Here is a 72,089-nt window from a genome sequence, read left to right as displayed (position 1 = left end):
CGAGATCATAATGGCTAAACCCTAGAAGTATAGCTTGTATGATTGTCATAATGATCTATCGACTAGCCTGGCCTTGGCTTATATAATGCACTAGAGGCCTAGGATAACAAGAGTCCTAGCCGAATACGTTGGTGGAGAGGAGTCCTTGTCTCGATCACCAAGTCTTGTGGAATACTCCTTGTATGCGGCATGGGCTGCCCGAAGTGGCCCATGAATGAACCGCCGTGGGGGTCCTCGGCCCCATCCAGCTGGTCGGGTGACGACATGGTGAGTACTACCTAGTCCATGACACCGTCAGCTAGCGACGGGGATCTGCAGGCGGAGTAGCAGGCCATTCTCGGTCCCCTCTAGTCGGAGTCGGTTGCAGAGGCCAGACGCCGTCGCCGGCAGGAGATGGAGGCGCACCAGGCCGCGAAGGAGGCGGAGATTCTCGCCTACATGGATGAGGTCGAGCAGAAGGAGGATGAGTCAGAGCCCTCCTACCCACTCGTCCAGCCGGCGCCCGGCACCGTCGTCGTGGACATCTCCAATGACGAAGCATAGCTAGGATAGTACGTAGATGAAGTACGTAGGATTTATTTTCCGTGCTTTGTATGGATCTAGGGGATGAAATATGAGAGAGGCGGATGCAAAGTGGCTAATATGATGAGTGACGGTCACTGTCCACGGACGCGCCCGGTCACGACCGCGGGCGTTTGAGGGGCCGAATTTGCAAAGTTTTGTTGTAGATGCTCTAAGGAGACCTTCGGTCAAATTCCTTACACTAGCTAACGAAACTACTAGGTTACTTTCAGTTCCATGCAATTACTTAGAGACAGGGGGTGAAGCCCGCAATCTCCCCCCTCAACCCTGTCGAATGGGTTGGATGTTGACGATCCAGACCTTGTCGCGCAACTCCTAAAACCATACGTGGCCAAGAGTCTTTGTCAGGATGTCCGCCTTCTACTCATCAGTCCTGATGAACTGCACGACCACCGTGCCCTTGTCGACACGGTCACATATGAAGTGATAGTGGAGGTCGATGTGCTTGCCGCGATCGTGAAGCACTGGGTTTTGCAGAGGGAAAATGCTGATTTGTTGTCGATGAAGATGAGCACGGGGGCGGTATCTTGTTCAGCATCTCGCCGACAAGGCGAGCCAGCTAGATTCTCTGAAATGCCGGTGTACCTGCCGCGATGTATTCCGCCTCACACGAAGAAGCAGCAAACCTTCTGCCTCACTATCGGTGGTAGATCTGGCATATCTCGAGGTAGGGGTCCTATACTAGGCATCTTGGAGCGATGGTAACATGCACACGGGATTTTACCCAGGTTCGGGCTCTCTCGAAGAGATAATGCCCTACGTCCTGCTTTTGATTGAATTCATATGGGGGATAGTACATAGTACAGGTATCTACCACGAGATTGTCGTGTATGATTCTAAGATGATCTATTGACTAGTTTGGCCTCTGTTTATATAATGCACCGGAGGCCTAGGATTTAGAAGAGTCCTCGTATTGTGCACCAAGTCTTGGAGACTCTTCCTTGTATGCGTCATGAGCTGCCCCAAGTGGCCCATGAATGAACTGCGATGGAGGTCCTCGGCTCGATCCACCTGGTCGAAAACGACATGATGAGTGCCCCATAGTCTAGAACACTGTCTTCAAATTGGGGACCTCTCGGTTCTTCCGAACTGTTCTTCACCTTCGGCCATCATTCTTGAAAGCTGGTTCAATAAATATTCCCATCTTCGATCTTGAGGATCGCGGAGGTGAATCCAAAGAGTTCACATGTCGAGTATCCGAGGAGTTCACACGTCGGGTATCCGAGGGCCCCCTTTTAAGGTTTCGACCTTTATTAATGTCTTGTTATTTTTATGCCACACCTCCGGTTCTAAGTTTTTCCCCTGCGACAGTGTCCTGTTGCATCCGAGCTCCAATGCTGGCCAGCATCCGAGGTGTATTTTTGTAGCTGAGCCCCAACGCTGGTCGGCATCCGAGGTGTTACCTTAGTCTTGCAAAAGTTGAAAGGGTTCAACCGAGCTTAATGCCGGAAAGTCCTCTAGGGAGCCGGCCACTCGCATCCGAGCGCTATGCCAGAGTGCTTCTGAGGTGGTGCAATTTATTCTCTGCCGAGATGTATAGCCAGTAGCCCTCCAGGTGTGTGCTGACTCAAAGCTCCGGTATGCACTTGAAGGACAGCATAAACCGCTGATCCCAGTAGCCCCTGAGACTCAGGGCGATTCACAAAATCAGCCCGAGGATCAAATCCTTGCTCCACAATATACTTTTAGGAACAGAAACACGGTGCGCAATAGCTTCTAATACCCAGGTTGGGTGCGGCTTACCAACCTGAAGATCGTAATCACCTCGGAAACTATTTTGCACTTTTAATTTGTACATTGAATTGTCAATGCAGTAGCCCCTGAGCCACTGGTCGGGTGGTAACACCAGATTAGGGGATCGATGTGCCCCTTTGATGGCTTTTAGTTGAGAATTGCAAAGCCCAGTAGCCCCAGAGCCTTAATTTGGGCACCGGTGGCCGAATTAAGGATCGATATCCGTTTGACACAAAATTCTGTTACGTTTGAGACAGTCTTCTCGGCAAAATAATAAAGATCTCTTAAAGTAGATGGAGCTAGCGAAAGACGAGCTTGCCAAGGTCGGCCCCAAGGGGCTTAATAGAAAGGAAATGAAAGCCAATGGGAATTATGAGAGTGTTATGTCGGCTGCTCGGTTGTCTCAGCGATACTGTGCTCTTAACTCCTCAATAGATCGGTTGTAGTAAATTGACTTTAATCATAATTTATGTGTAATGATTTTATGTATCCAAGTACTTTACATCATTAACGCTCGGATCTGCATTTTAAAAACTTTGTTGACGGACAATTGGCTTCAACCTCCTCGGCTAGTAACCAGCGAGTGTTTTCCTACTTTATAAAGCCTTTATGAGGGCAAAGATTTATGGAAAACAAGGCAATCCAGACATTCGGTTTTATAAACAAAGGTACGTGGAGAGATCTATTATATTACTATTTAAGTTAATCTTCTGGGGAAAATAATTCCTTTATAAGTTCCTTTTCCAAAGCTATCATGTTGACCATGATCATGAAATCTCACTTCTGATCAATGTGGGAGGAAAATATTGAGGATTTAGTTTGGGAAATTTCCCGAACTCTTTGGTCTTTAATGAACCTAAATTTTCACTTTCGTGGTTGACGACCAATTACATTCTTAAGACAACTAGCTTTAGGTTTCAACCATCTGAGGTACAAACCCGGATGGCCCGGTAGTAATAATCACAGAGGTGCTCTCTTTACCCCCTAGCCGAACCAAACGTAAGGGGTAAGCACGGGAGTTAGGCAACCCAGCTTGGCCAAAATCTTAAGTCAAATTGATGCATATTTATGGCTTTATAACGATGATTACGGAAGGTAGTGGTCGTATATGAATACAAACATTGAGTATACATTGTGATAGTCAGCTTTTGAGCTGTACTTTGTAGTTTTATGCTACATGTTTATTTTGACTCTGTTGCGATCGTTTATCATTTGAAAGTGGCCCATCATCGACTTCCACCCCTTCGTAGATGCTACGTAGGGTGTTTCCGAGGTAACAAGACAACCCTTAGCCGACGTCTCAGTGCTTGGAGGCGGTTGTGTTAGCGGAAATGAGGTAATTAGATATGCAAGCTTTCTAACTTTTGGTTAGTCATAGGAGCTTAAAATTGGGAGGCCAGTTACTAGCCCCCGGTTAGTGTTCAGAGTCAAATGAGGTCAAGCCATTAACAATTCAGCTAATTTCATGAAAGGTCCATCATTTAACCCAGGGTAACCTCTATTGATCTATAGTTTGACACAGTCATCGGATCGCTGGCCAGTTTAAGCTCATTGTGACAGTCAGTTTTTGGCTTTCTCCACTGAAGTACTTGGCCAATTAAACTGAAAGTACAATCGCAGTGGTTCTTGATACGTCCATTTTGCATCATGTTTTCCTACTATTATTTGTGATGTTTTTATCCATAATAATGTTTTTTGGAGTAATTCTAATGCCTTTTCTCTCATAATATGCAAGGTATACACAAAGAGGGAGAATTCCGTCAGCTGGAAATCTGGACCTGGAAAAGCTACGTCAAGCTAACTATTCTACACAACTCCAAACAAGCTGAAACTTCACGAAGAATGTTTATGGAATATATGAAGAATATTGGAGCAAATAAGTACCAGAGGAGGCCCGCCAGGTGGGCACAACCCACCTGGGCGCGCCCTGGTGGGTTGTGCTCACCCAAGCTCACCTCTGGTGCCCATCTTCTAGTATATAAGTCATTTTGACCTAGAAAAAAAATAAGGAGAGGACTTTCGGGAAGGAGCGCCGCCGTCTCGAGGCGGAACTTGGGCAGGAGCACTTTTGCCCTCCGACGGAGCGATTCCGCCAGGGGAAGATCCCTCCCAGAGGGAGAAATCATCGTCATCATCATCATCACCAACAACTCTTCCATCTTGGGGAGGGCAATCTCCACCAACATCTTCAACAACACCATCTCATCTCAAACCCTAGTTCATCTCTTGTGTTCAATCTTGTTACCGGAACTATAGATTGGTGCTTGTGGGTGACTAGTAGTGTTGATTACATCTTGTAGTTGATTACTATATGGTTTATTTGGTGGAAGATTATATGTTCAGATCCAATATGCAATTTAATACCCCTCTGATCTTGAGCATGATTATCATTTGTGAGTAGTTACTTTTGTTCTTGAGGTCACGGGAGAAATCATGTTGCAAGTAATCATGTGAACTTGATATGTGTTCGATATTTTGATCGTATGTATGTTGTGATTCCCTTAGTGGTGTCATGTGAACGTCGACTACATGAAACTTCACCATATTTGGGCCTAAGGGAATGCATTATGGAGTAGCAATTAGATGATGGGTTGCGAGAGTGACAGAAGTTTAAACCCTAGTTTATGCGCTATTTCGTAAGGGACCGATTGGATCCAAAAGTTTAATGCTATGGTTAGAATTTATTCTTAATACTTTTCTCATAGTTGCGGATGCTTGCAGGAGGGTTAATCATAAGTAGGTGGTTTGTTCAAGTAAGAACAGCACCTAAGCACCGGTCCACCCACATATCAAATTATCAAAGTACCGAACACAAATCAAACCAACATGGTGAAAGTGACTAGATGAAAATCCTGTGTATGCTCAAGAACGCTTTGCTTATCATAAGAAACCATTCTGGCCCGTCCTTTGCCTCAAAAGCATTGGGCTACCTTGCTGCACTTTTGCTACTATTATCGTTACTTGCTCATTACAAATTATCTTGCTATCAAACTACTTGTCTACTTACAATTTCAGCACTTGCAAACATTACCTTGCTGAAAACCACTTGTCATTTCCTTCTGTTCCTCGTTGGGTTCGACACACTTACTTATCGAAAAGATCTACAATTGATCCCCTATACATGTGGGTCATCAAGGATATTTTTTGGTGCCGTTGCCGGGGAGTGAAGCGCCTTTGGTAAGGAAACATTTATATAGTGTGCTGAAATTTATTGTCACTTGTTACTATGGAAAACAATCATTTGAGGGGTTTGTTTGGGGTATATCTTCACCTCGACCAGAACCACAATTAGCTACCGCTCAACCTACTGCATCTACTGAAAATATTGAATATGAAATTCCTCCGGGTATGATAGAGCAACTGCTAGCTAATCCTTATGCAGGAGACGGAACCGAACATCCTGATATGCACTTGATATATGTAGAACAAATTTCTGGATTGTTCAAGCTTGCAGGTTTACCCGGAGATGAAGTTATGAGGAAGGTTTTCCATTTATCTTTGAGGGAAAATCATTGGCATGGTATAGGCTATGCGATGATATTGGATCCTAGAATTGGAATCGATTGAAATTGGAGTTTCATCAGAAAAAATTATCCTATGCATCTAGTTCATTGTAATCGGAGTTATATATATAATTTTTGGCCTTGTGAAGGAGAAATTATTGCTCTAGCTTGGGGGAGGCTGAAGTCAATGTTATACTCATGCCCCAATCATGAGCTCTCAAGATAAATTATTACCCAGAATTTTTATGCTCGGCTTTCTTGTAATGATCAAACCATGCTTAATACTTCTTGTGCTAGTTCTTTTATGAAGAAGACTATTGAATTCCGGTGGGATATTTTGGAAAGAATTAAATGCAACTCTGAAGATTGGGAACTCGATGAAGGTAAATAGTCAGGTATTAAACTTAAGTAGGATTGTGTTAAATCTTTTATGAATACCGATGCTTTTAAAAAAATTAGCACTAAATATGGACTTGATTATGAGATAGTAGGTTCCTTTTGTGAATCATTTGCTACTCATGTTGATCTCCCTAAAAAGAAGTGGTTTAAATATCACCCACCTATTAAATAAGAAATTAAATAACCGGTACCAGTTAAAGAAGAAATTGTACTCTACAGTGTTGATCCAGTTGTTCCTACTGCTTATATTGAGAAACCACCTTTCCCTGTTAGGATAAAGGAACATGCTAAAGTTTCAACTATGGTCAACAAAAGCTATATTAGAGAACCTAAACCTGATGAACAAATTAAAGTAGATCGTAGTATTGCTATGGTTAAGGATCTCTTGGAAGAAAATGTAGATGGGCATGTTATTTACTTCTACGAAGAAGCTGCTAGAATTGCCAAACCTGATAAAAAGGATAAACATAGACCTGTTGTTGGCATGCCCGTTGTCTCAGTTAAAATAGGAGATCACTGTTATCATGGTTTATGTGACATAGGTGCTAGAGTGACTGCTACTCCTTATTCCTTATATCAAGAAATTATGAATGACATAGCACCCGCAGAGATAGAAGACATAGATGTTACTATTATATCACCAATTGGGAGTGTTAGAGATGTTGAAGACTTGTGTGGGAAAATGAAATACCCTACTGATTTTCTTGTTCTTGGTTCCCCACAAGATGACTTCTATCCCATTATATTTGGTAGACCTTTCTTGAACACCGTTAATGCTAGAATAGACTGTGAGAAACAAACTGTCGGTGTTAGTTTTGGTGATGAGTCTTGATACGTCTCCAACGTATCTATAATTTTTGATTGCTCCATGCTATATCATCTACTGTTTTGGATGTTTATGGGCTTTATTATACACTTTTATATCATTTTTGGGACTAACCAATTAACCCAGAGCCCAGTGCCAGTTTCTGTTTTTACCTTGTTTTAGGGTTTCGAAGAAAAGGAGAACCAAACGGAGTCCAATTGACCTGAAACTTCACGGAACCCATTTTTGGAAGGAAAGAAGCCCATAAGACTTGAAGTGCACGTAAGGGAAGCTTCGAGGAGGCCACGAGGTAGGGGGCGCGCCCACCCCCTGGGCGCGCCCTCCACCCTCGTGGGCCCCTCATGGCTCCCCTGACGTACTTCTTCTGCCTATATATCTCCATATACCCTAAAACGATCGGAGAGCACAATAGATCGGGAGTTCCGCTGCCAGAGGCCTCCGTAACCACCGAAAGCCAATCTAGACCCATTCCGGCACCCTGCCGGAGGGGGCAATCCCTCTCTGGTGGCCATCTTCATCATCCCGGTGCTCTCCATGACGAGGAGGGAGTAGTTCTCCCTCGGGGCTGAGGGTATGTACTAGTAGCTATGTGTTTGATCTCTCTCTCTCTCTCTCTCTCTCTCGTGTTCTTGATTTGGCACAATCTTGATGTATCGTGAGCTTTGCTATTATAGTTGGATCATATGTTTCTCCTCCCCCTCTACTCTCTTGTAATGGATTGAGTTTCCCCTTTGAAGTTATCTTATCGGATTGAGTCTTTAAAGATTTGAGAACACTTGATGTATGTCTTGCCGTGCATATCTGTGGTGACAATGGGATACCACGTGATTCACTTGATGTATGTTTTGGTGATCAACTTGCGGGTTCCGCCCATGAACCTATGCATAGGGGTTGGCACACGTTTTCTTCATGATTCAACGGTAGAACTTTGGGTCACTCTTTGAGGTCCTTTGTGTTGGTTGAATAGATGAATCTGAGATTGTGTGATGCATATCGTATAATCATACCCATGGATACTTGAGGTGACATTGGAGTATCTAGGTGACATTAGGGTTTTGGTTGATTTGTGTCTTAAGGTGTTATTCTAGTACGAACTCTAGGGCTGTTTGTGACACTTATAGGAATATCCCAACGGATTGATTGAAAAGATTACTTTGAGGTGGTTTCGTACCCTACCATAATCTCTTCGTTTGTTCTCCGCTATTAGTGACTTTGGAGTGACTCTTTGTTGCATGTTGAGGGATAGTTATATGATCCAATTATGCTATTATTGTTGAGGGAACTTGCACTAGCGAAAGTATGAACCCTAGGCCTTGTTTCAACACATTGCAATACAGTTTACGCTCACTTTTATCATTACTTACCTTGCTGTTTTTATATTTTTCAGATTACAAAAACTATTATCTACTATCCATATTGCACTTGTATCACCATCTCTTCGTCGAACTAGTGCACCTATACAATTTACCATTGTATTGGGTGTGTTGGGGACACAAGAGACTCTTTGCTATTTGGTTGCACGGTTGCTTGAGAGAGACCATCTTCATCCTACGCCTCCTACAGATTGATAAATCTTAGGTCATCCACTTGAGGGAAATTTGCTACTGTCCTACAAACCTCTGCATTTGGAGGCCCAACAACGTCTACAAGAAGAAGGTTGTGTAGTAGACATCAAGCTCTTTTCTAGCACCGTTGCCGGGGAGGCGAGTGCTTGAAGGTATAACTTTAGATCTTGCAATCGAGTCTTTTAGTTTCTTGTTTTATCACTAGTTTAGTTTATAAAATAAAATTACAAAAATATGGAATTGAGTTTGTCTCATATGCTTCACCTTTTTAATATCTTTCGTGAGTATGATGGAAAGGATAATTGTGCTCAAGTGCTAGAAGAAGGAATCTATAAAATGTTTGGCACTAAATTTTTGAATGATGAGCATGATTGCAATGTTGTTAGTATGAATTCCTTGAATATCCATGATGCTAATGATATGCAAAGCCACAAGCTTGGGGAAGCTATGTTTGATGAAGATGATATTTTTTGTCCCCCAAGTTTTGATAAGCAAATTTATTATGATGAAAGAATGCCTCCTATTTATGATGATTATATTGATGAAAGTGGATTTGGAGAGGTCATGACTTTATTTAGTAATGATTCCACTATTCCGGAAGAGGTTCCAATTGATTATGAGAATAAAGTTGCTATCTATGATGATTATTGTGATGGCTTGTATGCTATAAAGAATAATGATATCCTTGAAACTTGTCATCATGATTTTAGTTTTCAATTGGATTATGCCTCACATGATAGTTATTTTGTTGAGTTTGCTCCCACTACTATTCATGAGAAGAAATTTGCTTATGTGGAGAGTATAAAAATTCTATGCTTGTAGATCATGAAAAGGATGCTTTAGGTGCTGGTTTTATTGTTGAATTCATTCATGATGCTACTAAAAATTATTATGAGGGAGGAATATATGCTTGTAGGAATTGCAATAATATCAAGTTTCCTCTCTTTGTGCTTAAAGTTTTGAAGTTATGCTTGTTTTACCTTCCTATGCAAGTTGATTCTTGTTCCCATAAGTTGTTTTCTCACAAAATCCCTATGCATAGGAAGTATGTTAGACTTAAATGTGCTAGTCATATTCTTCATGATGCTCTCTTTATGTTTCAATTCTTATCCTTTATGTGAGCATCGTTGAAATCATCATGCCTAGCTAGGAGCGTCAAACGATAGCGCTTGTTGCGAGGCAACCCAAGTTTATTTTTGTTCCTTGCTTTTTTGCTTCTGTTTAGTAATAAATAATTTATATAGACTCTGTTATGATTGAGTTTTTATGTTTTACTTAGTGTTTGTGCCAAGTAGAACCTTTGGGAAGACTTGGGTGAAGTCTTTATGACCATGCTGTAAAAAACAGAAACTTTAGCGCTCACGAGAATTGCTGCCATGTTTATTTGGAGAGTTATATTTAGTTAATTATTTTTGAAGATGATTAATAGATAAATTCCTCAGGTCCATCAATTTATTTGAGAATTTTATGAGTTCCATAAGTATACGTTTGATCCAGATTACTACAGACTGTTCTGTTTTTAACAGATTCTGTTTTTCATGTGTTGTTTACTTATTTTGATGAATCTATGGCTAGTAAAAGAGTTTATAAACCATAGAGAAGTTGGAATACAGTAGGTTTAACACCAATATAAATAAATAATGAGTTCATTACAGTACCTTGAAGTGGTGTTTTGTTTTCTTTCGCTAACGGAGCTTACGAGTTTTCTGTGAAGTTTTGTGTTGTGAAGTTTTCAAGTTTTGGGTAAAGATTCGATGGACTATGGAATAAGGAGTGGCAAGATCCTAAGATTGGGGATGCCCAAGGAACCCCAAGGTAATATTCAAGAACAACCAAGAGCCTAAGCTTGGGGATGCCCCGGAAGGCATCCCCTCTTTCGTCTTCGTTCATCGGTAACTTTATTTGGAGCTATATTTTTATTCACCACATGATATGTGTTTTGCTTGGAGCGTCAATTTATTTTGTTAAGATTTGCTTGCTGTTATTTAGAACAATGTTTTGCATCTTTTATTTCAATAAAAGTGGCATTGATAGCCTTTACTATGCCTATTTTAGAAGTCCACATGTTGCTGTTTGAAAATAGAAAGTTTACCGCTGTTGCAATAATTCCCTAGAAAAGTCAGAATGTGATAAAATGTTGAAACGTTTTGAATATTAAGCTCTGATAAATTTACTACAGTGGGAATTTTCTTTCATAATTTTTGGAGCTAGGGAAGTATGGATGTTGTTGCATTCTTTACAGACTGTCCTGTTTAGGCAGATTGTTTTTATGTTTGCATTGTTTGCATATGTTTGCTTCTTTAATGATTCTATTTGAGGATAGGACTATTACATATGCAGAGGCATTTAGTATGCAATGTTGAATAATAATTTTAGTTATTTGCTACAGTATAGTATGATAAGGTTTTGGCAATGGTTTATACTAACTTATCTCACGAGTCCTTGTTGAGTTTTGTGTGGATGAAGCTTTTGGGATTTAGGGAGACCGTGATATGAGAGGAATTAAGGAGACACAAAAGCTCAAGCTTGGGGATTCCCAAGGCATCCCAAGATAATATTTCAAGAAGTCTCAAGCATCTAAGCTTGGGGATGCCCCGGTTGGCATCCCACCTTTCTTCTTCAACAACTACCGGTTAGTATCGGTTGATCCTAAGTTTTTGCTTCTTCACATGATGTTTGCTATTCTTAGATGTCATTTTATTTTGCTTTGCTTTCTGTTTGAATAAATTATCAAGATATGAAATTATTAAATGAGAGAGAGTCTTCACATAGTTGCATAATTATTCGACTACTCATTGATCTTCACTTATATCTTTCGGAGTAGTTTGTCATTTTCTCTAGTGCTTCACTTATATCTTTTAGAGCATGGTGGTAGTTTTATTTTGAATAAATAGATGAACTCTCATGCTTCACTTAGATTATTTTGAGAGTCTTAATAGCATGGTAATTTTCTTAAAATCCTAATATGCTAGGTATTCAAGATTAGTAAAATCTTCTTCTGAGTGTTTTGAATACTAAGAGAAGTTTGATGCTTGATGATTGTTTTGAGATATGGAGGTAATAATATCAAAGTCGTGCTAATTGAGTAGTTGTGAATTTGAGAAATGCTTGTGTTGAAGTTTTCAAGTCCCGTAGCATGCACGTATGGTAAACATTATGTAACAAATTTGAAACATGAGGTGTTATTTGATTGTCTTCCTTATGAGTGGCGGTCGGGGACGAGCGATGGTATTTTCCTACCAATCTACCCCCCTAGGAGCATGCGTGTAGTGCCGAGGTTTTTGATGACTTGTAGATTTTTGCAATAAGTATGTGAGTTCTTTATGACTAATTTTGAGTCCATGGATTATACGCACTCTCACCCTTCCATCCTTGCTAGCCTCTTCGGTACCGTGCATTGCCCTTTCTCACATTGAGAGTTGGTGCAAACTTCGCCGGTGCATCCAAACCCCGTGATACGATACGCTCTTTCACACATAAACCTCCTTATATCTTCCTCAAAACAGCCACCATACCTACCTATTATGGCAGTTCCGTAGCCATTCCGAGATATATTGTCATGCAACTTTCCACCATTCCGTTTATCATGACACATTCATCATTGTCATATTGCTTTGCATGATCATGTAGTTGACATCGTATTTGTGGCAAAGCCACCATTCATAATTCTTTCATACATGTCACTCATGAGTCATCGCACATCCCGGTACCCCGCCGGAGGCATTCATATAGAGTCATACTTTGTTCTAGTATCGAGTTGTAATCATTGAGTTGTAAATAAATAGAAGTGTGATGATCACCATTTTTTTAGAGCATTGTCCCAAGTGAGGAATAAAAAAAGAGAAAGGCCATAAAAAAGGAGAAGGCCCAAAAAAGAGAAAGGCCATAAAAAAGAGAAGGCCCAAAAAAATAAAAAAAATGAAAATGAGAGAAAAAGAGAGAAGGGACAATACTACTATCCTTTGCCACACTTGTGCTTCAAAGTAGCACAATGATCTTCATGATAGAGAGTCTCTTGTTTTGTCACTTTCATATACTAGTGGGAAATTTTCATTATAGAACTTGGCTTGTATATTCCAACAATGGGCCTCCTCAAGTGCCCTAGGTCTTCGTGAGCAAGCAAGTTGGATGCACACCCACTTAGTTTCTTTTGTTGATCTTCCATACATTTATAGCTCTAGTGCATCCGTTGCATGGCAATCTCTACTCCTTGCATTAACATCAATCGGTGAGCATCTCCATAGCCCATTGATTAGCCTTGTTGATGTGAGACTTTCTCCTTTTTGTCTTCTCCACATAACCCCCTCATTATTCTATTCCACCCATAGTGCTATATCCATGGCCCGTGCTCATGTATTGCGTGAAAGTTTATAGGTTTGAGATTACTAAAGTATGAAACAATTGCTTGGCTTGTCATCGGGGTTGTGCATGATGAGAGCATTCTTGTGTGACGAAAATGGAGCATGACTAAACTATATGATTTTGTAGGGATGAACTTTCTTTGGCCATGTTATTTTGATAAGACATAATTTCTTAGTTAGTATGCTTGAAGTATTATCATTTTTATGTCAATATGAACTTTTGTCTTGAATCTTTCGGATCTGAATATTCATGCCACAATTAAGAAGAATTACATTGAAATTATGCCAAGTAGCACTCCGCATCAAAAATTCTGTTTTTATCATTTACCTACTCGAGGACGAGCAGGAATTAAGCTTGGGGATGCTGATACGTCTCCAATGTATCTATAATTTTTGATTGCTCCATGCTATATTATCTACTGTTTTGGATGTTTATGGGATTTATTATACACTTTTATACCATTTTCGGGACTAACCTATTAACCCAGAGCCCAGTGCCAGTTTCTGTTTTTACCTTGTTTTAGGGTTTCGAAGAAAGGGAGAACCAAACGGAGTCCAATTGACCTGAAACTTCACGGAACCCATTTTTGGAAGGAAAGAAACCCAGAAGACTTGAAGTGCACGTAAGGGAAGCTTCGAGGAGGCCACGAGGTAGGGGGGCGCGCCCACCCCCCTGGGCGCGCCCTCCACCCTCGTGGCTCCCCTGACGTACTTCTTCTGCCTATATATCTCCATATACCCTAAAACGATCGGAGAGCAAAATAGATCGGGAGTTCCGCCGCCAGAAGCCTCCGTAGCCACCGAAAGCCAATCTAGACCCATTCCGGCACCCTGTCAGAGGGGGCAATCCCTCTCCGGTGGCCATCTTCATCATCCCGGTGCTCTCCATGACGAGGAGGGAGTAGTTCTCCCTCGGGGCTGAGGGTATGTACCAGTAGCTATGTGTTTGATCTCTCTCTCTCTCTCGTGTTCTTGATTTGGCACGATCTTGATGTATCACGAGCTTTGCTATTATAGTTGGATCTTATGTTTCTCCTCCCCCTCTACTCTCTTGTAATGGATTGAGTTTCCCCTTTGAAGTTATCTTATCGGATTGAGTCTTTAAAGATTTGAGAACACTTGATGTATGTCTTGCCGTGCGTATCTGTGGTGACAATGGGATACCACGTGAATCACTTGATGTATGTTTTGGTGATCAACTTGCGGGTTCCGCCCATGAACCTATGCATAGGAGTTGGCACACGTTTTCGTCGTGATTCTCCGGTAGAACTTTGGGGCACTCTTTGAGGTCCTTTGTGTTGGTTGAATAGATGAATCTGAGATTGTGTGATGCATATCATATAATCATACCCATGGATACTTGAGGTGACATTGGAGTATCTAGGTGACATTAGGGTTTTGGTTGATTTGTGTCTTAAGGTGTTATTCTAGTACGAACTCTAGGGCTGTTTGTGACACTTATAGGAATAGCCCAAGGGATTGATTGGAAAGAATAACTTTGAGGTGGTTTCGTACCCTACCATAATCTCTTCGTTTGTTCTCCGCTATTAGTGACTTTGGAGTGACTCTTTGTTGCATGATGAGGGATAGTTATATGATCCAATTATGTTATTATTGTTGAGGGAACTTGCACTAGCGGAAGTATGAACCCCAGGCCTTGTTTCAACACATTGCAATACAGTTTACGCTCACTTTTATCATTAGTTACCTTGCTGTTTTTATATTTTCAGATTACAAAAACTATTATCTACTATCCATATTGCACTTGTATCACCATCTCTTCGCCGAACTAGTGCACCTATACAATTTACCATTGTATTGGGTGTGTTGGGGACACAAGATACTCTTTGTTATTTGGTTGGAGGGTTGCTTGAGAGAGACCATCTTCATCCTACGCCTCCTACGGATTGATAAACCTTAGATCATCCACTTGAGGGAAATTTGCAACTGTCCTACAAACCTCTGCACTTGGAGGCCCAACAATGTCTAAAAGAAGAAGGTTGTGTAGTAGACATCAAGTCTCATGATTTTAATTTTTCCAAGTTTAGTAGAAAGCTTCATGAAAAAGAATTGCCTAGTGAGGATTAAATAATTGGTCTTGCTTCTATTGTTGTGCCTCCTACTGATGCACTAGAACAATATTTGCTAGACCATGAAAATGATTTACATATGCATGAAAGAAATGAAATAGATAAGATTTTCTTTGAACAACGTCCTCTGCTTAAACACAATTTGCCTATTGAAACTCTAGGAGGTCCTCCTCCACCTAAAGGTGATCCTTGTTTGAATTAAAACAATTCCCAAACACTTTGAAATATGCTTATCTTGATGAAATTAAGATATATCATGTTATTATTAGTGCTAACCTTTCAGAACATGAAGAAGAAAGATTATAGAAAGTTCTAAGGAAGCACCGAGCTGCTATTGGATATACTCTTGATGATTTAAAGGGCGTTAGTCCCACTCTATGTCAGCACAAGATTAGTATGGAACCTGATGCTAAACTCGTTGTTGATCACCAATGTCGGTTAAATCCAAAGATGAAAGAAGTGGTAAGAACGGAAATATTAAAACTTCTGGAAGCAAGTATAACTATCCCATAGCTGATAGTAGATGGGTAAGTCCTGTTCATTCTATCCCTAAAAAGGGAGGTATTACTGTTGTTCCTAATGATAAGAATGAACTTATTCCACAAAGAATTGTTACAGGTTATAAAATGGTAATTGATTTAAACAAAGCAACTAGAAAATATCATTACCCTCTACCTTTTATTGATCAAATGCTAGAAAGATTATCAAAGCACACATATTTTTTCTTCCTTGATGGATATTCTCATTTTTCACAAATACCTGTTTCTCAACCTGATCAAGAAAAGACCACTTTTACTTGTCCCTTTGGAACTTATGCTTATATGCTTATGCCTTTTTTTTATGCAATGCATGCTACCTTTCAAAGATGTATGACTGCTATATTCTCTGACTTTTGTGAAAAGATTGTTGAGGTTTTCATGGATGATTTCTCTGTTTATGGGAAGTCCTTTGATGATTGTTTAAGCAATCTTGACAGAGTTTTGCAGAGATGCGAGCAAACAAATCTTGTCTTGAATTGGGAAAAGTGCCACTTTATGGTTAATGAAGGTATTGTCTTGGGCCATAAAATTTCTGAAAGAGGTATTGAAGTGGAGAAAGCTAAAGTTGATGCAATTGAGAAAATGCCATGTCCTAAAGATATCAAAGGTATTCGTAGTTTCCTAGGTCATGCTGGTTTCTATAGGATATTTATCAAAGACTTTTCTAAAATTTCTAGGCCTCTTACGAATCGTTGGCAAAAGGGCATTCCTTTTGTTTTTGATGATGATTATTTAGAAGCCTTTGAAATACTCAAGAAAGCCTTAATTTCTGCACCTATTGTTCAACCACCTGACAGGAACTTGCCTTTTGAAATTATGTGTGATGCTAGTGATTATGCTATTGGTGTTGTTCTAGTAGAAAGAGTTATTAAGAAACCGAATGTTATTCATTATGCTAGTAAAACTCTAGATAGTGCTCAATGAAATTATGCTACTACTGAAAAAGAACTCTTAGCAATGGTGTTTGCTTGTGATAAATTTAGATCTTATATTGTTGATTCAAAAGTAATTGTTCACACCGATCATGTTGCTATTAAATATCTAATGGAAAAGAAAGGTGCTAAACCTAGACTTATTTGATGGGTTCTCTTGCTACAAGAATTTGATTTACATATCACTGATAGAAAAAGGAGCTGAGAACCCAGTAGCTGATAACTTATCTAGGCTTGAAAATATGCTTGATGACCCACTACCTATTGATGATAGTTTTCCTGATGAGCAGTTAGCTGCAATAAATGGTGCTCATAATACTCCTTGGTATGATGACTATGCTAATTACATTGTTGCTAAATATTTACCACCTAGCTTTACATATCAACAAAATAAAAAAATTCTTCTATGATTTAAGACACTACTTTTGGGATGACCCACATCTTTATAAAGAAGGAGTAGATGGTATTATTAGACGTTGTGTACCTGAGCATGAATATGGACAAATCCTACAGAGATGTTACTCCGAAGCTTATGGAGGGCATCATGCTGGAGATAGAACTGCTCACAAGGTATTGCAATCTGGATTTTATTGGCCTACTCTCTTCAAGGATGCCCGTAAGTTTGTCTTATCTTGTGATGAATGCCAAATAATAGGTAATATTGGTAAGTGTCAAGAAATGCCTATGAATTATTCAATTGCTGTTGAACCATTTGATGTTTGGGGATTTGATTACATGGGACTTTTTCCTTCCTATAATGGGTATACACATATTTTGCTTGTTGTTGATTATGTTACTAAATGGGTAGAAGCTATTCCAACCAGTAGTGCTGATCACAACACCTCCATTAAAATGCTTAAGGAAGTTATTTTCCCAAAGTTTGGAGTCCCTAGATATTTAATGACTGATGGTGGTTCACACTTCATTCATGGTTCTTTCTGTAAAATGCTTGCCAAGTATGATGTTAACCATAGAATTGCATCACCTTATCATCCTCGGTCTAGTGGTCAAGTTGAACTTAGCAATAGAGAAATAAAATTAATCTTGTAAAAGATTGTCAATAGGTCCCGAAAGAATTGGTCTAAGAAATTAGATGATGCACTTTGGGCTTATAGAACAGCATACAAAAATCCCATGGGTATGTCTCCTTATAAAATGGTTTATGGAAAAGCTTTTCATTTGCCTCTAGAGTTAGAGCATAAAGCATATTGGGCAATACAAAGAACTCAACTATGATTTCAAACTTGCCGGTGAAAAGAGGTTATTTGATATTAGCTCATTAGATGAATGGAGAACCCAAGCTTATGAAAATTCCAAGTTGTTTAAAGAAAAAGTCAAAAGATGGCATGATAAGAGAATCCAAAAGCATGAGTTTAAAGTAGGAGAATATGTTCTTTTGTACAACTCTCGTTTCACATTCTTTGCAGGGAAACTCCTCTCAAAATGGGAAGGCCCCTATGTCATCTAGGAGGTTTATCATTCTGGAGCCATCAGAATAAATAATGCCGAAGGTACTAACCCGAAGGTTGTTAACGGGCAACGAATAAAACATTATATCTCAGGTACGCCCATTAATGTTGAAAGTAATATTATCCAAACTTTGACACCAGAAGAACATATAAAAGAGTCCTTCCAGAACACTCCAGAATCATGAAAATAAGGAGTACATGATACGGTAAGTAAACGGACTCCGAAAAATCCGCAAAAATATATTTTTGTTAGTTTTGGAATATTTAGAAAAATAGGAAAATAAGAAACTTCCAGGAAGCGTACCCTGGTGGGCACAAGACACCAGGGCGCGCCTACCAAGCCAAGCGCACCCAGGTGGGTTGTGCCCACCTGGAGTACCTTCCGGACTCCGTTTTTCTACAGCTTGCTTGTTTCCCAAGATAAAAAATCTTTATATACCCCCCGAACCTATTGACCATCATATCACGGAGAAATCTTTTGTTTTCTTTTTTGCTATTTTTTGTCAGATCCCATCTACCATGACCGCTTCAAGCTCCTCCAAGCACAAGTTCTTCAAGAACGTCATCGACCCATATTTGCGGGAGGTGGTGCAGCACCCTCAAGTCATCCAAATGCATGAGGGGGTACTTCACCTCCGCAATGTGCCCGGTCCTAAGGGGACGGGAACCGTGGAGGCCAAGCTTGAAGCTATGGAACAAGATGTGTTCTGCTGCAAGGGGATGGTGGAGCGTGGACTCAATGCCAATCACCTCATGATCGCGGACCTTTCCCGTGATCTCAAGGTGGATGGCAAGCCCATGAAGGACATCGTCTTCACCCTCAAGGAGCAAATCAACTTCCTCCAAAGCCAAATTTACGATCTCCAAAACCAAGTCTTTGAATATGAGGCAAGGTTTAAAGGTATGAGTTTGGATGCTGGTTGCAGGACCCGTGAGACTCACTCTTCCTCTTATGATGGTGGACCTCTGCTATGGAAACCCGAGGACAAGATCCCTTCTTCATCACTACCACCTTCTTCTTCATCACCAAAAGAGAATTGAGTATCGGGTATGGGCACTCCCCTTGGCTTCCGCCAAGCTTGTGGGATGTTCCCCGGTATTGTATCATCCCCACTATCTTTTGCCTTTACTTATTTTAGTTCGATCTTTTGCTTTAGATGAATAAAAGTTTAGCTCGGTCCTTTCTTTCTAAGAGTTTGCTTAGTGACCTATCCTTGTAATCGTGTGCGAGATATATAATAAAGTTTAGTTTGAGTTTTTGCTTTCTTTATTTTCATGTTGTAATAAAAATAAAGGAAATAAATGAAAGAAAGGATATAAATGAAAAAGATCATATGCTAATCTTTTGGTAGGTGATGACACCACATAAGGAAAAGTATAAGTAGAAAATTTTATTAGAGATTGACAAACATAGCATTAGTCAATGATGCAACTCATGAAAGAATTAATAAGGGAAGAGAAGACTCACATATAAATATACTATCCTAGAAATTGTTTGTGATTGTGAGCCCTCGTCAAAATACTACATGCCAAAATTGTTGACGTTGGACAAGGAAGACAACCTAATGGCTCATGTTTGTTTATATTCACATAGAAGTCATATTGTCATAGATCCTTTAACATGTGGTGCTTGCCCCCTACCTTTGCTAGCCAAAAATTCCGCACTAAGTAGAGATACTACTTGTGCATCCAAAAACCCTTAAACCCAAATCTTATTTTCAAGAGTCCACCATACCTACATAGGGATTGAGCAAGATCCCTCAAGTAAGTTGTCATCGGTGCAAAAAGGCAATAAAAATTGCTTCTAAAAGTGTGAGATCATTTAGTGTAAGAGAATATTGAGCGTTGCACGGACTTGTGATGGTGAAGGATAAAAGCGACAGACTACATAATAAAGGTCGCTATCACAAGGGGCAATGCAACTTGACGTTCTTTTGCATTAAGGGGTTGAGAATACAAACAAATAAGCACATGGCAACCTCTGTTCCCTCTGCGAAGGGCCTATCTTTTACTTTTATGTATTTACTTTTATGCAAAGAGTCAAAGTTTTCCCTCTATTCCTTTTTATTTTTCTCGTTTGGCAAGCCTCATGTGGTGAGGAAAGATCTAGGCATATATGTTCAGCTAAATATAGATAGCATGAGCTATTATTGTTGACATCGCCCTTGAGGTGAATATGTTGGGAGGCGAAACTATAGACCCCTATCTTTCTATGTGTCCGGTTGAAATGTTTGCTCATGAGTACGCGGTGAGTGTTAGCAATCATGGAAGACTATATGATGGTTGAGTATGTGGACTTGCCTAATGGCTCTGATATGTGACCCTTCCTAAAAAGATGATGAATTGTAGTTGCAAAGTTGACTGCGAACATAGTTTGTTGGTTTCTAATAGAGTTTTTGCTTTATGCTTCAATAGTGTGATGAATTGTCACTTATTCATGAGAAGTCTATGATAAAAGTTATATGATAAGAGTCTTATGTTTAAGTTTGTTGCTATTATAATAATGAACATGATGCTTCTATGTCCGTATTTTGTTTTTATCGACACCTCTTTCTCTCTCTCTCTAAGCATGTGGACATGTTTTTCGATTTCGGATTTCGCCCGAGGACAAGCGAGGTCTAAGCTTGGGGGAGTTGATACGTCCATTTTGCATCATGTTTTCCTACTGTTATTTATGATGTTTTTATCCATAATAATGCTTATTGGAGTAATTCTAATGCCTTTTCTCTCATAATATGCAAGGTATACACAAAGGAGGAGAATTCCGGCAGCTGGAAATCTGGACCTGGAAAAGCTACATCAAGCTACCTATTCTGCACAACTCCAAACAAGCTGAAACTTCACGGAGAATTTTTATGGAATATATGAAGAATATTGGAGCAAATAAGTACCAGAGGAGGCCCACCAGGTGGGCACAACCCACCTGGGCGCTCCCTGGTGGGTTGTGCTCACCCAGGCTGACCTCCGGTGCCCATCTTCTGGTATATAAGTCATTTTGACCTAGAAAAAAATAAGGAGTGGAATTTTGGGATGGAGTGCCACAGTCTCGAGGCAGAACTTGGGCAAGAGCACTTTTTCCCTCCGGCGGAGTGATTCCGCTGTGGGAACTTCCCTCCCGGAGGGGGAAATCATCGCCATCATCATCATCACCAACAACTCTCCCATCTTGGGGGCGGGGGGAAATCTCCATCAACATCTTCAATAGCACCATCTCATCTCAAACCCTAGTTCATCTCTTGTGTTCAATCTTGTTATCAGAACTATAGATTGGTGCTTGTGGGTGATTAGTAGTGTTGATTACATCTTGCAGTTGATTACTATATGGTTTATTTGGTGGAAGATTATATGTTTAGATCCAATATGCTATTTAATGCCCATATGATCTTGAGCATGATTATCATTTGTGAGTAGTTACTTTTGTTCTTGGGGTCACGGGAGAAATCATGTTGCAAGTAATTATGTGAACTTGATATGTGTTTGATATTTTGATAGTATGTGTGTTGTGATTCCCTTAGTGGTGTCGTGTGAACATCGACTACATGACACTTCACCATATTTGGGCCTAAGGGAATGCATTGTGGAGTAGCAATTAGATGATGGGTTGCGAGAGTGATAGAAGCTTAAACCCTAGTTTATGCGTTATTTCGTAAGGGAACGATTGGATCCAAAAGTTTAATGCTATGGTTAGAATTTATTCTTAATACTTTTCTCATAGTTGCGGATGCTTGCGGGAGGGTTAATCATAAGTAGGAGGTTTGTTCAAGTAAGAACATCACCTAAGAACTGGTCCACCAACATATCAAATTATCAAAGTACCGAACACGAATCAAACCAACATGGTGAAAGTGACTAGATGAAAATCCCGTGTACGCTCAAGAACGCTTTGTTCATCATAAGAAACCATTTTGGCCTGTCCTTTGACTCAAAAGGATTGGGCTACCTTGCTGCACTTTTGCTACTATTATCGTTACTTGCTCGTTACAGATTAGCTTGCTATCAAACTACTCATCTACTTACAATTTCATCACTTGCAGGCATTACCTTGTTGAAAACCACTTGTCATTTCCTTCCGCTCCTCGTTGGGTTCAATGGTCCTACTTATCGAAAAGAGCTACAATTGATCCCATATACTTGTGGGTCATCATTTCTCCCTTTACCCTTAGCCGAACAATCGAGAACGTAAAGAGTAAGCTTAGGAGCAGGGCAACCCAACTATTGACCGAAGACACAATTTGAAACCGATGCATATAAAGCAATATCCAAGAATGTTTTGCCAAGGACTCCACGGAGTACCATGGCTTTGGGTGGGTTCGGCTCTAGTCGCGGCTCCCCATTAATATTGTTGTTGCTTTAAAGGCATCTCGTGTTGCACTGCGAAAGTTATGCGCAAAAAAACAAAAAACTTCACGTCTAAATTAACTGGTCAAGTTTCTAGTGCCAGTCCGGAATTGGTCTTAAAATTGATTTGAGATTGTGTCGTGCTTTTAACATGGTACGTCCGATCTCCAGACTTCAAGTGGGTCAGCTGCTACTTCTTGATCTTGAGTTGGTTTTTCCTTGAAGAGGAAAGGGTGATGCAGCAAAGTAGAGTTAAGTATATCCCTCAGTTTGAGAACCAAGGTATCAATCCAGTAGGAGACAACGCACAAATCACCTAATACCTGCACAAACAATCAAACAACTAGCACCCAACGCGATAAAGGGGTTGTCAATCCCTTCACGGTTACTTGCAAAAGTGAGGTATGATAGAGATAAATAAACGGTAAAGTAAATATTTTTGGTATTTTTGGTTTATAGATCGGAAAGTAAAAATTTGCAAAAGAGTAGATCGGAAGCTTATATGATGGAAAATAGACCCGGGGGCCATAGGTTTCACTAGAGGATTCTCTCATGATAGCAAATAATACAGTGGGTGAACAAATTATTGCCGAGCAATTGATAGAAAAGCGCAAAGTTATGACGATATCTAAGGCAATGATCATGAATATAGGCATCACGTCTGTGTCAAGTACGATTCTACATCTACTACTATTACTCCACACATCGACCCACCCCTGCCTGCATCTAGAGTATTAAGTTCATGAAGAACAGAGTAACGCATTAAGTAAGATGACATGATGTAGAGGAATTAACTCAAGCAATATGATGAAAACCCCATCTTTTTATCCTTGATGGCAACAATACACAATATGTGCCTTGCTGCCCCTACTATCACTGGGAAAGGACACCGCAAGATTGAACCCAAAGCTAAGCACTTCTCCCATTACAAGAAAAACCAATCTAGTTGGCAAAAAAAACCGATAGTTCGAAGAAAATTACAAAGATACCAAATCATGCATATAAGAATTCAGATAAGATTCAAATAATATTCATAGATAAGCTGATCATAAATCCACAATTCATCGGATCTCGGCAAACACACTGCAAAAGAATATTACATCGGATAGATCTCCAAGAACATCGAGGAGAACGTGGTATTGAGAATCAAAGAGAGAGAAGAAGCCATCTGGCTACTAGTTATGGACCCATAGGTCTGAGGTAAACTACTCACGCTTCATCGAAAGGGCAATAGAGTTGATGTAGAAGCCCTCCGTGATCGAATCCCCCTCCGTCAGGGTGCCAGAAAACGTCCCTAGATGGGATCTCACGGGTACAGAAGGTTGCGGCAGTGGAAAATGTTTTCATGGATGCTTTTGGAGGTTTGGGAATATATGTGAATATATAGGCGAAGGAATTAGGTTAGGGGAGTCATGAGGGGCCCACAAGGGTGGAGTGCGCGCCCTAGCCCCCTGTGCGCGCCCTCCGTCCTTGTGGCCGCCTTGTGGCTCTTCCGACTTGATCTCCAAGTCTTTGGTGTGTCTTCTGGTCCAAGAAATATCATCGCAAAGGTTTCATTCCGTTTGGACTCCGTTTGGTATTCCTTTTTCGCGAAACTCAAAAACAAGAAAAAAAATAGAAACTGGCACTGAGCTCTAGGTTAATAGGTTAGTCCCAAAAATAATATAAAATAGCATATTAATGCATATGGAACATCCAAAATAGATAATATAATAGCATGGAACAATAAAAAGTTATAGATACGTTGGAGACATATCATCAGCCTTCAGTTGCAATCTCCCTTTCCGAAGGCTGAGTATTTCTCATAGGCCAGTTTAGCGAATTAGACTCGAGCGGCTTTAGAGGGAAACCAGGCCATCCGAAAATTGACCACACACTTGAGTCAAGAAAGATGTGGTAGAAAAAAACTTTGCAATGACTTAGAAGAAAACATTTATTATAAAATGGCTCATATAAATTTAAGAGCCCCCAATTAACATATGGGAAAAAGAGGTATTTTTAACAAACTAAGTTTTTAACAAACGAGTTTTTTGTCTAAGACAAGTATAACGCTTGGTTGAACCGAACAAAAATTGATTTTTTTAAAAAAAATGGGCATGAAAGCAACTTAGTTGGTTAATGTGGTCGGCGTTGATGACGTGGTCCGGGCTTGTGGTGGGACGAGGACGCCCAACGAACTTTCAAATATCCGATATGGTGCGTAGTCCTCGAATTGACCGAGGTCCCAGACCCCAAGCCTGAGGTAACTGAGCGAAGAGCTTGGCTTGACGAAGTGGTGACCCAGCACGGTCAATGTGGCGAGGCGAAGCCCCAGTCCAGCTGTCGTGACGAAGCTGGTCGGCTGGTGATGCTGAATTTCTCAGAGTAGGTTGACGAAGAGATGGCGAAGCCCCCGGCCCAGCCAAGTTGACAGAGCAGGTCGCGGGGCGACACCATAGCCCCCACGTTAGCCGATGTGTCAAAAAACAGGTCGGCGATGTGGACATCGGTTTTGTTGCTTGGACCTTGTGCATGTACTTTGTCCATCGTTTAGATCGATCTCATGCCAAGTTGCCATGGCCAATACAATAAACTTCCGCGTGCATGTTAGCTTGGTTTGGCTCCCTTGCCTGCAATAGAGACCATCGGTGGTTAGTCGAAGAGATGGCTATGGAAGAAATTGATCTTCGGATCAGGTCGATTTCCCGACGTTACGACGCCTCTAAAATATTCTTCCGAGCTTGATGTACGAATAAAGTTTGACGATCCAACAATGATAAGGCTCAATGAAAAAATATTTTATGCAACGAATCTAACTGAAATAATAGCACCTGATTTGGCTTCGGTAGAAAATCCCATCGCACCGTGACGACACCTAGTAGGACCTGTATGGGACACCAATGGCGGTTCTAAATCCAGCATATCTCAAGGTAGGAGTCCTATGCTAGGAATCTTGGAGCGATTGTAACATGGACACCGGATTTTACCCAGGTTCAGGCTCTCTCAAAGAGATAATACCCTATGTCCTGCTTTTGATTGTATTCATATGGGTGATAGTATAGAGTATAGGAATCTGCCACGAGATTGTTGTGTATAATTGTAAGATGATCTATTGACTAGCCTGGCCTCGGTTTGTATAATGCATCGGAGGCCTAGGATTTGGAAGAGTCCTCGTCTTGTGTACTGATACGTCTCCAACATATCTATAATTTTTTATTGTTCCATGCTCTTATATATCAATCTTGGATGTTTTATATCCAATTATATATCATTTTTGGGACTAACCAATTGACCTAGTGCCAAGTGCTAGTTGTTGTTTTTTTGCCTGTTTTTCGTTTTCTAGGAAATCAGTACCAAACGAAGTCCAAATGCTACGAAACTTTTTGGTGATTTTTTCTGGACAAAAGAGGCCCTAGAAGCTTTGGGAGGAGGCCAGAAGGCAAGGAAGAAGATGGCAAGGCAACAAGTTGTGCCCAGGGGGTAGGCGTGCCCTGGTGCCTTGTGGGCCCCACATGGCTCATTCTGACCTAATCCCCCCTCTCTAAATTCTCTAAAATCGGGAAACCAATAGAGAGCCACATAATAATACTTTTTCCGCTGCCGCAAGTTTCTGTTCTTCCGTGATCCCATCTGGAGGCCTTTTCTGGTACTCTGTCGGAGGGCTTCTACATCAACCTTGCTGCCCTTCCGATGATGTGTGAGTAGTTTACCATTGACATATGGGTCCATAGCTAGTAGCTAGATGGCTTCATCTCTCTCTTTGATCTTCAATACAATGTTCTCCTCAATGTTCTTGGAGATCTATTCAATGGAATCTTCTTTTACGGTGTGTTTGTTTGGATGTGATGAATTGTGGGTTTATGATCAGATTATTCATGCATATTAATTGAGTCTACTATGAATTCTTTGATGCATGATTATTATAGCTTTGTATTTATCTCCAATCTATCTGTTTGGTTTGGCCAACTAGATTGATTTATCTTGCAATGAGAGAGGTGCTTTGTAATGGGTTCAATCTTGCGGTGCTCAACCCCAGTGACATAAGGGGACATGACACGTATTTGTATTGTTTCCATTAAGGGGGAAATGACGGGGTTTATTCATATTGGTTGGATTTACTTTGTCTACATCATGTCATCTTGCTTAAGGCGTTACTCCTTTTTTCATAAACTTAATACTCTAGATGCATGCTGGATAGTGATCGATGGGTGGAGTAATAGTTGTACATGCAGGCTGGATTCGGTCTACTTGTCTCGGACGTGATGCTTATATACATGATCATTGCCTTGAATATTGTCATAACTATGCGCTTTTCTATCAATTTCCCAACAGTAATTTGTTTACCCACTGTATGCTTTTGTTCGAGAGAGAAGCCTCTAGTGAAAACTATGCCCCTCGGGTCTACCTTTATCATATATTAAATCCAAAAATACCTTGCTGCAATTCATTTGCCATTATTTTTATTTTTGTGTTTTATTTATCTATTTATCACTATCAGATTTGATCCTTGCAAATAACTGCCAAGGGGATTGACAACCCCCTTGATCGCGCTGGGTGCAAGTATTTGCTCTTTTGCGTGTAGGTGTTGCTAACGAGGTTTCGCATGGTTCTCCTACTGGATTGATAACCTTGGTTCTTAATCGGGGGAAATACTTATCTCTACTGTTCTGCATCATCCTCTCCTCTTTGAGGAAATCCCAACGCAGCTCACAAGTAGCATGTGCCAAGTCTTGGGGAGTCTTGTATGCGTCATGGGTTGCCCAGAGTGGCCCGTGAATGAACCGCCATGGGGATCCTTGGCTTGATTCATCTGGTCGGGAAACATCATGATGAGTACCCCTAGTCCAGGACACCATCACTAACAGATTGCCAACTGATGGGACTGCTCCCGAGGAAGAACGACACGCCAAAGGTGCTCTTCCCCGAGTTCACGTCACCAGCATGGTCAAAGTCGTTGTAGCTGATCAAGTTCTTGCGGTCACCACCGTGATAGACACAACCATGTGTGGTCGTTCCTGCAATGTACCGGAGCAGGTGCTTGACCAGCACGAGATGATCGCTAGTGGGAGCTTCCATGAACTTGCCCGGGAACCCGACGGTGAATGAGATATCTGGCCGGGTGTGCACAAGATACCTCAGGCTGCTGATGACACTTCGATAAAAAGTTGCATCCACCGGCTTCTTGGGGCTCTCCTTGCTAAGCTTGAGTCGTGCATCTATCGGGGCTTTCACGGTGTGGCAGTCTTTCATGACTGCTCGCTCAAGCATCTGGGTGGCGTAGGCCGCCTGGGTGATTGTCGTGCGACAATGCTCCTAGTTCACCTCCAGCCCAAGGTAGTACCGAAGCACCCCGAAGTCGCTCATGCTGAAGAGTCGCTTCATCTCCTCAAAGCGGAGCACAACTTAGTGTGCTCGGAACCAACGATGACGAGGTCGTCGGCGTAGATGTCGATGATGAGAAGCGTGTCCCCAGTTACATGAGCGTAAAATCCGTTCTTGGAGGCACTACAAGTGAAGCCGAGCGAGGCCAAGCTCGCATCCAGCTTGGTGTTCCATGCCCTCGGTACTTGGAGGAGACCATACAAGGCCTTGTGTAGCTTGTACACGCCCTGCTCGCATCCTTCGGCGATGAAACCAGGTGGCTGGGAGATGTAGACCTCCTCTTCGAGGTTTCTATTGAGTAACACCGACTTGACGTCTTTGTGGTGGACCTCCCAGCCTTGATGTGCTACCAGGGTAAGGATTAGTCGAACGGACTCGAGCCTTGCCACGGGTGCGAAGACTTCCTCGAAGTCCACCTTTGCATGTTGCACATATCCTTTTGCGATGAGTTGGGCCTTGTGCTTGATGATGGTGCCAAGATGATCATCCTTCTTTACCTTGAACACCCACTTGACGGGGGTGATGACGACCCCGACAACAATGACTACGACTCGGGGCCCGAGGAGGAGTGTGCCCTCGACCCCGAAGAATACGACGTTTTCGAGCAGCCCATTGAGGCACCTCAGCTCGAGAACATGCGACAATGATTGTCCAGCACGGCCAAGAGCATCGAAAACAAAACTCGGCGTCTTAAAGACGAAGAGAAGAACATAAACGTCTGATGGACCGAGCTCCTACTTGCTGAGCAGGCGCTCGAGGACAAGCTCCGTCAAACTGGTGTTGATCAGTTTTATCCCTGTAGGAACTTGTTGGCCGAGCTCGATGAAGAGGTCGAGGATAGCGTGTTGTCTAAGCACGAGTGGGCAGATAAACCTGACCACCCTCCTCAGGACCGACATCGGCCGATGGGTGAAAACAAGCATGTCCCCAAGGCCACGTGGCGCAAAGGTAGAGTAAATCCACCATGGGCACCTACGAAGAACTACCTAAAGGAGAAGAGGTCATTAGGATACGAGGTCCAACCTCGGTCACTCAAAAAATATCTATGTACGCGACTACACATGAGCGCAACGTGATAGTATCTGACATACGCCAACCAACAACTCGGGTCTGAGGAGTTGCGCATCCTCAGTGCTTTACAGACAAGTTTATGCAACACCAGTTCCCTGAGGGGTTTAAACCCATGAACATGGAGCAATACGACGGAAGAACAGACCCCACCGTATGGATTGTGGACTTCCTCATGGCAATACATATGGCAAGTCGATATGACCTCTACGCCATTAAGTACCTGCCTCTCAAGTTCAACCACCTTACATCGTCCGACCAGACAAGGACAAAATGAACACAACTCCATGCATCCACCAGCCGGACAGAAAGAACACAACTCCACATAGCCACCTATCAGATAGGCCGAACCGGATAGGCATGAGGGAAGCAAACCCACCTCAGGGAAACAACTGAGCACAAATGAAAGGAGAGAATAAATCATATCCGCCCGGCAAGATGGCGACTCCGCACCGTCTTCCAACCCTCCTCAAAACCAGCCGGGTGTTTGGTGCGATAGCCATATGGGGTCCGGGCACGATGGTTGCCTCCAAACACCAGATGCCGCCACCAACCGCCCGGCAAGATGTCGACTCCACATCGTCTTCCAACGTCCCCGCCCCACGAACAATCAGTCGGGTTTGGGCACGATAGCAAGATGGGGTCCGAGCATGATGGTCGCCTTTGCGTGGTGGCCCAAACATTAGAGGCCCCCAGCCATTCATCAGGCGGCACCCACAAGGATAGCCGGGTGGGGCCCGCACATGATGATCTTCTCTAACGGGTAGCCCAAACATTAGACACCCCCCACTGAAGCGAACGAAATGACACACACAGTGCGAGGGAAACGATCGCCAGACGAGTTGGTCCGGGGCATGCCCCTAGGCCACGCGTCATGAACACCAAGACGGCCGGCTCGGAGAGGAATGGTTGGGACCAATCGCGTGGTGGGGAAGACGAAACACAGGTAAGGACACGAGATGCGTGCGAGCGTGAGCACGGATGTCTTTAAAAGACGAATACTCCATGGTCATCCTTCAAAGGAGTAATGCATCGAACTTTTTCTTACATGCAGCGGAGAGAGGAGTACGCAATCAAGCCTTTGCGCCATGAAGCTCAGATGTGAGGTTTACACGTAAGTTTTACAAAAGTACACAGGATGAATACCTGGCCATGTGCAGCCGGTCCCGAAAATCCCGGGCCGAACCGACCGGGTCGTGCTTTTCGAGCTTAAGCCCTATTTGTTAGGCCCGACGGTCGGGTCGGGCCAGACACAAGTCTAGGTTTTCACCGGGCTTTTTTGTGGCCCTGCCCGACAAATGGGTAAGCATGACCACGTTTCTAGAAATTTGAGCGGTTTGACTTTAACCAACTGCTATACTATCCCCTCCGTATAAAAAATGATGCTTTCTGATACTATTTTCTTTAACACAGTACAAACGCAAGCAACTGGCATATCATTTTGAAATTTAAAAAGTTATCATAGACATCCTGAAATAAATCCAAAAATAAATGCGAGCAGTAGGACTTGAACCCTGATGGGCTAAGGATAAACAGTCCCTCTAACCATCCAATTACCGGTTGGTTCGCGCTTTCTAATACTATTCAATATGTCAAAAAAAATGTCTTATATTTTGATTCAGACGGAGTACTACTACCTAACTTCTATCCACTAAAGTACGCTTAACCCTAACGGTTTTCCATGGCGCAAATCTCCAATGAAAGTTCTCCCCTTCCTTTTCTGTACCTACATGAGCATATCCCATCTCCCAACACTGGAGTACCAGATTAACTAACAGAAAAAATAAATTAACCGCCTTCCTTCTCCATCCCCTCTCCGTCCTACATAACGGACCCCGTGCATTTTCTCCCCACCTGTTCTCCATCGACCCCAAGGAGTTCGACACGTGCACCGCCTCCGTATGCCAGAGGCCATGGCCGAGGCCGGGGAGCTGGTGGTGAGCAGCGCCCAGCAGGACGACATGCTGCGGGTGGTGGCCGCCCTGGCCGGCATCCTGGAGCGCGTCGCGGAGCGCAACGACGCGGTGGCCACGCCCGGGGAGGCGGCGCCGGCGTCGGCGTTCCGGGCGACGACCAAGCCGGGCATCTCGGTGCGCGCGTACGTGGCGCGCATCGCGCGGTTCGCCGGGTGCAGCCCCGCGTGCTACGTCGTCGCCTACATCTACCTCGACCGGCTGCTGCAGCGCGCCCGCGGCTTCGCCCTCGCCGTGGACTCCTACAGCGTGCACCGTCTCCTCATCACGACCGTGCTCGCCGCCGTCAAGTTCATGGATGACGTGTGAGTTCCCCTTAATGCTAAATTAATCCAACAGCTCAACCAGTTAATTTGTACTGTACCTCTGTACATGATCATCTTCGTCTTGGTGGCGTGATTCGAATTATGCCAATTAGCTCGCTTTGCACTTAACTCAATAGTCACCGTGTTGTTGGCAATCGTCATGCTCTACTTGGTTAACAATCTCACAACACCAATATTCAGACCTCTGGATGGTAATACTGCCGAGGGATGCATTACTTGGAGTTGGACCACCTGAATTTTGGTTCTCTGTTCTTTGGATTTAGCTTGCTGGTTCGAACACCTGAGATTCTTGTGCCAAGAGTAGCGAGCTGTGACAAAGTGCTTTGCTCTTCTTCTACTCTGACAACTAGGAATAGGTTGAGACTTGGGAGTGCCTTCGAAGTAACTCCAGCATCATTCCACTTGCATTTCCAGAATTGTGCTGCCATTTGCTTTGGACATAGCATTATCAGCTCCTAGCTAGTAACTGTCGGTGCAGACTGCAGGCATAGATAGTTAAGGTTTTTCTTCCGGTCAGTTCAGTTCAGACCTCAATTCACAAAATATCAGTAGTAGTAGTAATCATTGGCACATGTGCAGTCCTGTGCTAATAATGCACCGGAGAGGGCAATCAGTGGGTAGGTGCCTACATTTAACTACGGTGTCAAGCTAGGATTTGCACTAGGCACTGTGTACACTGTACACAGAGTGATTTGTCCTTGCGAATTAAAGCAGGCGGTATACGGCAAAGTTATGCCTGTGGAGTGAGCGGAGCAGAAAAGACGTAGTATGTGGTGGCTGCTCCTTCCACCAAACCACACGCATCAAGCGTGGACCCGAGGACATGGACTAGAACCCGGCCCTGCCCACTCGCCTTTTTGTTAGGAACTTAATCCAGTGCCAGTTGTGGCGGATCGCGACTGGTAACTTGCCATCTCTGCTGATGCTTGCTGCTCAATTTCCCCCCAGAGTCTTCGCTGAGATTGATATACTTAATTGGCCCAACTTGGCATCCTTAAAAGAAACGTTTTGGACTTTCGTGCCTAGTTGGTAATTCTGGTTGTGCTTTGTTGGGCTGCTTGATTGATCCTTTTGACTGCAAAACTCTAACACCATCCTCCCTGTAAAAAAAACAGTTGAATGAGTTGAACAAATTGTATGAAAAAATAATGGAAGTACAGTGACACGGTGTTCCCCTCTTGAAAGGCCTGTGTTTCCCTGTATGCAGATGCTACAACAACGCCTACTTTGCCAAGGTCGGGGGCATCAGCCTGGTCGAGATGAACTACCTGGAGGTCGACTTCCTGTTCGGCGTCGGGTTCGACCTCAACGTCACGCCGGAGACATTCGGCCACTACTGCGCCGTGCTCCAGTCCGAGATGCTCTGCGCGGAGGCTGCTTCTGCGCCGCCGAGGCTGCAGCACTGCTGCCTCTCTGAATCCGAGGACGATGCCGCCAGCTGCGGCAGCCAGCAGCAGCTGGCGGCATGAAGCCGCCGGCCGGCCAGCACCGCGCTTGGAAGCAAGTTGGCATCACATGGCCGGTTGCATGATGCATGCATTTCTGTTAGTCTGTGTGTTTAAATTTGTAGTGCTAGTTAGCTAGCTAGGTGGTCGTCGCCTTCCTACATGCCTTGCTGCATGATGCTTGCAACAATGCTTTCACGTAGTGCACTCGTCCTTAGTTTTCGTTTGTTGTGGTGGTGTATGTAGGTAAGTGAAACACTAGCGTGCTCCGCTTTGTCGGATTTTCTCTTGTGAAACAGATTGTACAGTCTTGAACCTGTTGGTAACTTTAGCATTCCATATGTATATATTTTCACATTGGGTTATAGTGATACTGATGCCAGAAGTGAATCGCAGCAGTGAGGCGTTTTCATTCAATCGATATATCAAGACAATATAGTTGCAGTGTGTGAGTGGCTGGCCTCTGCATGATATGATGCACATGGTCAACACGTCCAACACAATCAAACAGAAAAGTCCAGCCTAAGATGAGATAGGTACTATCCGGAGATTACAATGTCATTCATAGTGGGAGAAACCCTATTTATGGCTCCTTTGATACAAAGAAATTTCATAGGATTTTTACAGGATTTGGATCCTTAGGATTTTTTTCTGTGTTGCTCGTTTCATTTGTAGTAGGATTGAAATCCTTAGGATTTTCTTCATTGGATTCATTTGTACTACACTAGCAAGATGCCCGTGCGTTGCACGGAACATCAAGATGTATTTGTATGAGTAGTTTATTTTGTGAGAGAAAAGAATGAACGAGGGAAGACCTTATTTGCAAATGTGGAGAGGGGTGTGGGTATCTTTTTGCAAAATTGTCATAGTTTCCTTCCTATCCGTAAGATATAAATCAGGCGGCCTATATTACAGGATGGCAGGCACACCATCATCACCAACTCTGTTTTTTTATAAGAATAGAGATTTTGAAGAAAACTTTCTATCCACTCAAACTTCTTTGTAGAATTCCTTTGTTTTTCCTGTGCTATTAAACACTTCTTCAAATCCTATAGGAAAAATGTAGGAATAGAGAAGAAAAAGGAGGAGGAGGAGAAGAAGAAGAAGAAGAAGAAGAAGAAGAAGAAGAAGAATGATGATGAGAAGAAGAAGAAGGAAAGTTGCCATCCTCGCGCCACTAAACTTGACACCAAAACATCCGGAGATTCCTTCATCATCATCATCTTCTCCTCCTCCTCCTCCTCCTTCTTCTTCTCCTTCTTCTTCTTCTTCCGCCTCTTCTCCTCCTCCTCCTCCTCCTCGTCTTCTCTGTCTCCTCCTCCTCCTCCTCCTCCTCCTCCTCGACATCAAAAACATCTGGATATGCCTTCTTCTCCTCCTCCTCCTCCTCCTCCTCAAAAACGACAGGAGGAGGAGGAGAAGAAGAGGACGATGTGGTGGTGGTGGTGAAGAAGAAGAAGAAGAAGAAGAAGGCATCTTCGGACGTTTTTGATGTCAAGTTTAGTGACGCGAAGATGGCAACTTCATTTGTGAAGCATGACAACTTTCTTTTTCGGATGGCAAGGTTTAGTTTTTTTATTTGTTTTTCTTTCCGGATGGCAACTTTAGTTGTAAAAAATGTCAGGGTCGGATTATTTCGTGTCACACGTATGACACTTATCATTTGGGTAGTTTACTTTTTTTACCTAAATGAATCATTATCCAACAGGGGATCTGTTGTTGTTTTTACATATTTGCTTCTTGTTTTGGTAAACGTAAGCACAACAGTACCCTATATCGCAGTCCATTTCCGATCCATTTCACTCTAAATTTTTTTTGAGAACACAATACAGACGCGGGTGCTCATTTATAGCATACACTCATTTATATGAACACACGCGCAGACCCTATTCCTATAAGCACCCTGAGAGACTGAGCTATCATATCATCTTAAGATTGACGAAGTCACCACAGGCGCCTTGTAATCGACGTGAACATCTCCTTGTAATGAATTCGCATTGCCGGATATTCTGAAAATAAAACCAAGAATAATGCGAGCACTAGAATTTGAACACTGATGGGTCAGGGTCCTCCTAACCATCCAATCACAGGTTGGTTGGAATTTTCACTCCTACTAATAGAATGCCCGTGCGTTGCCACATGCTTTTCAAATATTTTAGGGAGTTATGTAAACAATTATTATGTACAATTTCACATGTGGAGAAAAGATAGTACAATCACAATCGTATAAGAGTTAAAACCACTCCCCTTGCAACGTAAATTGATAAAAAAAAGGCAATTTGACAATGAATACAATATAGAATGATGATCCAATTAAAAATTGGTTACAAATTAAGATCTATTTGATGCTCTAAGAAATTATTGCACAATATATGAAATGTTGACTTTATTCATTGGCACAATATTTGAGCAAGTATAATAAAAATGTCTTCCTCAACTCATACGTGTCATGCACAAGCAATATATGCAGTTGGCACGAATAATTCACGTCGAAGGTCTTAAAATGTACTCCCTCCGTCCCAAAATTCTTGTCTTAGATTAGTCTAAATACGGATGTATCTAATACCAAAATGTGACTTGATACATCCGTATTTAGACAAATCTAAGACAAAATTTTTGGGACGGAGGGAGTATAACAGAGAATACTCGTCGTACAAATTGGGTTTACTAATTCTTTACCATTCCACGTGAGCATAAAAAAGGAGCCAGACAAATCTCTCCAATTTTGTAAATTAATGTTATCTCGAATATACTGATAATACAAATAAAATGTATTAGTATGGTCCCAATGCATGGAAATTCGAAAGGAGTGCCTAAGCGAACTAAAAAGAAATTTATGTTTTAGTCAAACTCGCTTGCCGCTGTTCTTTCTCCAAATGTTTTCCTTCTTTCTTCATCCGTTGATCCAACCACCTCCACTACACCCCACCTGAGAGTATCTACATCAGGAGCACCCCAAACCGCCCTATAAGACTGGTTGCATGGCTCAGTCACTAACGGGTCAAAAAAAATGACGCTGACCGATGCCTCATAACAACCCTATATGCCTGGCAGTCCCGCATCCATCATATCCAACCCAAATCTGGGAAAAATATAGGGAGGCCTGGGCGCACCCAGACGTGTACACCACATCAGCCCAGTCCACATTGGCCCACACCGACTCCACTCCGTCCCACTAAAATCCCCTCCCGGAACAAATCCTAGTTTCACTTCACTTTCGATCCACACTCCATTGATTCCCCTCCAGCCCATGTCCATCCCGTTGTCCTTCCTAATGTCGAGCATCGGCGGTATTGGAGGCGACAGATCTGCCAAAGAGGACGACTGGGAACGCCTTCATTTGCGAGACGGAGGGCGACATGGGCGGCAGCTCGGGCTCAACTCCACCACCTGTTACCCGCCATTTTAGCGTGGATGCCAGCACGGGCCCGTTCGGCACCGCGCAGAGCTTCACGCGCTCATCCAGCTCCGCGCCATTGGACCGCCGCCCTCCTAATCCTCATCTCCATAGCTCCTAAAGGTTATCAGTGGGTGCTCGTTCTCGCCCCACCGGCGACACGCACGCGGATGTCCGAAAAAGAGGCACCAGCAGCCTGCCGCGAGAGGCAACGTGCAAGGGAGAGGCCGCCGGCATAGGAGGCGGTCGCATAGTCCTCTCGATGTCGTCGTCGATTGTCAGTGATGACCGATGAAGAGTAGCTCCTCACAGATATCTAGAAACAGCTCCCTGCTGACGGCAGAGATAGACGCCCGCCGGATCCATCGAAAGAACGGAAAGGCCCTCCGCCTCGAGCTCGAGCAGTCGGTGTGCGAGGCGAAGAAGAGGGCGGCAGCGGATGCGAAAGCGGCGAAGCTCGTGAGGCAGAAAAACCGCGTCGTTCGAAGGATGGTTGGCTAGATTGACTCCCCCAATATCATCGACGGCTGCGAGGCCCCCCTCTCCTACCACGGACTACATTGACGGCTACATCCGTAGCAACGAGGAAGTGGCAAAGAAATGTGTCCTTCTCTTCTACTTTGTTACAATTTTTAGTAACATTTGTTTAGAACTATGTTCATCGGCTAACTGTGGTGCTCTTTTGATCTATGTTAGATTATGTGGAGATCTATGTCCCGATTATGTAGATTTATATGTCTGTTTGTTTCGTTGATGGTCAAAGTAGTTTGTTTCATGTTGCATGCATAGTATGGATTTGGGGTATCATATATGAAGATTGAGGCTATGGACGCGACGATTCGAGGGGTGACCTGTCATTGTCCAGGACACGCCCATGGACGTATAGCGTGCCTAATTTGATGACCCCTGCAACCCATAGTTGAACCCACCAACCCCCTGCATTGCTTCTCCTCCACTCGGCATTTCCAGACTCTTCTTGATAAATGTTGATCCCGTTAATCATTGATGGTTTTAATTGAAGAGCTAAAGATGCAAAGTTCACGAACTAATCTTTCCTCAAGATGTCTTGAACCAAGTATCGAGAGCACTCATAATTGTAAATGTATGTTATACTATATCAATGCCAACATCGTCCTTCAGAACATTGGGAAGAACAAAATACATATTTGATCCTTTTAGAAGAAATGAAAAAGATTACAAAATATATGTCCCATGTAGTCAAGAACTGCAAATTTTGAATAAGCTTGTGCTTGTACTCATCTTTCACTGCTATATGATGAGCCATAATAACTAACCATCCTCCATCACCTCTTGCAAATCTCTGAACCTCCCATCCTTGATGCGCTAAACTGACTTTCAACATGACCAGTTCTGTCCCTCACCACCCTGCTCAGATGAAATGGAGACTGAAAAGAACACGATATAAGTACATCAAGCAATCAGATGAGGCTATTGACAATCCATAAATCCCGAGTCCTACTGGTGGTATACATGAATAACCAAATGCCATTTACAATTATCCTGAAGGTGGCTAAATAGAAGGGTTACTGCTGGTACTAATTATTCTGTTGTTGGTAGAAAATCCTTTGGGAGTTCATGGATGACTAACACGATGTTGCAATCAATATAGGCTGGCGTATATGGAAAATCAAAGCTAAAAATGACTCATTAAGTTAGGGATACATAAAAAATATTGTAAAAAGTGATAAAAACAAATCTGCAGCAACTCGCGACCCCACGAACTCGTATTCGCAGTGAGCAAGTTAGTGAGGCCACCACGGTAGGCTAGCACCAAGGGACAAGGGCAACAACCGCCTTCCCATCCAACCTACTGATTCTGTTGGCGCTACTTTCATCCTAAGCCCATCAGTACCGCTAGTGTGTTGGCACATACAGAGAAACTATGAATTGAAATTTTCATCCAAAGCATGAAAAATGTTAATGTTCCTCTCCTCTTCCATCCCTCGTGTGAACATACCCAATTCGTGGTTGCCTCACTACATTCAGCGTACCTCTGATGTGCAATGTTGTCTCCTCCAACTCTTAACAAATTCATTGTAGCTCACAACTGGATGGGCCTTGCGGGTTGAAGAAAATCCAAACCTAAATAGAAGCAACAAAATGAGGACAACTTATAAGAAAGGGAAAAGCGAGGAAGCACACACCTACATGCCCAAACAAAATATAAGATGCAACTACACTATGATTTACTCATTAAAGAGAGTTAAAAAAGCACACCAATCAGTTAAAAGAGGCATCATTCCCTGTTCAAGTCTTTAATGTAATTTAGATTCGACAATAATAATGCAAACCTTTACATTGAATTTATGGTATTGAGACAAAATAATATGCACTAATAACTGCTAATTATATCCATATATTGTATTATTAGCATGCAAAAGCAAAATCACTCGACTATACAGAAGCCTCGAGTAACATCCTCCGGGACTGGACCTTCAAAAATGATTACTACACCAACAAACATAAGCATCAAACAGTAAGCTATTCAGTAATAGGATTTTCATACTATAGCGGTGTTGGGGGTGGGAGAGAGAGCTCCAGGAGGCATCCTTTGTGGAGAAATCATTAGAGTGTTGCCCCAGGTTGGCATAATTAGTACTTACACAACTCCTGATAAAGCACACGATAATGTGTAATCCAATCCAATTCATTTCATAATGGGCGGTGGCTCTATCAAGCAATATCGTCCCTGTTCCAGGTGTGCCATAGAGCAGAACGCACATGAATGAGTATAGTAGTTAGGAGGGCATCTCAGGATGGTGATAACCGTATCGTTGCATCCCTGAGCTAACTGCATAATATGGTACTTCAAAGCACATTTTTCTTGAAACTTCCCAGGCGGCTTAATACTAACACGAAGAAATAGTTACAGATAAAGCAGAGGCGTAAATTCACCTTCTCCGCGATGATCCTTCACCATAAAAGGTTCAGTTTTTACTTCCCGGACTCTAGCACCATTAAAAACATTTCTTGAACCTAGGTACTATGACAATCGCATACATGTAGCAGAGAGGTATATTCTCAATGATCAGTACCAATGCTCCTATGAAACACCATATAAACTTGACTATCTTTTGTACGGAAGATTCAGACACTTGAAATCTGAAAAGAAAAGTAGTGTAGTCCAGAAAAGAAAGGCACTGAAATGTACATCTATATATGATATATAGAGAACTCAAAAATAGTAAATTACTGCATGGTTGGTTGCAGGAGGTTGATATTTTCCTCACTATACTCTAAATAGAGAAATAGGCGGCAGTGCGATTAAAAAGACAATATATCAAGTCACCAGTACAACATGGACATGATTTTTTTAGTTGTTCCAACTAACAAAAAATGAGCTTCTTGAATAGGTGAAGAATTTATGACAGAAAAGGAGATAAGGACAAAGCAAACTGGAATGAGCCTTGATTAGGCAGAAGGAAACCCCAAACAGAGTTGCTACAATCTGAAAAGGCTCTAGGTTGGCACAATCCTATTTAGATACCGGGACCAACTTGCGAGGATTCACCTATCTGGATATATATCGCATAAAACATTAACTACATGATTATTTTCCCATGAAGTTCTGTACACAGCTTACAATAAAATAGCTTGGTTCATCTACACTAATTTTTGCTCAGGTCGATGGCGGCATGTGACAGAATGGTACACGTAGCCTAAGCAAGAGGATTGAGAAATCCAAAGTGGAAGGCAATACACCAACCATCAATCAACCAAGAATAGTCAAAAAATTAAGAGCATGTGCCATACTCATACCAAATGGAGAAAGATTCAAATGAGAAAATGTTTTTCCATGAAGGAACAAAATTAAGACAACATGAATGGATAAAGTAAGAGGATTGGTCCTTTGTAAAGAAGAACTGGGAAGGAAGTACAAATCTAACCTTGGAATGAGGATTGATTATTCTTGTCTATCATCCCAACAAAGCATTTTCTCAAAGCTTTCTCTGCAATGTAGCGTGCTAGCACTCTACAATGCAAAAAAAATCATGAATATATTAGTATGTCAATGTGAATAAGATAAATAATATGAAGTCATGTATATGCATTAGATACTTGCTAGTGCCTGTGCCACCATCACCAGAATCCTTTAGTTAGGTTCAGAATATTTACTTTGAGTTGTAGCAGTCATCATCTATGCATAACCCAGTTTTAGGGGAAATACTTAAGAATGATGAGGAAATATATATATATATATATATATATATATATATATATATATATATATATATATAAGTAGCTCACATTTTAAAGCAGGTAGGCACACCTATTCCACAGCGGTTTAGTTTTAGGGAGCTTGTAAAACTAAAAGACATAAACTATTTTAAACATGTACTGTCTTTGGGAAGCTTTAGGAATGTAGTGTATTAAGTAAGAGGCAAGAGTTGTGGATGTTTGAAAAGTAACCCCTGAAAAAAATATGTGTCTAAAAAGATAGGAAATCAAGGTGCTCATGTTACCTTTTGAAGGTAGAAAATCACATGTAAAGCAAGAAGTGAGATATAAGGGATCATATGCATTGATGCTTTTTTTATAGGGTGCACTACTAAAATACTATGGTATAGTGTGTACGCAAGTAATGGGCATAAACAATTGATACATGTAGATTATTATGTTAGAAGTATTTAGTATAATCAACCCACACAAAGTTACTGTTTTCTATCTAGTATAATGTCATACATGGAAACATGAAACTGGTATGGCTACAATCATTTAGACCTCTCTCTCTCCCTCTCCATGGCCCCTGATCTCTTTCTCATCATTGCTGATACAACATAAAGAGAAAAGAGAGACTAAAACACATGAGAGCTAGAGGATATACATTTTATCTACATTTTAAATATGTATAGAGAAGTAACTGTGGATGTCAATGTTAATGCAACAAGGAATCTAATGGTTTTCCAATGCATATAAGTAGCCTGATCAACATAGTCTCTGAATATATATATGTAACTCATTTTATTGATTAGAGTAGCCATTGTATCAGGCAGTTTTGGATCTTCTAAATCTCAAGCAAAAAGATTGAAAACCAACTATTTCCTAAAATTACATATCAAAGAATATCCTATTTCAAATATAGATACAGTAACATGCCAAAGCAAGCAAATTTAATAAATATGGGAGATTATTTATTTCCACAAGCTGAATCGAGCTCTCGACCAGCATTTTCTTACCATATAAGGAAGCTCATGTCTAGAGCCGCGGAAGTGCAAACGTCCAAAGATATAATATTGCGCAAAAGCGGCTAGGCAAGCTTTCATGGAGTACTCGGCGTTTCAGTTGTTCAGAGATGAGACATCCAAATCTGGACATCGCGTCAGTATTATCTCAGCCTGCATAAAATGAATTAAAATGTATGAGAAAGATAAAATATTCCTGAGTTTTAGGAAGCTAAGAACCAATTAATATATTTTTAGGCAAGAAAGAAGTGTATAAAATTAGAATAACAGGGTGTAGTACAATCTCAATAAATAATTTAAGCTAGGAAAAAAAGAGTACATAATTCAGTCTGGTATTTTTATTTCCATTCACAATTCATTGACATCAATTTATCTTCTCTCTTCCTTTGTGCGAGACTGCAGCTACATATTTAAGTCACATATGTACATGAGCTTTTTTACGCACATAACTAAACTAAGATCATGCTTTCGCTTTTAAATCCTGATTGGATGCTAGCATTTATTCCATGGCTCCAACATCAGTTAACCAGAAGGTTTGATACAATACAATCCATCATCGCTGCAGCAGCCGATACAATCAATTGATAATGTAAAATGGATGGATCAAGCACAAAAAGGCCATGAAAGTACACACATGCATAGATTCACCACCATTTGGAGAAGAAAAATTCATCCACCACTCTCTGGAAAATTCCTTACTTACCGCGGCTTAGTGGTGACGAACACTTCCGGCCTTGGACATCCTCCAACTCAGATGTGACAAAAGACCGGCTCATTGTGGAACCGTCGCTCCCAATAGCACAGGAGCTTCTGCGACTCCATCCCCCTCCTGTAGAGTCGTTGTTCTTGAGCGGGCCCAAGTTGGCGGCAGCCCCATCACCTAAACAAATTGAACTGTTAATGATCCAAATCATAGGTACCAATAGTAACTCAAAATGGCAGTAACGAACGCACTGGTGAATCTGAAGCCATTGAAAGAAATTAGTGAAATTCAAAAGAATAAATCTGGGACATCTCTCTGAAGTATCTTAGTATGATCCAGAATGTTTGAGAACAAAAACAATGTTGAAATGGAAATTACCCCAAATCTGCAGGTACATGTTGCTAACAACAAATTGCATGACTTATAAAATACATCAATTATGTCACAAGCTATCAGGACTTCCGAATCATAATGAGTTTCACATTTAGTGTACATGAAGAGTCCAACCAATTAATATATGATCTAGAAAAGTATACATGCACATTAACTTCAGTACTCTCAATCAAACTAAGCAATTGACTTCACAAACATGGGATTATAGAGAACACGGCAATAATAAAGAATGTTTCGGGTTTAAAAATAAGGATGATCAGGACTAACCTGCGTAAACACGTTTTAGAATGTGTCTTAGTGTCTGAGTATATTCATCTTTGGACATCTCCTTGATAGTTTCCAAATTTCCCGTGCATCGCCTAGACAGAGCTTGGGGGAGGCTCTCTTCCTCTCATATGCATCTCTTTCCTGATGAAATTATGAAAGCATATGATAAAACAATGTTAAGAAAATAAAACATTTGCAGACGTCTTTTGTGCAAGTATCTCAACTGTAACTAAGGGTGAGTTGGAAACAACATGTCTCTTACCTTGTTGTCAGGGATAGCTAGCGCCTAGTAAACAAAAATGATTTCAGTTGGAAAACATAATTTCTGGGGAAGTAGCATGATATTTGCAACCAGTCTGATTTGCTTCTATGTATTTTATTGAAGAAGAAAATCTACACCAGCACCAACCAGAACGTGGGAACGAAAAAGAAAACGCAAAACTGTGTTGGTCATTGCCATAGCTGCAAGTCAATGAATTCTAAGATATTCTCCAACTCAAGAGGTACACCACCGTACATGCAATGCAAGCTACAATCATTATCATCTCTGAATGATCTTAATTCACAAAAGGAGTCTATTCACCATTAGTCAGTAGAAAGGAGATACAAGTCTTATGCGTAAGTAACATGATGGAAAATTAGATGCCAACCATTTATGTGATATTCAAACTTACTATATATTCCAAATTGCAAAAGAAAAAACTTTAGACAAAAGCCTGCACGATTACCGTCTAGATCTCATATAAGAATTTATTCAGAAGCCTAGAGCGGTGATTATTGAATAGTACTAATGCTAGTGTAGAGAGTATTAACTTGTTGTGAAAAGCGGAAGAGGATATGGCCAAGAGTTTGTTGCGCCCAAAGGGTATGGCATCCTTCCGTGGCCGACAGCGACGTGCAGCGCCCTGGATCCACCATCCATAGCGACCTCCTTGACGCGACAGTTCCCACCGTCCAGCGCGCGCTCAATGCCTGGGAAAAAAAATCCCGCCCAAATCAGGATCTAGCGCAAAAAAAACAGACTCCCAAATCAGAGGCATGCAGGGCAAAATCCATGATGCGGCCGTGGCGGCACCAATCTCTGCCGGGGAAGAAAAGAACGGCGCAATCGCTTAAGAAGGGCCAGCCGCTTGACCCGATGCCTGCGAGGTCGTCGCTTTCCTCGACGCGACCCTCCATGCGATTAACGCGACCATGCCCTGCTGCGGCGTCCGTGGGAATCCGCCATGGTCGGGAGCCAACGGTGGCGCCGCGTACTCGAGGGGATCGAGAGGACGGCGGCGGCGACGGGAGGGGATCGAGAGGAACGGCGTTCCTCCTGCGGGGTGGTTTTCTTGGGGTGCGTGCGTGGGGTGAGGAGGTGACGAAAAAACCCAGCGAAAAAACGGACGAAAAAAAATCGTCTTTGATGGAACGAAAATTGACCGGCGGAGACTATCAACTGCTTCATTAGAAGTAGAGATTGGTTGATATGTATCGGTCTACAATATCGTGGAAGAGATCTCTTCCTTAGTCCCGTAAGCTTAGCAGCCACAACCGACAATTCACGGATCTGACTAAGCAGCACTCCAAGCCTCCAATGATTTTTTTGAATAACTCCTAGCCTCCAATTCCCACGTCAAAAAACCAGCACTGCCACACTCCATAGCTCGTGGCCACACCACCCTGCTGGAAACTATAGACATGGATTTTGCGTCCTCCTCTGTGTCCTTCAGGTACATCGTGGCGGCGGGGTCCCGTCTGACGCTCCCTGGCTCCCGTAGTTCAGCCCCCCTCAATTTTCTTTGACGCCTCAATGTGTGTAGGTATGTTGCTTTGATCTTGACCGTGCGAGCTATGGTGCAGGGCGAGCAGTGAGGCAGGGCTGCACTTTCGATACACTTTTGCGGTCCCGATGGTAGCTTGGAAGGCCCCCATGATGACGTGGCTGCAATCCTACATCATGTTTGTTGTATTGACTGTGGAAGGGTACAAAGTACAGGTGATATACCACGAGATCTAATGTGAATGATTTGTTCGTCTACATCCCTGGTCCTAGTTTATATAGACACCGAGGATACCTAGGGTTTACATAAGGTTGGTTACATAGCGTGCTGAGGAATACTTCTACATCTTGGGGTGCACGCCAAGTATTTAGGCGATTTCTCCTCGAACGTTCTGGATCCGACGAACAAGGCCCACCCGTGACAGGATTGGAGGGATCAACGGCCCAACCCAGAGGACGGGCATTCACCTAGTAAGATTAAAAGCAAATAGAGATAGGTAGTGGTAAAATAGTATGGCAAATAAAAGAGCAAATTGTGTAGAAGAATTTATTAATGGAGAATAGTCTAGGGGCCATATTTTCACTAGTGGCCTCTCTCTCCAAAACAGCAAATAGAATGGTAAATAAATTACAGTTGGGCAATTGAGTGAATTTTATTTAAGACTATGATTATTTATGGCTCAATTTCATATAGGTATTACATCCATGATAAGTACATCGTTATCTAACTACCTCTACTATTAATACTCCACACCAAAAACCAGTATCCAGCATCATCTCAAGGTATTAAGTTTAGAGACCTTTTACGGTGCATCTAGTCTATTTGGGCCGTCCATTTATGTGGTTGAAGGGCCCAGATAAGCCAATACTACAACAGATTTTTGGTAGTATATTCATTAATTAGGGGCATTATAGGCAGTTCACTGTTTATCTATTTGTTTATATCAATCTTTAGGAGGAACTAAACACCGCTGCTTGCCGCGTTCTTGTGTGATGTGGCCTGAGGTGAGCCGTAGTCGAAGTCGATTTCAAGCATATCGCCGTGACATCGCGAGTTCCTGGTTCAAGGCCACACACTAGCTTGGCGTCAATCTCCAGCTTGACCACTGAGCTTGACTTGCCCTGTCGTCTACTCGTCCATCAGCTCGATGAGGCCCAACGCCTTCATACAAAACAGTTCCTCCTTGTTACCGTCATTCATGTCCGGCCTGCCAAAAAGCGTCTCTATGTCAACAGAGAATACCATGAGCCGTGCAGGCTGAAGCTTAGTACGTTGCCGGGGAAGAACGGAATGATAGCGCAGGCCCCGGCTCACATCACAGGTCTCATCAAGGAACGCGTGAACGAAGAGCGACATAAATACACAAAGGTTGAGCGGGTTGATTGAGATCTTCGAGAAACTAGCACGCATGCACATAGAGAGCTAACCTCTCCAGCGACCTGGCTGCTGGATGGATTCTTCCGAAGGACAAGCACGTACGCACTACACATCTGAATCGATTCCGCCGGCCGGAGATGCGAGAGAGACGTACGCGAACCCACTCATCTGATGTGAACACACGCACACCGGCGTCGGATGCGATGGGATTAATCTAATTAATTAGATTATCATCATTAAAGAACAAATCTACCTCTAATAGGGAATTACCAATATATCCTAAAGAAAAAAAAATAACCGATCCATACTGACCGTTGGATCAACTAAATACTACTCACTATTTCAGGTAGTATGATGTACCGTAAAAACTCTCTAAGTTTACAAGAAATAGAGTATCGCAATAAGTAAGATGGCATAATATAGAAAGGAAGAAGTCAATCAATATGACAAAACCCCATCATTTTATGCTTAGTGGCAATAATACAATACGTGTCTTGACCATTATTGTCTATGGGTTAGAGCACCGCAACATTGAACCCACAACAAAATACAACTCCCTAAAAAGATAAACCCGTCAAACTTGGCCAAAGAAGATAGATAGATCGGAGAACATAGAAAGCTATTTAATTATGCAGCAACAAAAACCTCAATATATTCAGTCAATAAGTAATCTGGTCATAAAGTGACAATTCATCATGTCCCAATAAACACAGCACAAAATTACATCGGATTGACCTCGATTAAGAACGAGAATATGGTATTGAACATCCAAAAAGAGAGAGAACCATCTAGCTACTATTATTAACATGTATGTCATGTGGAACTACTCACACGTGGTCATGGAGGCAGCAAGATTGATGAAGACAACTCTGGTAATGGCTTCCCCCTTAGGCAGGGCTCTGGAAAAAGCCTCAAGGTGGGTTTTCCGTGGAACGGTGGCTTGCGGCGGCGATAAATTTCTTCCGAAGGCACGACAAATAGTATTGGTATTTATAGGGAATTATGGCGGAGGAATCAGGTCAAGGCAGTGTCAGGGGGCCCACACGCGTAGGGGCACAACCACCCCCATTGGCCGCGTCGGGCCCCGTGTGGGCCCCTGGCAGCTCCTCTGAAGGTGTCCCGAAGCTTCGTCTTTTCATTGTTGCCCAAAAATCATATTAAATCGGCAATGTATTTTGACCTTCATAGATATTGATTTTCTGCGAAACCAAGAGCAAGTGGAAGACATGAATTGACACTAGGCACTAAATTAATAGGTTAGTCAAAATAATGATATAAATTGTTATAAACATGCATAGAAATGATAGTATAATAGCATAAAACAATCAATAACTATAGATACGTTTGAGACGTATCAACACCTAACAGGCCACAACCCTCCTGACTGGGCTGCCGTTGTGGGAGAAGCTGCCGATGGAGCCGAACGCTCCTGGGATCGCTACCTGAAGCTAGAAGCGAGGAGAAGTTGAATATGTGGAGTTTTGTAAAGCCGGAGAGGATTTGAACACGCCGTAAAAAATACTCTGGGACTCTCAATGTGTGAAACGTGATTCCACGAAATTACCTCATGAACAACCATAATCAACACACACCTAGCTGCAGCCTCCAGAAAATATCCTAAGGTTTTTCACCCTCCCGCCGGTTCCAGGCCGGTCTGCCTTGTCTCTAGTTGTCCTAGGGCCATGAGGTGTGGTGGATCCCGACAATTACCGATGGGAGGGCTTGGTTTTTAGATGTTTTTCCTGAGTTTTGTTAGGCTTTGTGTCCGGTTCAGGAAGGGGAGATGGTGGCAGCTCTCTGAAGTTGGAATCAGGTCCTCCCTGCCTAGCCCCCGTCCGGTGGTGCATCTAGCATCGTCGGAGAGCGTGCGGAGATATGTCTTCGAAGGATCTTGCGCGTTTCGGTCGGTGGTTGTCTTTTGTGGATCTACTCGGATCCGGTGTTCGTTTGTCTATGTTCTTATGTCTTTAAGTTGGATCCTTCCGATCTATGCATCTCTTCATAAACACTTGTTGTTGTTCCGGACAACTTTTTGACTGACTACTACAACAAGTTTTGCGCGGCTCCAGCGAGGGATGGGCGATAACGGCGGCGCGCCTTTGGCTCGGTTCAGTGCTTGTACTCATCACGAGGTGGTGTACGGATCTGGATGTAATTTTTTATTATTTTTTGTATTCATTGTACTGTGATGATTGAAAATGAATAGATTGAAAGATTTCTCGCTAAGAGCATCTACAGTTAAAATTACCAAATCTGGCGCCCTATACGTTTGTGGACATGCCCGAGTGCGTCCGCGGACAATGACCGGTCAGACCTCAAATTCTTGCTCTTACCCGTGTACCTTATATCTGGCACCCTAAATGCATACTATCCATGCAACGTGAAACTAGTGTACATAGATCATCAACGAAACAGAGGAACTTTCAAACAACACACATAAAAATCAACAACAAACGGACACCGAAATGCACATAATCCACTTTACATCATCCACAATATTACCACAGTTCATTGCTAGACAGGTTCTAAAGTAAAACAACTAAAAACGAAAATATAAAACGGATAGGCAGAGCTTCTTCACCACTTCCTGGCTGACCCTTTGCCATTCTGGTTGCCGATTTAGTTGTAGGCATTTGCGGCAGCTGGTGGATCGCCAGAACCGAAGTCGTGGTCGTCGTTGTCGGTGCTAAAGTCTCGGTCGTCGTCGGAGGAGGAATCATAGATGACGACGGGGCCCTTCCTCCGCCGGACGGCCCGATCCTGTTGTCGCTTCAGCTCGGCCACCCTCGCCACATCCGCCGCTGTCTCCGCCGCCCTCGCGCTTGGACTGCTCAGTGGCTAGCCAGAACACCTTGGCGTTCTTTCTTCGGAGCTGGCGAGCACCCATCTTCGCTGTCGTAAGTGATCGATGGTAGACCCAAGCAAGGAGCCGCTCCTCCTCGTCGGGCACCATTGGCAACCCACGACGGCGGCAAACGGATTGCTCCGCCGCCTCCCTCTCCCTTGCCTGCTGCCCCTCGCGACGCGCGCGTCTGCGAAGCCAGCGGAATGGGCACTAGAACCTAACGCTGCCCTTGCGGAGCAGTGGCAGACGGGGGAGGTGGACGACGAAGGGGCAGCGTGGATTGACCAGCCCTCGAGGAGCTGCGCGCGGCCGGAAGGGGCCCACTCCGGCGTCTGTGCTGCGTCAGCGGGCAAGCGGGGACGAAGCAGATCCGGAGCTGCCCCCCTCCCTCCCTCGTGTCCACCCACGACCGCTCCAGCGCAATGCGGAGGGCCAGTTCCTCGTCGACATCGATGGCGTCGTCGTTGGAGTGGTTGTCGGAGCTTGGCATGCTCACCGGAGCCATCAGATTAAATCAAAATAGGAGAAACTAGAGAAGGGGCGAAGAAGAGACAGAGCTTAAGTGAAGTAAAGTGAACTAGAATTTTTGAATTGGGATATTTTATGAGGACAACCGTGGGTTATGCTGACATGGCAAACCCATCCGGTCGCACTCGGGGTCACCTCATATCCGCCTACATCTTTGCAGGTTATGAGGCCGATTTGAGGTGCTCGGATAGGTTGTTTTTTAGATCGAACGGTGATCGATCCGCCCGTCCAGACGATTTAAGGCTGTTCGAGGCGCCCGCTCTAAGCACCTTTACTTAACCTCGTCGAGTCGTCGATTATATTGTGCGATTGGCATCAGGCAGAGAAAAAAACGAAGCGAAGTGATATATACATGCATCAGCACATCGACCCCTGATACGGATCGGGTCGAGACTGAGAGAACATGCAACAATCATATACACCATTCATAGGGTTCAACCGTACAAGTACACCATACAACCGTACAAGTACACCATCGTCTATAGATATATAGACTGCTTTAGCTATATTAGCATTATGATTTCTGCCATGACGTATACTGATCGCATCTCTGCATGGCTTAAGAGTGTAATAACGACGCAGGCGGCTTCAGTTTTTACCGCCACCGTCCTGCTTCTTCTCCGTCCCTCCACCGCGGAATCCACCGCGCTTGTTCCAGCCAGCGCCACCATCTTCGCCGCCAAACGCGCCTTCCCCATTATAACCACCAGCACCGTTGCCACCATAGCCACCGGGATGTCCTCCGTATCCCCGATCGCGTGGACCAAACGTTCTTCCGCTTCCTCCGCCACCGCCTCTCCCACTGCCACCACCTTCGGCCCCGCCGCCTGCATCACCGCTGCCACCGTAACCGTAACCGGAGCCCTTTCCACCAGGCCCAGCAGACCATCCCCACTCGTACTTCCAGGTGGAACCGTCAGGGTTGGACCCCTGGGCGGACCCCGAGTCGCCGGTCCACCCAGGCGGAACCGGCGGCACAGTCTTCCCCGGCGACGCCAGCCCGTCCTTCTCGCCGTCGGCCTCGGCGCCCGCGCACTGCACCAACGCAGGCGCAAAGAGGAGGAACGCGAGCGCGAGCCCCGCCAGCTGCGCTTGCCATTGCTTACGGCCGCACTCCATGGTATCTTCCTTGAGCTCTCCACTGTCTGGGTTCGTCCTGTGTTGTGCTTGCAGTGGATGCCCCGTGCCCTATTTATAGCGCTTGATCATTGGGCTGGTGGTCCGGAGCAATCGATCACGCACTACCGTCCCATTCCTGGGAGGATTTACCCTCTTCGCTGCGGATTTTTGTGCCGACTTACTAAAGTCTCTGAGAAAAGCAGCTTATATCGCCGGGCGTCATGTGCTCGCGCCGCACTGGATTGCACGAAAAGAAAATGCGAGCTGTTATTGGTTAATCTTGTTCCTATGCCGAGAGTCCCGTGACTGAAGAATCTGGTAGCTGCCGGAGCTGGGCAAATTCTGATGCCACGGCTTGACCATGTCCATCCGTTCCCACCTACAAAGATCGTCGGTTAGCAAGATTGCCATGGCACGGAAATATCTGGGCACATCGCGCGCCCGTGAGCATACAGAGTGCCGGTAAAAGGAAAGGGAGAAAACGATATGGAATTGAACACGGGTGCAGTCCATTTCAATCCTGCACTAATTCAGGCTGTCGACCCCAATTAGATGGCAGTGTTGGCGTGTATGAAGGTCGTAATCAAGTGGCCAGGATATCTCTGCTTTTGCACGCTGCAAGGCCACGATAACCGGCATCAAAGTTAGTGGTGCCGATAACTTTGACCTTTGTATATCGTCCTGTAGCGAAATCCAAGAGATATTCCATTCCATGCTCTCTTCCACTCTCGAGCACTCCTGTTCGCAACAGACTTCTTTATTTTGACAGCCAAAACGGGGTAGATTAGCTATTTTATTGGAGTAAATTGTAAAAAACCACCATAATTGGGGACCCTAATTCACAAAACCATCATCTTTCGTTTTTTTTTAAAAACCACCACCATTATGCTGACAGTTTTCAGAAAACACTGAACAAGCAATTAGAGTTGTTTGAGTGAAAATCTGACCAGTGGGTCCCAATGACAGGTGCCACGTGGCCCGGTAAAGACGGTGCTCGTTACACGCCGTTAGAAAGTTTCGCTCCATGTTAAGTTAGACGTAGGACCCACCCATCAATGTGCTTGCTCCTTCCTCTTTTTTCAAGCATTCTTACAAACACCTCCCGTGCACCGCCGTCGTCGTCTCCATATCACGGAGCTCGAGCTGCTCATCCAGGGGTTCGGGCAAAGCTGGCATCGGTGCGGAGTCCTCGCCGACTGATGGCGTCGGACACAGCGCGAGGTGGCGGCGCAGCCATGGCCGTAGCCGGCAAGGTGGCTGGTCGTGGCACAGCCGGGTCATGCGCGCGGCTCCGTCCGTAGGCGGCGGCGAGTGGAGCGTGGAGCAGGATACATGAGGAGGAGGGGAAGCGCGCGGGGACGAGCTGGAGGTGGCTTGCCACAGCCGGCGAGGTGGGTAGTCGTGGCCGAGCCGAGCGGCATGGTGCGGTAGGACGCCCCCGGAGAGCACTGCCTTGCTACCGCGTTGCCACTGCTAACGAATCGCCGCCAGACCATGTCCATGAGCTCCGCCTCCTCGCGCTGATATCCCTGGCCGACGGATTCGAGCAGGGACGCCCGGAGACGACCGAATCGAGCTTTTCTCCGCTGCTTGCACCGGCCGCTCCTCGCCATCAATTCGCCGCCTCCAAGCCTTCCCAGTACCCACTGAGCTCTCCCGCCGCATCGAAGTGAGCTGCTCTCAGTTTCCCCCCATCTTCTCTACTCTATTTCGCGCCGTAGCGCCATCCCCCAAGAGCTCCGAGCACGACCACCGCCATGGCCGACGAACTCAAGCATGTCGTGCTTCCCTGCCTAGTCCTGTAGTCCAGTAGCATGCGCAGGCTCTAGGAGCTCCTTCGATTCCCCTGAGAACCTCTTCGTCTCACCCCCGTCGTGGTCTGCTCCCGGCGGCCTCCTGCAGTCCGACGATGGCTGCTTCATCGGCCCGAGGCCCGTACAAGAACAAGAGCTTTTGGGCATGTCCTGCATCCATATTCAGCTTGTGGCCGGAGGCCATGGCAAGCGGCCGAGCGTGCTGCTGCGTGGCGCAGGAGCTAGCGGTGCTGGGAGGCTCGTCGGCCGGCAGCCTGGCTGGCCGAAGCCGCAGGGTGTGCATGTACACGGAAGCGCTAGGTACTCCTCGTCTGCTGGCTGCTGCGCGTGGGGAAAAGTCAGGGGGAGGACGGGGACGGGGTTGACCAGTTGTGCCGTCTATCCTCCGTCACGTGGATATGTCATCAGGACCCACTGGTCAGATTTTCACTTAAACAGTTCTAATTGAGCGATTAGCGTTTTCTGAAAACTGTCAGTACAATGGTGGTGGGTTTTTGAAAAAAAACGAAAGGTGGTGGTTTTGTGAATTAGGGTCCCCAATTGTGGTGGTTTTCTGCAATTTACTCTATTTTATTGCCCTGGGAAGAGAGGAAGCAAAAGGCTTGCTTTCCGGTTCATAATGAAGAAGTTTTTGCAATTCAGAAGCATATAGACACACCGTATGCAGTTTATATTGAAATATCTGAAACATCTAATATTTGTGAACGGAGGTACTATCCTATGTTCAGTCACACCAGACAATTAAGAGTTGTTTTCATGCAGAAGTGAAGTGTGGGAGTCAATACGTTAACTGATCTTCATCCCTTTCCAAGATGAAAAAATCCTAGGTAGAAGAGGGCATGTACAATGGTTAATAAGATAGTCTAATCTTAAATCTTGCATGTAATTTTAAAATGACAAAAAAAATTATCTACAATGGGTCATTTCTTAGACTTATCTTTAATAAGTAGCTATTCCTAAAAACGTGGTGAGACATATTGTGCTAAAAGATCATCTCTTATCTTCTCTTAAATAAGATAAGACAAGCATTTTTCTTATGATTTCTCTCTCCTTCACTTCATCATTTATTCCTACATGACACTTCTAAGATAGCACCATTATACATGCTCTACGTATTGACCCTGAGGTTTCATGTGAAAGCTCCGAATCATACTTCGAGTGGCCCGAAAGCTCCGGATGGCATTTCGGCTGGCACTCTTTGCCGGTATGATTAACTGGGAGGTCCGACCAGAAACAGCCCGAAACTCTGGTTCTGGTATTCTGGATAATCTCAGGGGAGACATAACCAGTAGATTTTGAATGGATCATAAATAAGCCATCCTCTTCTTCCCTGAAGGGGCACAAGAACTGATTTGCACACTCTCACATCCATTGTTGACACCCAAAAGCCATCCGCTTCTTCCTTTAGTGGTTGTCTAGATAATGTGGTTATAAAAACCTAACTTCCCTTAAATCCAATTATGTTACGACACCTAAATCTTGTTTGGATTATCTAACCAATATGTGGGTTTATAGAATGAGTTCAAGGACATCTCCAACGCTGAACCGCAAAACAGACACGACATCCGTCAACGGACCGAGGGAACCAGTCCACAGATACGGATGCAGGAGCTGTCCATCCAACTTTATCCGCATACATTTCAAACACTATTTCAACAAAACCGGACGAAATTCATACAAACCTGTTAGGACTAAGAGTATATCGACCAGAGGGGGGGGGGGTGAATGGGAGATACAAATTTTCTTTTGAAAGTTTTGAAACAAAACCCAATCAAAGCAGCAGAATGGAGTATCGAAGGAAATAGACCAAATCAATCTTCTTCGTCAGAGGCATATTCATCGATGATGGCATTGAAAACAATACGAGCATAATATATCACAGGTTTAGCTATGATGAGAGTAATACAACATGCAAACAGATGAAGCAGAATGAGACATAACATGGCATGCATGAATACAAATACCGTCAAGAAATTACACAGGCGAATGCTAAGGACAAGATGGATCCGAATGAATACTGACGAAGACAATGAAACTGAAATACAAGTAGATGACAATGAGCAAAATGATCAAGTAAACTATCAGCACAGAGAACAGATAAGAATTACTAAAAGTAATGCAGTAGAGTAAATGGAACCAGTGGTGCTCAATGGCGACAGAGAGATTTGGTAGACCAGTTCACCCTTCTGGCAAAGGGCCACGTCTAGTTGGAGGGGATGTGACTTAACACGGAAGATACAATCTCTTCACCCTATTCTCCTTCAATGCTGAGCTGATCAGACTCAGGTTGATTTCACTCGTGGTAGACCCTTGTTGGCGATCTCCAAACCTTCGGCCGACCTTCGCGAACCACAATCACTCTTGGTTGCTGAAGATCAGGCTCGGTGAAGACAACATCTCTTCAACACTCAAAGCCGAAACCTATCTGTCTAGAGAGTGCGCAGCTCTCAAGAGTAATAGGTACAAGAACTCTCACTCAGAACTACTATGATGCTAAACCACTGTCTAAGTTTGGGCTCTTGGTTTTTCTATCGGTGGATCTTAAACTCAAATCACTCGGAGAGGGGTTGCTCAAATCAATCTTCTCAGAAATCTCAAGTGGAGCAGCCAACCAATAAAGTTGGAGCTGGTGGCTATTTATAGTTGTAGCCTTCCCGGATGGGAAATGACCAAATTAGACATCGGGCTCAGCCAATGGCCGAACGACGTGATTCTAACGGTCGGATTTGAGCACAACTGTAACATTACTTGAGGAGCAAGTAATGCTAACTCCTCAGTCCGAGTCAAATCTCTCACAACGAAGAAGATCACAGTCTCTTGCTGGCAAGTATTTGCTCGGAGCACAAAGAGACTTCTCTCGTATCTTTCATAGGTTATGGTTAAGCATCACAGCGGATCTAAGCATCGAGAATCTATACCCCTCTTAGTAGTGCGGAAGTCCTATGACTGGAAAGAATGAAAGAAGAACAACGAAATGAATGCTACATCTTCACTCTGTCTTCAACTTCCATCGCTGCAGTCAATTTCTTCGGATGACAATAATGAAACAAAAGCTTTTCTTCAGCAGTAAATCTTCGAGGGGTCGATTTCTTCACATCAATCTTCTTGACTCTATCACTTCAACAAATATCGCTCGTTCTTCTCTGCAACGCAGATGTACCTCGGTGAAGTTCCTCGAACTCAGCACCGGAGACAGCATTCTCTTCGGTTGTGTATGGACTTTTTCTCTATGTATGCACTAGCAAACAAATCAGTCCATACTTGTTCCTGTCAATAATCTCCAAAACACAAGGTAGGCAGATATTGCACCAACAATCTCTCCCTTTTTGGATGATTGTTAACAAAACAGATCACATCAAATGATAGATAATGAATGGAATGTAATGCGAAGAATAATGAAAGTCGAGAGATGATTACGAAGATAAGATATTCTCCCCCTTAATTTATGCTTCATATCATGAGGAGCTGGAGGAACAATATTTCTCTTCGTATGAGTGACATTGACAAAATATCTTACTCTTTCAATGCACTCGACGGTGCCTGAGGTGGTTCCTGTCACAAAATCTTCGAAGAAAGTTATGTAAAATAAGAGTTAATTGATCTATGACAAGGATATATCATGAAGATTTTCTCAGAGCACAATTTGAATCCACACGAGATGTAGTTTTCCTGCATGTTAGGCATTCGACAAGATCAGAGCAAGATAGAATAAAAATATGTTGCTCGGAGTGGATATTGAAAGTGCGTTATATCGACTAGAGGGGGGGTGAATAGGCGATTTTTATGAAAGTCTTCAAAACGTGGAAGTTTCGAAGACAAACGATAGAAATAAACCTATTACCATGCAGCGGAAGGTAGACTACACTAGGCAAACCATAGTCAAGTATTCAATAAAGTGAAAGCACAATGACTAGTAGCAGCAATGTAGTGAGGATCAGGTAGGAAGATATTATGAAGCCAAACAGAACACACAGTCACTTAGTGAAGACAAAAGATAGTGCAATCATACAATGACTTCACAAGGACCAACAGTAAGTAAAGGGAAGGGAAGGATGAAACCAGTGACTCGTTGAAGACAATGATTTGTTGGACCAGTTCCAGTTGCTGTGACAACTGTACGTCTGGTTAGGGCGGCTAGGTATTTAAACCTTAGGACACACAGTCCCGGACACCCAGTCCTGAACACGCAGCTCAGGACACCCAGTCCTCACCGTATTCCCCTTGAGCTAAGGTCACACAGACCTCGCCCAATCACTCTGGTAAGTCTTCAAGGTAGACTCCCAAACCTTCACAGACTTCGTTCAACGGCGATCCATAATGTCTCTTGGATGCTCAGAACGCGACGCCTAACCGGCTGGAGGATTCACAGTCCTCAAGTGTAATAAGTCTTCAGATCACACAGACAAGAAGACTTAAGTGATGCCTAACACTCTTTGGCTCTGGGTGGTTAGGGCTTTATCCTCGCAAGGAATTCTCTCTCAATGGCTTCGAGGTGGGTTGCTCTCAAATGACAAAAGTCATACTCTAACTCTGAGCAGCCAATCGTTTATGGTTGTAGGGGGTGGGCTATTTATAGCCACTAGGCAACCCGACCTGATTTGTCCGAAATGACCCTGGGTCACTAAGGAACTGACACGTGTTCCAACGGTCAGATTTCAAAATCACACGACAACTTTACTTGGGCTACAAGTAAAGCTGACTTGTCCGACTATGGACAAGATTTGCTCTCATAGTCTTCACTCGAAGACATAGGTTTTGGTTAAGCATCACTTCAGTCATTCTGACTGGTTCTCTTGGACCCCACTTAACAGTACGGTGGTTCCTATGACTCAATAAAGAAGAAACAGAACTACGAAAGATCTAAGTCTTCGAGCTCCATAGGCTTCATGCGATGTCTTCTCTTGTCATAGTCTTCAATGAGAATATCTTCATAAACCACCTTTGACATCAATGTCTTCATACATTTTAGGGGTCATCTCTGGTAGGAAAACCGAATCAATGAGGGGCTTCTACCTGTGTTATCCTGCAATTCTCACAAACACATTAGTCCCTCAACTAGGTTTGTCGTCAATACTCCAAAACCAACTAGGGGTGGCACTAGATGCACTTACAATCTCCCCATTTTTGGTGATTTATGACAAACTAGTTGAAGTTTTCAACAGGGAATATAATATGTGAAATTGTAAGAGGATTGGGAATTGTCTTCATAAGCTGTGAGGGCTCCCCCTGAAGATGTGCATATAAGTAATTTGCTTTTGGAATGCAAATGCACATGGCAGGTTGTGCTTGTGGAGATCCTCTTCAACTTATGATGACAATCCATTATGCATGTGAAGGTATGTGAAGATAATGATATGCATACTGGAAAATGGACGTCTGCAAAATGATCTAAGTGCGGAATTTATCGTCGCACATGCGGAATTTATCATCGCATCATAAAGTGGCAAATAAGTAGCAGACGACCATCGAGTTTAAGTGTTACAACTCAAAGAACCAAATGTATCAAAACGAGAGTTGTAAACACGAAGCAAAATATAAAGCACCCGCCCATATGGACCCGCTTGAAGACTATCAAACTCATATGCTTCTCCCCCTTTTGTCAGTAAGGACCAAAAAGGTTTGAAGACATAGAGCATCTACTCGTTCCCATGAAGAGTAGGTGAAGCAGCACGGTCGTCGGTGATGTTCGGCGGTGCAGAAGAACTTGGGGCAGTGTCGAAGTGTGCTGAAGGAGGTGGCGGTGAAGTAGCATCGTCTTCATCCTCGATCACTCTGGCATTCACAGTTGCAGTAGAGGAAGAGAACTCAGAGTCTTCAAGAGATGGAGTTCGTCGCAGTACTGCCCTTCGAGGAGGTGTGGAGTCAAACTTGAAGCGTTCAGAGAAGCCATCCTCTTGAAGATCATCTTCAGAGCACATCAGTGTCAGCCCTTTCCATGTTCGTCGAGAGTTTTCATGGGCAACAAAGGCATTCTTGGTGGCAAGATTGCGAATGCGGTTGACGTCCACCAAGAGGCTTTGCATTTGGCGCTTCAGCCAGTCATGATGCCTATCCTGTTTCTAATGAAGAGCCACCAGAAGCTCTCGGTCATTGAGAACATGAGTGTGCTTCTTGGGTCATTGGGCAATTGTGCTATCGGTGACTTCAGTAAGGGCAGGATGTGGTGCACGTGTAGTTCCAGCCAAAGGATACACACGAGTGACTGCCTCAACTCCTTCAATGTTCTGAGAAAAACTTTGATGCTCCGCATTCTGAAGACTTAGAGGTTCCTTGGTAGGCTCAGGATAAATGGCTTCAATAGACATATCCACATCAGGCAGAAAGATCCGATGATTGCGAGCAGATGGCTGATATGAGATAGCGGAGTGGAGTTTGATCAGCCGCATTATCCATGGGGCGTAGAACTTCAAGACAAAAAGATCAAAGCCTGATGCAGCAAGTTGGCGGATGAAGAAGTCCTGTGCATTGAAGCATTTGCCATGAAGAATATAGAAGACCAAAGTCTTCATTGCACCTTCCAGCTTGGCATGTGGAAAATGTCCTTTGATGGGCCAGAGAGTTCGCCGTATGATGTGATAAATAGTTCTTGGCAGATACTCAAGGTCTTCAACAAAGAACTCCTTGAGATATGCAGCATCTTAGGGCAATGGCTTCATCATACTGAGCATCTGACTCATGTTTGGTTCAGGCTTCTGAAAGATGCTCTCCATAGCTTCACTGTGAAGCTGACAGCCAGGTTCATAGAGATCGCCAGGAGTGGGCAGACCAGTGAGCTCAATGATATCAAAGGCTTTGGCTTCGTGATGAACATTTCCTGTCATCCACTCCAGGACCCAAGTCTTTGGATCTCTGTTGTACCCACGGATGTGAAGTGTGGCATAGAATTGGAGCAACAACTCTTCATTCCAATGCTCTTGGTCGGTGACGAACGGCAGCAATCCAACCTCTTTGAAGCAATCCAGAGCTTCTTCCAGACAGGGCAGGCCAGCTATTGCTTCAATGTCAAGATGCTTATGTGGGAAGATGCGACCTTGATTGTATAGAATGCAGGAGTAATAGCTTCGCTGCAGATAGCTCCAGAACCGATCAGAAGATATTCTTTCCCTTGAGTAGGGGTTCCTGGAGCTATTGAAGAAAGTGTTGTCTTCTTTGAAGCCATTAACATTGAAGGATCCAGGTGCTGATGCAGGACCTGGAAACCTGGGCAATCTGGGGATTGGCTTCTGTACCTAAGGCCTATGCTCAACATGATAGTCGAACTGAGGACTAGCAGCAGGCGCAGGAGCAGAAGCAGCGGGATCAGTGGCTTCGCTGACTTCTGGTGTTTGGGTTGGTGAAGGCTCCACATTGGCTTCAGCCATGACAGTGTCATTGGCGTCGGTGGCAGCCTCAAAATTCTCAACCTCCACTTGAGGAGCTGGAGGGTCGGTCACAGTCACGTTCTCCTCGAGAACAACTTCTTGGTGAGACGGGGGTGTAGCAGCGCTTGGGGTTTCTTCTTCATCGGCTGATGCAGCCGGAATGTCTTCAGCAGCTTTAGCTTCAGACTCAGAGACTGGAGGCCTTGGTCCTTTGCGAAGCTTGCGTAACGCTGGCGACGCCTGTTGAGTTGGAGTTGGCTGGGCCTCAAAGTCTTCTTCCTCTTGTGCTTGTGGGTGATCAGCCCATGATGCATCCTGAGCAATTGGCGTCAGAGGACGACCAATGCTGATGAGTTCGTTGTGCATTAGCACAGGTGATGATACCTGTTGGTGCTCGAGCTGAGGAAGAACTGCATCATCTTCAACATGATCATTGCGACCAATGTCTTCAGCAGCGATGGGATCAGCTGCTGGAAAGTCTTCAGCTTCATGAGCCTCTGTGAAAGCATGCTCATGGACAGTCAGTTGGCGCTCCTGAGGTTCAGCGTCAGGGCGAACCATGGAGATGGGTTCAACAATCAGGGGCTCTGTGGGAGCAGCCCGTTCCTTCTTGGTCTTCCGCTTCTTCTTGGAGGGAGCAGTAGCAGAGGCTTTAGGATGTTTCCTCTTTCTGGCTTCAGCCTTAGCAGTCCTCGTCTTCTTCAGCTCTGAAGCGGTTGACCGGGACTTTGGCTTCGAGCCAGTCATGCTAGTTGGGAAGACAATGGGATCTTCTTCCTGCCTTGGTGCGTCGGGTTCGGCCATAGCGGGCTTCTTCTTCTTCTTCTTTGCAGCCATCCTGGGGTCGATGCCAGGACGCCCAAGGGCCTTGCGCTTCTCAACCTCATTGTAGGCTTGCACACACTTGTCAGCCAGGGTCTTCATGCGCTCACGAGAGCCTTGAGCTTCTTCACGCTTCTTGAGAAAGGCTTCTTTAAGCTCGTGCATCATGAGCTTGAAGTTCTTGACCTCTTGTACACTGAGCTTGGCCATATGCTTCTTGAACTGAGCCTTTTCATAGTCAATCTTTTGCTTCAGTTCGATGATGCGCTGAGCGAGAGCTAGCTCTGAAGCAATGGCGCCATGGAAGGCGACACTGAGACCAATGGGAAGTTGCAGGTCTTCGAAGCTGAGGTTGGGCGTTTCAAACCACTCATCAATGAAGTCGTGGATGATTGCCACGTCAAAGAGAGGCAAATTGTTGAAGATTTCTGCTTCTTCTTTGCTCTTGATCAGCTGCTCAAGAGCGTCATCTGCAAGATCTTCATCACTGGACAGATCAATGGCATCGTTGCACAGAATAGCAGCAGCTGTCAGTTCTTGGCCGGTGTGTGGCAGAGGCATCTTGACCTTCTGGGGCTTGGAGATGCGTGACAAATCTTCAGACTGCACACTGTCTTCAGGAGGTGCAGTGGCCAATGGCTTCGCTCGTGATATTTTTGGTGCAGAGGAAGGCTTGGAAGCTTTTGGCTGCTTCAGTTTCTTTGGCTTCGGCGCTGCAGGCGCTTCATCTGAGTCAGCGTCATCTGCAGGCTCATTCACGGCAGTCCCTTGAACCACGATATGGGTGATGAGACCTTCAAGGTTGTAGAAGGGCCCAAGAAGATTGGGTTCAGCTTCGCGAGTTCCATCGGCACGGGGAGCAGAGGGACCAGGGTTGAAGTCTAATCCCAAAGACTTCTTGTTCTGCTTCGCTGAGTTCTTGGCAAACTGGAAGTTGCGCTTGAACAGATTGTCGTCACGGCACCATAGTAGTGACGATGGGTGTGCATCTGCAGGCTGTGGCCCACGGACCATGCAGGGATAGAAGCCTTGTTCAATGGCTTCTTCTCTGGACCTAGGTTGAAGATTCTTGTATAGCATGTCTCCCCACGGTCGCTTGATGGCATTTTTCTCAGCATATTCTTGGGTCACAAACCGGTATTTGAACCATTGTTCTGCCCAATATCTTCGAATCCACTGGATTCGGGTCTTGCGCTGATTATAATCCTCTTCAGGATCTGTCTTGTAAAGTTCTGAGAGGTCATCAGGCAGATCTCTTGATGTTCCGCCATGACGCTGTCTGCCTCCCTTCCTTGCAGATTTCTCTGAAGCCATGAATTTTAAACTGAAAGGCTTCAATACGTTCAAAGGCTTCAAAGGTTTTCGCTTGCTGGACAAACAGGAACTGGCTTCGGGAGAATTTATATGATGCTGTAAGAATTCTGCAAATGAATGCAGACTATGAGAACCAAGGGATTCTCCCACGGACATGTACCTGTGACAGCATTAAGGTGCGAGGGAAGGGGAAGAGGTCATATGCATTCTCAGAAGATTTTGAAGATAAATCAGTTTAGAAGACATTGACCTCATCGTGCAAAGACATTCACTCATAGATAAGGAGTTGGTTCCAGGTTTGTACGAATCCAGAGATCAGTACAAGTGAGGAATCTAACTACTTTGTGAAGCATAAGTGAATATACTAGGCATGTTATGAGATGCAGTATGAAGGAGATCCAACTTGTGTGAATAGAAACTGCTTGTGGTAGAAAGTGACAAAGCTATAGGATCAAGGGGGCCGTAAAAAGGAGGTTTTATTTACCACATGAAGAACTGCTAGATGGAGTGGAAGAGGAGGCCGAGCAGTTCGATCTTCCGTGCCCTAACTTGGTGACGAAGGACACCTATGGCGACGGCGGAGAAGACGATGTCCGCGGTCGGCGTGAAGACGGCGTCGGAGAGGTTGCGACAGCGAAGCGCTTCTTCGCCGGCTTCGTCGAGGGCTAGCGGTGGCGCTAGGGTTCGTGCGAGAGTGGAAGAAGAGATAATGACTGCTGTGAGGCGTGTATTTATAGGTATAGGGGCGGCACTGCGTTATTACACAGGTGCCCCTGGCGATTCACATCTGAGGAACACGTGGCTATCATGCAGCATATCGGGGGTTGTTCCACGTCCCACGCACGCCTGGATTGTCGGGTGGTCGTTCCCACTTCTCCGGGTTTCAGGTGAAGGAATGAGCATTGAAAACGGACTTAATGTTTGTCTCTGTATCTTCTGCTGACAAGGACGCAGAGAAGACATTCGACAGTTTCAATAGAATGCATATGATTTGGAGAGATAGAGTTTGAGATAGAAAGCATAGAGAGGTTAGGGTCCGATCACATTCACTTAGTTCAAAAGATCAACAAGAAGACATAGCTATAAGTGAATGCTGTAGAGGACAAAACACTAGTATATATATATATATATATATATATATTCAACATAGTGAAGATAATCATGAAGACATGTTGAGATTGAAGACAAACCAAATGTGAAGACATAGCAAATGTAACGCCATGAGTGAAACACCTCGAACAGAACCATTGGTGGTGGCGTTACCCACCGTATAGGAAGTATTAGACCCAGACACGGCGCACAATTATCGTGGCGCTCCGAAGTCAAATTCCACATTAATGTATTCACACTTAGAATGTATGTCTTCATTGATTGAAGATATACTTTACTTCGTGTGTTGCACATCTAAGTCGTCAATATGCATAAGTGTTAGGATGTGTGCCTGATCACAGGACATTTGAGGATTCCAAGATATTTAGCTCACACCATAACTTGCAAAATCTCTTCTCATCCAAGGGCTTGGTGAAGATATCTGCCAATTGTTCTTCAGTGTTGACGTGTATGATATCAATATCTTCCTTCACAACATGATCTCTGAGAAAGTGATGACGAATTTCAATGTGCTTTGTCTTCGAGTGCTGAACTGGGTTGTTGGCAATCTTGATGGCGCTTTCGTTGTCGCAGTAGAGTGGCACTTGCTTCAGATGAATGCCATAGTCCTTGAGTGTTTGCTTCATCCACAGAAGCTGAGCGCAGCAAGATCCAGCAGCAATGTATTCAGATTCAGCAGTGGAGAGAGATACATAGTTCTGCTTCTTTGAAGACTAACATACAAGTGATCGTCCCAGAAAATGACAGGTGCCTGATGTGGAATTGCGATCCACCTTGTCACCAGCATAATCAGCATCCGAGAATCCAACCAGATCAAACTCCGAGCCCTTTGGATACCATAATCCTAGAGTTAGGGTGTGATCCAAATATCGAAGAATTCGCTTCATAGCTAAGTGATGCGACTCCTTTGTGGCCGCTTGGAATCGAGCACACATGCAAACACTAAGCATAATATCTGGCCTAGATGCACATAGATAAAGTAAAGAACCAATCATGGAGCGGTATACCTTTTGATCGAACTCTTTACCATTGTCGTCGGGACCCAGATGATGTTTGGCTGGCATTGGTGTCATGAAGCCTTTGCAGTCTTGCATACCGAACTTTTCCAGGCAATCTTTGAGATACTTCTCTTGAGATATGAAGATGCCGTTGCGTTGCTGTCGTATTTGAAGACCGAGGAAGAACTTCAGCTCTCCCATCATGGACATCTGATGTTGCTCTTGCATCATATATCCAAACTCTTCACTGTACTTCTGATTGGTGCAGCCGAAGTTGATGTCATCCACATATATTTGGCACACAAACAGTTCACCATCATATGTCTTCGTGAAGAGAGTGGGGTCGAGGGAACCAGGTATGAAGCCTTTGCTCTTCAGGAAGTATTTGAGTGTGTCATACCAAGCCCGAGGGGCTTGTTTGAGGCCATACAGTGCCTTGTTGAGCTTGTATACCATGTCAGGATGTTTTGGATCTTCAAAGCCAGGCGGTTGTGCAACATACACTTGTTCTTCAATCTTGCCATTGAGAAAAGCGCTCTTCACATCCATTTGATATAGAAGTATGTTATGATGATTTGCATAGGCCAGGAGTATGCGTATGGCTTCAAGTCGAGCCATAGGAGCAAATGTTTCATCGAAGTCAATGGCTTCCACTTGAGTATATCCTTGAGCAACGAGAAGAGCTTTGTTTCTGACAACTTGACCGTGCTCATCTTGCTTGTTGCGGTATATCCATTTGGTGCCTATTATGTTGTGCTTCCAAGGATCAGGACGCTCAACCAGTTCCCATACATTATTCAGCTCAAACTGTTGAAGCTCTTCTTGCATAGCTTGAATCCATTTAGGTTCCATGAAGGCTTCTTCAACTTTCTTGGGTTCTGTTATTGAGACGAATGCGAAGTGCCCACAGAAATTTGCTAGATGAGTTGCCCTTGAACGAGTGACCGGACCAGGTGCATTGATTCTATAATTATTCTCTCAATCTGCACTTCATTGGCAACACGAGGATGTACAGGGCGAAGATTTTGCTCTTGCTGATCATTGTCATTGTTAGTGGGATTGTCTTCAGGCTGAGCATTGTCTTCAGGTTGATCAGGTGCGGAGATGATAAGTTCCTCTTCAGGTTGAGCTTCAGAGGGTATGATTTCTCCAGTTCCCATTAGCTTGATTGATTCGCTGGATGGAACTTCATCTAGCACATTTGGCAGGTGCTCTCTTTGTGAACCGTTAGTCTCATCAAACCGCACATCCACTGTTTCAACCACTTTATAATGAAAGAGATTGAAGACTCTGTAGGAGTGCGAATCCTTTCCATATCCAAGCATAAAACCCTCATGTGCTTTTGCTGCAAATTTTAAAGTGTGATGTGGATACTTGATCCAGCACCTGGCACCAAATACTCTGAAGTAACTGACATTTGGCTTCTTGCCAGTAAGGAGCTCATAGGATGTCTTGTTCAGAAGCTTGTGAAGATAAACACGATTTATTGTATGGCATGCAGTATCAATGGCTTCAGGCCAGAATTTTCTTGGAGTCTTGTATTCATCTAGCATCGTTCGGGCCATCTCAATGAGTGTTCTGTTCTTGCGTTCGACGACGCCATTCTGCTGTGGCGTGTACGGAGCTGAGAATTCATGTGTGATGCCCAAAGTATCAAGATATGTATCAAGGCCAGTGTTCTTGAATTCAGTGCCATTGTCACTTCTGATGTGCTTTATCTTGGCTCCATAGTTGTTCATTGCTCGATTGGCGAAGTGTCTGAAGACATCCTGCACTTCAGTCTTGTAGAGGATTATGTGCACCCAAGTATATCTAGAATAATCATCAACAATGACAAAGCCATAGAGACAAGCAGTAGGAAGAGTTGAGTAATGAGTAGGACCGAAAAGATCCATGTGGAGCAGTTCGAAGGGTCGAGTAGTTGTCATGATTGTCTTCGAGGGATGTTTGGCCCTCGTCATCTTTCCTGCTTCACAGGCACCGCATAAGTGATCTTTCTTGAACTTGACGCCCTCGATGCCTATGACATGCTTCTTCTTTGCAAGGGTGTGGAGGTTCCTCATGCCAGCATGCCCTAGCCTCCGATGCCAGAGCCAGCATTCTGAAGCTTTTGCTAGAAGACATACGGCAAGCTGTGGTCCTGCTGAGAAATCTACCACGTACAAATCATCTTTCCGATACCCTTCAAACACTAGAGACTTGTCAGATTCCATTAGAACAAGGCAACGATATTTTCCAAACATTACGATCGTGTTCAAATCGCAAAGCATTGAGACAGACATTAAGTTGAAGCCAATGGATTCAACAAGCATGACTTTATCCATGTGTTGATCCTTTGAGATTGCAACTCTACCTAGACCCAATACCTTACTTTTACCAGTGTCAGCAAATGTGATGTGACTCTTGTCGGATGGACGTAAGGTTGAGTCCATAAGAAGGCTTCTTTTGCCAGTCATATGATTGGTACACCCACTATCAATAATCCATTCTGAAGGCGCTGGTGTCGTACCCTACAGTGCAGTTAGGGGGATAGGCTTCACGGAGAGAATTGTGAAGCAAAAACATTTGACGAACCACTGGGTTATGAAAGCTTAGATCCAGATTAGGACTGATAGGGAGAGTAGCAAGCGATTCAGGAACGAAGTACATAGTAAGACCATTCGGGCATTTGATCTTGCGCCCTACAAGATGTTTAAGGTCCCCAGCAATAGCGTCAGACGATTTTGGTTTTCTGCTGGGGACCCTTCCCTGCAAAAGAGAGTTAAGCTTTCTTAGCCACCCACATCTTCAAGGGTGACTTAGAAGCAATAAGTCTAAGTGCAGCGTCTGAGAACTTTGGCTTTGGAGCCCTAGCAAAAAGTCTTGCTGGCGGACAATAGTACTCATAAGAATAAGCAGAATAGTTCTTGGTCTTATGAACATGGCAGTTCGATGAACCGCGCTCATATTAATAGGCCTGAGTATGGTTTCCCTGCAAAACATTTGCGTTAGTGCGACTCAGGTGAGTCCTCTGTCTGTATGAAGCCTTTGGACCGTATGAAGCCTGTGGTCTGGGGTTTGTCTTCTTCACCTGTGGTGTCATGATGACATTCACAGGAAGATTTTCCACCCACTTTTTCGGCACCTAGATCTTCTTCATAGGCGGTCCATTCCTACAGTTAGTACCAATGTACCTGGCAAACACTTCATCATTCTGATTCTTAAACAGTTTATAGTTTGCATCAAAGGATTCATCAATGACAATGGGGTTAGCACAAGTGAAGCCAGATAGAGTGGATGGATCTGCTGAAGATTGCTTTGCAGCAACCCATGTGGTTTTGGGGTACTGCTCAGGTTTCCAGTAAGAGCCATCAGCATTCATTTTCCTTACGAACCCAACACCCTCTTTCCTAGGGTTTCGGTTCAGGATCTGCCTTTTGAGGACATCACATAGTGTCTGATGCCCTTTGAGACTTTTGTACATCCCTGTTTCAAGCAATGTCTTCAACCTAGCATTCTCATCAGCAATAGCAGTGGTATCCTCAGCAGAGGGGTTAGTTACCACATCAACAGTTGAAGATATTGCAACAGTAGCAGCAGTAGAACATTCAGCAACAGAAGTAGCATTATCACGCTCAATGCATTTAAGACATGGTGGTTCAAATCCTTCCTGAGCGGAGCTGATCTGTTCAGCGCGAAGTGACTCGTTTTCCTTTTGAAGATATTCATGAGCCGCTCTCAATTTCTCAAGATCTTGCTTCCTTTGAAGATAATCATAGGAAAGCTTTTCATGAGTTGTTGAGAGCGTTTCATGACGACTTTCGAGTTCCTCATACTTAACGTGAAGATTTTTTATGTCTACAATTAAGGACTTAGATCGAGTCATTTCAGCGCCTAACAGATCATCGCTTTTGTCTAACAGTTTTTGAATATGTTCCATAGCTTTCTGTTGTTCAGTTGCAATTTTAGCAAGTGTTTTGTAGCTGGGTCTTGAACCACAATCAGAGTCATCTTCACTAGATGTTTGATAGTGAGTAGTGCGTGTGTTTACCTTGGCACCGCGTGCCATGAAGCAGTAGGTAGGAGCGGAGTAGTCCTTGTCATTTGCATCGGTGTCGGTGATGAAGTCATTGTCTTCAGTGTTGAAGATGGACTTGGCAACGTATGCTGTAGCCAGACTTGCAACGCCAGAATTGGACTCCTCCTCAGACTCCACCTCCGCCTCCTCAGAAGCGGACTCCTCCTCTGAATCCATTTCCTTGCCAACAAACGCACGTGCCTTGCCAGATGAGCTCTTCTTGTGTGATGAAGACTTTGAGGAAGACTTGGAAGAAGACTTTGAGTATTTCTTCTTCTTCTTGTCGTTAGAGTCATATTCCTTGCTCTTCTTCTTCTTTTTGTTCTCATTGTCCCACTGTGGACACTCAAATATGAAGTGGCCAGGTTTCTTGCACTTGTGACATGTTTTCTTCTTGTAGTCATGAGCAGAAACTTCATCATTCCTTGAGCTTGATCGTGAAGACTTTCTGAAACCTTTCTTCTTGGTGAATTTTTGGAACTTCTTCACAAGCATAGCAAGTTCCTTTCCAATGTCTTTAGGATCATCAGAACTGCTGTCAGATTCTTCTTCAGATGAGGAGACAGCTTTTGCCTTCAAGGCACGAGTTCGGCCATAGTTTGGACCGTAGATATCTCTTTTCTCAGAAAGCTGAAACTCATATGTGTTGAGCCTCTCAAGTATGTCAGACGGATCGAGTGTCTTGAAATCAGGACGTTCTTGAATCATCAGGGCTAGGGTGTCAAACGAACTGTCAAGTGATCTCAGTAGTGTCTTGACGACTTCATGCTTGGTGATCTCAGTAGCGCCGAGGGCTTGAAGCTCATTTATGATGTCAGTGAGTCGATCAAATGTGAGCTGGACATTCTCATTGTCATTTTGCTTGAAGTGGTTGAAGAGGTTGCAAAGAACACTGATTCTCTGATCTCTCTGGGTTGAGACGCCTTCGTTGACCTTGGAGAGCCAGTCCCAGACTAGCTTAGATGTTTCCAAAGCACTCACACGGCCATACTGTCCTTTGGTCAGATGACCACAGATGATATTCTTGGCAGTAGAGTCCAGTTGAATGAACTTCTAGACATCAGCAGCAGTGACACCTTCTCCAGCCTTGGAAACGCCGTTCTTGACGACATACCATAGGTCGACGTCAATGGCTTCAAGATGCATGCGCATCTTATTCTTCTAGTAGGGATATTCAGTTCCATCGAAGACGGGGCACACAACGGAGACTTTAATTATCCCTGTAGTCGACATAGCTAAAACTCCAGGTGGTTAAACCGAATCACACAGAACAAGGGAGTACCTTGCTCTGATACCAATTGAAAGTGTGTTATATCGACTAGAGGGGGGGTGAATAGGCGATTTTTATGAAAGTCTTCAAAACGTGGAAGTTTCGAAGACAAACGATAGAAATAAACCTATTACCATGCAGCGGAAGGTAGACTACACTAGGCAAACCATAGTCAAGTATTCAATGAAGTGAAAGCACAATGACTAATAGCAGCAATGTAGTGAGGATCAGGTAGGAAGATATAATGAAGCCAAACAGAACATTCAGTCACTTAGTGAAGACAAAAGATAGTGCAATCATACAAGGACTTCACAAGGACCAACAATAAGTAAAGGGAAGGGAAGGATGAAACCAGTGACTCGTTGAAGACAATGATTTGTTGGACCAGTTCCAGTTGCTGTGACAACTGTACGTCTGGTTAGGGCGGCTAGGTATTTAAACCTTAGGACACACAGTCCCGGACACCCAGTCCTGAACACGCAGCTCAGGACACCCAGTCCTCACCGTATTCCCCTTGAGCTAAGGTCACACAGACCTCGCCCAATCACTCTGGTAAGTCTTCAAGGTAGACTCCCAAACCTTCACAGACTTCGTTCACCGGCGATCCACAATGTCTCTTGGACGCTCAGAACACGATGCCTAACCGGCTGGAGGATTCACAGTCCTCAAGTGTAATAAGTCTTCAGATCACACAGACAAGAAGACTTAAGTGATGCCTAACACTCTTTGGCTCTGGGTGGTTAGGGCTTTATCTTCGCAAGGAATTCTCTCTCAAAGGCTTCGAGGTGGGTTGCTCTCAAACGACAAAAGCCGTACTCTAACTCTGAGCAGCCAACCGTTTATGGTTGTAGGGGGTGGGCTATTTATAGCCACTAGGCAACCCGACCTGATTTGTCCGAAATGACCCTGGGTCACTAAGGAACTGACACGTGTTCCAACGGTCAGATTTCAAACTCACACGGCAACTTTACTTGGGCTACAAGTAAAGCTGACTTGTCCGACTCTGGACAAGATTTGATCTCATAGTCTTCACTCGAAGACATAGGTTTTGGTTAAGCATCACTTCAGTCATTCTGACTAGTTCTCTTGGACCCCACTTAACAGTACGGTGGTTCCTATGACTCAATAAAGAAGAAACAGAACTACGAAAGATCTAAGTCTTCGAGCTCCATAGGCTTCATGCGATGTCTTCTCTTGTCATAGTCTTCAATGAGAATATCTTCATAAACCACCTTTGACATCAATGTCTTCATACATTTTTAGGGGTCATCTCTGGTAGGAAAACCGAATCAATGAGGGACTTCTACCTGTGTTATCCTGCAATTCTCACAAACACATTAGTCCCTCAGCTAGGTTTGTCGTCAATACTCCAAAACCAACTAGGGGTGGCACTAGATGCACTTACAGATATGCTTTGGTGTGTTTTCCTTCAACATAGATGATGCAAATGATATTTGTGAGGAAAAACACGTTGTCAGTTATATAGATAGCCTTCAATAAGGCATTTGTGCATAGACTGACTTTATCTTCATGCGGGGTTAGATAATAAGAGATAGCAATCAGAGCATATCCAACCACAATAGTTACAGTTCATTTAGTACTTGAAGTACTTCTCCAATATGGTGTCATCACTTGATGATTCTCCGTTCTTCTTCGAGGAGCAGATAGATGTCCCTGTAAGATAGATAATCGTCGATGAAAAACATTCACAGGAAAAAAATATTCGAAGGTACCTGTAGACAAATAGTACGAAGCAAATGATATTGCAGGCAGTGGTTATTATCGTTACATGACGATCGAGTGTTTCACCACCACATGCGGTGCGATAAGTTCTTGAAGCAAATTATTCAAGGGAAAACCAAATAGCGAAAAAACACCTGCAAACCCCGAAACTATCACTCGATGTAATTCCCCCCTTTTTGTCAACAAGTGTCAAAAAGGAACGAGAGGATAATCGAGGAATTACTCCGTGGGACAATCACTACTACAGGTTGTTGCTAACACGATACTATGATCAGCGACCCTTTGACGAAACTGTATGTGATGAATTAATCGCAAACGGTGGTGTAAAAAACCCGTCAAAAAAGGTGCAAAAAATATGCGATGACGGATGCATCAAACACGGTTTAGATTTTAGTGGCGTGTGAGATGCAGGGCATATGGTTCAGTTCAATTAACTGTTTGCGATGTGGCAGAACAAAAGAAACGGGCAGCCAGATGAAGGCGTGTGCGATATATAGCTTACGGTTCGCTCGGATGAACTATTTGTGATTAGGCAACACAATAGAAACGGTCAGCCAGATCAAGGTGTGTGCGATATACAGCATACGGTTTACTCGGATGAACTGTTTTTGATTAGGCAACGCAACAGAAACGGTTCAACCAGATCAAGGTGTGTGCAATGGAGGGCATATAGTTCATTTCGATAAATTGTTTGTGTTGAGTCAAGAGAACAGAAACGTTTCACATAAACAAGATGTGTGTAATACGCGGCAAACATCCAATTACATAGGTGGGTAGTACACACATGACATTTCCACACACCAAAGTAAACTATTACATGCATAATTAACTAGGATAAACGATCATCTGATCATTATCTACTTCTTGTGCTAGCTCGATGTTCCTTCTATTCTAAGTTTCCATTAATTGATGGCATTTTATGAACACGTCACCATTTCCCACCATTTCCTCACCGGTTTCCCGCCAACCAGCGATATTGCGCATACACCTAGGCGGCACGCGACCCATGGAGGCAACAAGCGCAACCTCTAGCACATCCACCTTTTCCAAGCATGACAACCCACCAAAGCTCCGCCTCTGCCATCAACCTCGTCGACGAGGAAAACGAGCAGGCGCCACGGCCCATCGAGGCCGAGGCGCTCCCCGTCAACGCGATGGACGACGCCATGATGCGCGTCATTGCCAGGGTTGAGCAGACCCTTGGCGCATGGCGCTTCAGCGCCGCTGATCAAGATAGGCATGTCAGCGCTCAGAGGCTGCAGCTCGCCGCACAACATGATCGATGGCGCGCTGCAGAGCAAGCTACACGCGTTCGCGCTGATAGGCTGCGGCTCGCCGCACGGCGAGATCGTTGGAGTGCCGCAGAGTGAGAGGCGCGGCGCGCCGCACAGCAAGAGCGGATCCATCGGCGCTTACCTATTGTCGACAGGGCGTCGCGGCTGGGTACACATCCCATCAGTACCCCCATTCCTCGCCAGGAGTGGGCAGAG

General features: G+C 43.9%; 2 protein-coding genes and 1 long non-coding RNA gene across 6 annotated transcripts; 1 reads left to right on the top strand and 2 right to left on the bottom strand.

Moving 5' to 3' along the window:
- The first annotated feature begins 30,571 nt into the window (after positions 1 to 30,571).
- Positions 30,572 to 32,896, top strand: LOC125531007 (cyclin-P4-1). The gene is made up of 2 exons (XM_048695408.2): positions 30,572 to 31,045; positions 32,274 to 32,896. The coding sequence occupies exons 1-2, from the start codon at positions 30,669 to 30,671 to the stop codon at positions 32,533 to 32,535; spliced, it is 639 nt and encodes a 212-aa protein (XP_048551365.1). The 5' UTR covers positions 30,572 to 30,668; the 3' UTR covers positions 32,536 to 32,896.
- Positions 32,897 to 36,907: 4,011 nt separating this feature from the next.
- On the bottom strand, positions 36,908 to 44,003 carry LOC147965602 (uncharacterized). Of its 4 annotated transcripts, none has more exons than XR_015608453.1 (8): positions 43,611 to 44,003; positions 43,289 to 43,447; positions 42,476 to 42,616; positions 41,816 to 41,992; positions 41,107 to 41,265; positions 39,817 to 39,902; positions 37,921 to 39,031; positions 36,912 to 37,314 (listed from the first exon to the last, which is right to left on the bottom strand). It is a non-coding gene; the product is annotated as an uncharacterized LOC147965602 (long non-coding RNA). The 4 variants fall into 4 exon arrangements; XR_015608452.1 differs by having other exon boundaries at positions 36,950 to 37,314; positions 37,921 to 38,011; positions 38,825 to 39,031; positions 43,289 to 43,988; XR_015608450.1 differs by having other exon boundaries at positions 36,908 to 37,314; positions 43,289 to 43,944.
- A 5,312-nt stretch (positions 44,004 to 49,315) lies between these two features.
- On the bottom strand, positions 49,316 to 50,169 carry LOC125531008 (uncharacterized). Its single transcript, XM_048695410.2, has one exon. It carries the CDS (start codon positions 50,108 to 50,110, stop codon positions 49,580 to 49,582), a length of 531 nt encoding a protein of 176 aa, XP_048551367.2. The 5' UTR covers positions 50,111 to 50,169; the 3' UTR covers positions 49,316 to 49,579.
- Between the last annotated feature and the right edge of the window lie 21,920 nt (positions 50,170 to 72,089).

Source organism: Triticum urartu, chromosome 6A, assembly GCF_056163025.1.
Source record: "Triticum urartu cultivar PI428250 chromosome 6A, HENAU_Tu73, whole genome shotgun sequence".
Lineage (NCBI taxonomy): Eukaryota > Viridiplantae > Streptophyta > Magnoliopsida > Poales > Poaceae > Triticum > Triticum urartu.
This window is presented reverse-complemented; position numbering and strand designations above follow the sequence as displayed.

What these genes read in the sequence shown, in the direction of transcription:
- LOC125531007 (XM_048695408.2), top strand. Translation starts at nt 30,669, where the DNA reads ATGCCAGAGGCCATGGCCGAGGCCGGGGAGCTGGTGGTGAGCAGCGCC. An exon ending in GTCAAGTTCATGGATGACGT is followed by an intron (nt 31,046 to 32,273) that starts GTGAGTTCCCCT and finishes CCCTGTATGCAG; the next exon opens with ATGCTACAACAACGCCTACT.
- LOC125531008 (XM_048695410.2), bottom strand. Translation starts at nt 50,110, where the DNA reads ATGGAGTGCGGCCGTAAGCAATGGCAAGCGCAGCTGGCGGGGCTCGCG.